Below are 72,089 nucleotides of genomic sequence, written 5' to 3'. Positions count from 1 at the left end.
GCCCTGACATGCCTTCTTTGAGCCATTTGTGGCTGGGCTGTTTAGCAAGGTAAAAGTACAGGAGCAGGAAGAAGAGCAGAAGCAAGAGCACAAAGGGGATGATCGAGCTGCGCTTGGACATACCAGCTGTGGAACTCAGGAGATGGTTTTGCACTAGACTGAAAGATGAAGATGGAAGTTGAAGTCATGGGAGTTGTGGAAATCATGAGACAATGTGTGCAGAGGGAGAGAAGAGGGTCAAAGACGGAATCTCAGTTACAGCAACACACATGGAAAGAAAGACAAGAAGGGACTGAAAGGAGTTAGGAGAACCAAAGAGTGGCATTATTGAAGACAGAGGAAGAGGGTGTGGTCAGTGATATCAAATGCCGAAAGACGGCAAGTGTTGAGACTAGAAATCAGTCTTCTGATTTGCCAATTTGTGGTCACTGGTGACCTTTGGCAGTCACAGTCTCAGAGGTGTTGGTGGGCTTGGGAGGCAGAACTTAGAAAGCTGTGGGCTGAATAGAAAAATGGCAAAGAAGAAACAGATCTCACCTGTCTGTTTTAAGATTGGCCAATTTGGTGCAGCTCAGTGGTACTGCTAGGAAAGTGTAGCTTTTTTCCGAGCACAGAGCACATATTGGCATTTTATTTTTAGTTTGCGGTCAACTAAGAGCTTCTGACTTTTTTTAAGCCTAGAGTCTTTCTGTCTTGAATGTGCATAATTAATTAAAAAACTTAAAGCAGGTCTTTAACCTTGATTTCTTTCAAAACACACCTCATTAATTTAAGTCAGTATTTACAAACATACTCTGAAACCTGATTTCATCACTATTCACTCTATAATTCTACCAAGGATCCTACATTTTGAGCTGCCTGGACTTCTCTTTTAGAAACTAGAGATGCAGGTATTCCTGTTCCTTTGTATGTGGAAAACAAGAATTGACTTCATATCCATTTCAGAAAAAAATCAAAATGACTTTTCAAAATGAAATATACATCTTATCTGGAAGTCAACTAAACAGAGGTTATTTCAAGAATTGCATTTTGAAGCAACTGAGGCCAATAGGAGAAGGGGACCAGGAACTAGAGAAAAGGTTAGATCAAAAAGAATTAACCTAGAAGGTAACACACATGCATAGGAAATTAATGTGAGTCAACTCCCTGTATAGCTATCCTTATCTCAACTAGCAAAAACCCTTGTTCCTTCCTATTATTGCTTATACTCTCTCTACAAAAAAATTAGAGATAAGGGCAAAATAGTTTCTGCCGGGTATCGAGGGGGTTGGGGGGAGAGGGAAGGGGTGGAGTGGGTGGTAAGGGGAGTGGGGCAGGGGGGAGAAATGACCCAAGCATTGTATTCACATATGAATAATAAAAAAATAAAAATTAAAAAAAAAGAATTGCATTTTGAAATAATAAATGACCAACAATGAAAAGACATGTATGACTTAGTGTCCTTGATTGATTTTAAGATTCTAAATTCTCAAACCAAGATTGTCAATATAGTATACTTATTCAAACAGTGGGTGTATTTTTAGAAAATTTTTGGCAAAGGTCTAGAAACTGATTTAACTTTGAAAACCAGGACATTTTCTTGCCTAAATATTCCATTAATTGAACTTTTACATTTTATACTTTTTTTAAGCTTTACCAAGAACCATGAAATTGTGATCCCTATAAGGTGTATGAATTATTTTCATTTTACTGTGAGAAGGCTGAAGTGCAACATGCTTATTTCCTTGGGTATAATACGTCTGTAGAAATAGAACTCAGATCTTCTGATTTCTCGCTCAGGGCTTTTGTCAAGAAATTCTCAACACTCACGTCAGGTATCTTTATTCACAGCTTTAGAAGAGTGCTGTGTCTGAAGGAGAAAAATCTAAGTAGAAACAGACAGAAGCAGTTTTATATATAGCTCAGCTAATTGTGTGAAGTTGGCGGTCGTGCAACTGTGGGACGTGTAGCACTGGTTACAGTAAGGTGCAGTGTGGGCAGAAGATGCTTCCTCTAGGCAGCAAAGCAGACACTTTAGTGCAGCACTGCAACACTCTTGCTGTTTGGCTTCTTTCATAGTAGTCACAGGGATCATGAACCCACCAGCTCATTTGCTGTGCAAGATGGAGCCTTAACGCAGCTCTGAGCCGATAGATAACTGACCCCACTCCATGTCTGTTGGCGTGCTTCCAGAGCAGCAGTTGAGGTCTGTTTGGGAACCTGCAACCTGTGTACTTCCGATGAGTGACCAAAATGCCTGGGTGTGTGCTGACTCATTCAAGGACAACTGATTTAGGTTGTTGCTCAGGCGTGGGTGTTACAGCATGCTGTGGTTCGTTTTCCAGCATGCTGTCAGAAAAGCAATGGATGGAAGCGGCAAGTGATAAAGCCAGACACTGTTTCTGTGCTGTTCAGAACGCAGCTGATTATTTCCTTTCTCAGTCTAACTTTTATGATGATGTCCCAGTATCATTAGTATCTGGATTTGGCAATATTTTGGAAAACCTGAAATATGAATAATAATATTTATTGATCACTTAAATCATGTGATAAGTATTTTTTTCTAAATGTTTTAAATGCATTATTCACTCCATTATCTGAGGCATCCATTAATATCTGTTATCATGTCCATCTTATAGTCAGGTTTAAAAAGATGGTAACTACTTGATGATTTTAGGGTATCCATGGTGAATATAAACTCATGAAATGCTACTGAGATGTTAGTGCCATTCAAATAGAAATAAGTAGGCTAGGCTTACTATTCAGTAAATATAATTTCCATACCATTTTCTGGAGATTATCTATCTATCTATCTATCTATCTATCTATCTATCTATCTCTGAAAACTTGTCCATTTAGTCTGAAAATGTGCACCAAAGGAAGGGACTATAGAATATTTTGGATGTGATGAATACCTAGGTCTCTTTAATTGCTTCATATCCCTGCTCAAGGATATGTCAAAGAATCCCTCTCACTCCAGTAGGCAGAAGGCAGGTCTGTGAGGGTTGCTGTAGGCTGGTCTGGATGAGACCCATGAATCTGTTACTACAGAGCCTAGAAGAGCTTCCTGGGGCTACTGCGAGCTCTGTAGTTAAGATGGAGATAATTGAGGCATTGGAGTGAGTGAGTTACTCTGGTGGCACAGTTTAGTACTTTAGATGTACTTTTCATCATCTGTAAAGCCTTTTGTTGCCCTGACCCCAGGGTTATTGGACTTTTTTCCCCATGGATAGGTCTCAGACCTCATCCCTGTGACAACAAAATAGAGAAATATTATTATTCTTTTAATTCTGTAGCTGCCTAAATTATGAACTTCCCTGCTTTTGGCTCAAATGTTAGACATTATCACCTTTTCCTTCACCTGCTCTCCCAGGTGTCAGAGAGCTCTCAGGGAGTCTCACCATGCCTCTGCCTTCCAGGCCTGCCATCCTCTCCTGTGCTGTCCTCAACCCTCAGGACTGGGCTGTCTTCATCACACCGCTATCCCTCAGACACCACCTTCCCACTCTTCTCTGGACCTCAGGGAATGGCTTCTGCTCGCTGGTTTGCCCGCCTGACTGAATGGTAGAGCAGGCCCTTCCAAAATTCCAATAGTACAACTGAGGCCCAAAGCATAAATAGTCAAATTTAAATGACCAGTGCTCCAACTGCAGCTTTTCTCAGAGCCCTCAAAAGTACTTTGCTCCCAAGTTGGCCTCCACTAAGCAGATACTCTCTCCTCCCCCTCATAACCCTACTTCTAGGAAGTTCCAAGCCTCAGAACCCCAGCAAAATCCCCCGGGCTCCAGAGACAGGAAGCAGACTTCCTCACATTTGATCTAAGGCCATTGCCCTGAGTACAGTCTATTAGTGGAATTAATGTCTTCCACAATGACTGATTGGGGGTATCATTTCCTAAAGGAGAAACCCTGCCTCTATTTGCAGGGGTACAGATAGGCTTAACTTCCAGCTCCTTCAAATCATCAGAATACCCAGAGCAGGCACTAATGCCACCCAGCTTCTGGGTTCTTCCTCTCACTTAAGCTTTCAGTGGACTTTGCACACTAGCTGGTCATCCTGCAGGCACCAAACCCCACTCCAGTTGCTTTCCTGGCCTTTCCTTCGTGAGGGGAGGGGCAAGTCTGTACTTCTTCCCAACTCCTGTAAAGAATTCAAATACCAGCACCCCACTTTGCCAGGAGGCTCAAATGGGATACTCATTAAAAAAGCAGTCAAAACACAGCAATCTCCGTGGTTTATTGTACTGCATGCAGAGTCTCATTGTCAACTGACTGCCACACAGATGGTCTTCGGTAAATGTGGAATGAATAAAGGAGGCATCAGCAATGGGCTATTTCACTGCATCTACTCTTCTCCAGAAAGGTGGGCAGATGTTTACTTTCCATTTGTGTAATAACAGAGCCCATCTGTGCTTTTCTTTTTCTTTTTCCAGAATTAAGGGCCTACCTGCTACAAGGATAAGCCTAAGCCTCTAGTCTAGAAGATAGAAGCAGTCTGGTAAATTTAAAATGTCAATTCAATTTCCTCCATTTATTTCAGGCATCGTGTTATCAAAGTGAAAAGAACATTGGATCTGGAATGGTGAGACCTAAGTCTGAGTGCTGTTGCCATACTTTCTTATCTTTGTAAAACTAAACAAAGGATCCTCACCTTGAGTTCAGCTTCATCTTAAAGTGGGGACACTTAGATCATGAAAATCCAATGAAAATAAGTATGCTATAGGATATGGGAGAATAAAGTCTATAAGGATGCAAATGAGATTTGTATTATCAATGTGATTGTTTCTCAAGTTTCCTCCCATTTCAGGACTTCAAGCTTCATCATATTTTGAGACAAATTGTTCAAGGAAGAATGAAATAAAAGGCTAACAATTTCTATTTCTTTTTTTTTAACCACTATTCCTTCTGAACTCTCCATCCTAAAGATATTTACTAAGGCATTTAATACTCCTTTTCCTTCATGAAACAGCTTCTTACTGGCAGTGTCTATAAGCCAGATACTATTCTGGGCATGGAAGCAAGTGTGTAGATAATAAAGAAGGTTGTGGACCTTGAGCACTTACAATCCAGCTGGGAAGCAGATTTTATTTTATTTATTTACTTTTGCAGTATGGGGGCTTGAACTCAGGGCCTTCACCTTGAGCCACTCCCCCAGCCCTATTTTTGGGTAGGGAAGCAGATTTTAGCCATATAATTATGTAACTAAGAAGTTAATTAACTAATTACTTAATTATTTAATTACAACTGAGATAAATACTGTGAAAGAAAGAGAATTGAGATCCATTATCGCAAACCACTAGCTGGACCAGACACTGCGGCTGTCACTGTCTCTCATGTCTGGAACTGGCTGTGCCCTCTGCAGCAGTCAATTTTGTCACCTGTGCTCCTATCATCAGCACCTTGTGGCTGAGGCTCTCAGGAGTTTCCCAGTGTTAGCGCTGGTGAGTGTCTGGTGTCTGTCTCCATTTAAAACAGTATCTGGGTTCTTTGGAACTTGGACATCTATGTGTTTGCCATTCTGCTCGAGGAGAACCTGTTCTAGACCTTTCAGCAGCAGTTATGTGCCTTCAAATTGAAGAACTTGTTTAAAGTCCTCTTCCATTGCTTGGGGGTGTTTGCCAGTGTCACATGCCAGTGTCTGCAGTGCCTTGGGAAAGATCTTAGGTCCCTGATCTCTTTCTTGGTTCCCAGTAGTAGGAGTGTAGAGCCTAGGACTCATCCCCCAAACTCTTAATATTATGACCCAATATTGTATGGGTCATAACATAATATTGTATGTTTTATTGACTGATGTAGAAACACACCTGTGCCAATGAGGGATGCTGTTGTTTGCTGAAGAGACTATTTGGTAATCAGGGGTGAAGTCCTCCACCAACCAGTTCTGTGCCTTTAAGAAAGTCTTCATTTCTGTGGTTCTCAAGTGTCACACCTGTGAAATGAATATACAGTAATCATAATTCAATTTATGTTTATTAATTTATATGAAGGAATGGCACTAGACTTTAGACATTCACATATGTAGTGCTCATATTTTTGACAATCTAGATTGTTTGGACTTTCAATTTTTTTTTTTCAGTACTGGGCTTTGAACTCAGGGCCTTGAACTTACTGGGCAGGCACTCTACTACTTGAGCTACACCTCCAGCCCTTTTTGCTTTAGTTATTTTTTTTGGAAAGGGTCTCACGTTTATGTCTGGGCTGGCTTGGACTGCAATCCTCCTGTTTAAGCTTCCTGTGTAGCTGGGATGGCAGGCCTGTGCCAAAACATGCAGCTTTTTACTGACTGAGATGACATCTCACGTGCTCTTTGCCTGGGCTGGCCCTGAACTGCAGTCCTCCTGATCCCTGCCTCCCAAGTAGCTAGGACTACATGTGTGAGCCACCATGAGTGGCTGGACCTTGGATTTTTTATTCTTAGAATATTTATTGTTTAGTGACGGAAAAACAATATGACAAAGACTTGCACTGCATAATGACATTTGGCATATAATAAACTTAGTTTGTGTAAGTATACTCTATGATGCTCACAATTATGACATCATTTGATAATGACCGCTTGCAAGTCACTTTTCAGAATGTATCTCTGACTACATATGCTTCCTGGTGCATATTATGCACTAAGTGTTTGTACTCTTCAAAACTCAAAATGCCCAACATTCGGAGATGGAACTTTGGGGAAGTAATTAGGATTAGATGAAGTCATCATCTGATGGGATTAATATGCTTATAAAAGAGACACCAAGCTGGGTGCTGTGGTATATACCTGTACTCCGAGCTATTTGGGAGGCTGATGTAGGAGGATCATCTTTACTCAGGAGTTTGAGCCAGTGTGGGTGTCATAGCAATACCCATCTCTTAAAAAAGGAGAGGAGATGTGACACCAAAGAGTTTGTTCTCCTTTTCTCAGCACACATAAAGAAGACGTCATGTGAGGACACAGAGATGACAAGCTAACAGAAGAGGCCTCAGAATGAAACTTCGCCTGCTATCATCTTCATCTTGGACTTCCCAGTCTCTAGATGGGTAACAGATTTCTGTTATTTAAGCTTCCATTCCATGGTGTTTTGTTAAGCAGCCCAGGCAGGCTAATCCAGTAATAAAGGAATCTTGCAACCATGGATTAGAAAATGAACAATCAAACCACCATAGAATCATTTTTTTTCTCATCCAAATTTATATGCATCATGACAAATTCATATATGTCTTTCACATGCTTTAATCCTACATTCTCTTTTAGTAGTTTGCAGTGATGTAAATCTCCTGGGTAGAAATGCAAAATTCTGTTTGATAGAATCTAATTAGTAAAATGATAACATAATCATCAATATATTGTTTAGGCTTTAACAATGGTATTTCCCCCACTATTCTGTTTTTCCGTTTTTTGAATCATGGTGGAGATCATGAAGCCTATTTGTGAACAAAATTTCTTAGCCCATTTAAAAATGTCAGTGAAGAAAAAAAATTTACTTTTATTTCTTTCATTCCTTTCTCTTTCTCTCACTCAGTAAGTTTGGTTTTATTGCAGGAGAAACAGGAGGAGAGATGTTGGCAAACAGACAAAACACCTGGAACTCCAGAGAGCAGAGAAAAAGACTGCATGAACTTTCTCCAATCAGAGATAAGATCAAAGGAAAAGTGTGCTTGGATTTGTTATTTTAAAAAAGAGTTGAGTATTTTACATAAATTTTTTGAGGAATAATAGTTAAAATAATGTATGCTATCACATTTTACTAATGAATGGTTGGCACAGTTAGAGAAAAAGATGAATGAGAAGATAAATGCTTAGACAGAAATCATAATATATTTTCTGCTAAACTTTCCTCTAGTCTGAGTTTTCTTCAGTTATGAGTTTTGCTTTATACATACTTCTTTTCTTGGTTTGTGATATAAATATCAATCCTATTGTTCACATAGTGATATACTTTTATTATGATATTTTCATAACTTACATTTTTACTTTAATAAGGAGGAAAATGTAAATGGTGACAACTCACTTCTGATAAGAGTTAATTTTCAGGTTTGTAAGAAGTTTGATAAGCTAAGTTAAATAGCAAATGGTTGAAGCCAGCCCATTTTACATGATCAGATTCTGAGACCAGATCTGATACTTTCATGGACATGATTATTTTCTCACCAACAAGTGAATGCTAAACTGCCAACATAATTCTAATCTGACATTTGTTGGTCAAGAACAGAGGAAGAACTAATTCATACCTTACTTTCTGAGTGAGTCAGACAAAACAACCTCTCATCCACTCAACTTCATTGCAATTCTTAGTGTTGTATTATAACAAGACCTTAACATCCACACCTTATTTATGTTTTCATGTAGATACAAATCTAAACTTATAGGTTTAGAAGTGGTTTTCAATGTGTAGACAACTCAATCCCTTTTCCTTTTGGGACCTCTGGATAGGTCAGCCAGTTATTATATAATACATATGGTTAACACTTTTCTTTGTGACTTATCAGTGCTTCCCCTACATCAACATCTATTTTCCTTTTTGTGATTGTCTATAATTCTTTTTTCTCACCTTGTGGTCTTTTCTTTTTTCTATTTTGGAATGTTTTCCAATATAATACCTGGGGCATGCTTTAGTTGACACACCAAACCCAAACTCTTTGCTGACACAGAGGTTGCATTACATCAGAGCCACACTTGCCAGAGGGAAGAGCAAACCAGGGCACTGACATTCTGATGATCATATAGCTACTGAAAAGACTTCAGATCCCTACGATTCCAACATTTTCCTCTTTCATAGAATTAGGTTGGCTTCTCTCCTCCATCTTCTTTTTCACCAACTTCCTCCTTTCCTTTACTGGCCTCTTCACAACAGAAGCAATTTATCCACTAAGGAATGCTTTCCATCCTCAAGTTAGGATCCTCAAGTCAAGGCTAAAAATCTACCCATGCCATTTCGATCAGCTTTGGGCTCTCACTGGAGCTGAAATTAAGTCATTTAATAAATATTTATGGAGGAATACTGTTTGCAAGGCACAGAGTCGGGCACATGGTAGGAATCACACATTTCCTTCTCTTGGGCCTGGGTTATTGGGAGGAATCCAGATAATAAATGTACGCTGGAATGGGAGGCAGTGGTAAGAGCTCAGAAGAACAATCTAGCAGGGCCAGCTGTTCGGGAGAAAAGATGTGGGGGAAAAGTCTATGTGAGCAGGTGACCTTTAAGCATGGCTAAATGGACTGGGTTGTGGGGAGGAGGGATACCCGGGGAGGAGAGTAAGAAAGAGGGAGCAGCTAAGTTTCTGAATAAGGGTGTGCTGAGAGTATCTGAGGAACAGCATGGGGATTGAGGGTTCTGTAGCACCATGACAGGCTTATATGGAAGGCAACTGTGTTCTAGAAGTAGGTGGAGGCTCAACCCTACCCTTAAAAAGCACTGTAGCTGGGAAAACAAGAATTAGAAAAAATAAAAATAAGAACTGGTAGTTACTGCAGTGCAACACATCCTTTCAGGACAAAATGAAATCTTATAAACAACAGTGATACTGGGTATTTTAAAAGGGAAGTAGCCCAGTGGTCAAGGCATAAGCCAGGAAATCTTCCTGGTAGAGAGTGACCTTGAATTATTCTCATTCATTTGCTCAGCTTGTATTTGTTGAGTGCCAAATATATTCACTGTTTGAGTGAGATGATGAAGGTATGTGATAAGCAAATTGTACCAATTTCTGTACTCAAGAAAGCATAGCATAGCTGGGAAGACAGAGGTAAAGCAAAGCAGAGGTTAGGGGGATGCTGGCTCCAAGGGGAGGGGCAGCTGTACTTCTGAAGAACATTCATCAGGTAACTCTCAAAATTTAAGCCATGATTTAAGCCAACCAGATGTTATTTGTTCCTCGAAGATTACCAAAGACGTCTCCTTGTCAATAATGATACTTAGTGGTGGGTGGGTGTAACTGTAAGGAAAGTTTAATTACAAACTTTGAAAAATTTTTTACAAGTATGGCAGAGCACTGGGTGCTGGAAGAGGGGCAGTGATGCATCCTGGGAAAGAGGCACATCATCAGGGAAGGTGATGCTCAGGAAGTGACCAGCTGGCCAGGCAGGGGTGTAGAGTCATCTGGGCAGAAGCAGCAGACAGTAGGGTGACCCTAGGTGAACAAGCCAAGATTGTTTGGGGAACTAAAATGTAACTAGTGTGGCTGGGTATAGTGAGGGTGGATCAGGGAGACAGCAAGGTCGTTTTATAATAGGGTTACAGCCAAAACGTGTGGGATTTGGACTTTGGATTTTATTCTAAACATCCTGGGAAGCAATTGAAGATTTTAAGCAGAGGAGAGACACTATCAGATCAATGGTATAAAGTGCTTATGCTCCCAGCTGTGTAGAAAAGGTCTTGGAAGAGGAGAGATGGGGAGTGTGGGGTGTGTGGGAGCTAGGATTAGAGGCCATTCCAGGAGGCCAGGTTACCATGACACTAGCTTGAATGGGAAGGGTGACAGTGGAGACTAAAGGGACAAGCAAACTTTTTTTTTCAGTACTTGGAATTGTACTCAGAGACTTAGTGCTCTACCACTTGAGCCATGCCCCAGCCCTTCTTTTTAGTTAAGATTTTTAAATATAAATTTTCATTATATGGGGGGGGATTCATAATGACAATTCTGATTAGACTTATATTGTACATTATTTACCTTGCCCCCATCATCTCATCCCCTCAATCCTCTCTCTGCCCTACTTAAAGCAATTGCAAGAGGTTTCTTAGTTCTGTTTCATATAGGATATGAAGTCCATTGTTCGTCTACCATATAACATCGCCTTAGTCTCCTTCAGTCACCCTCCCCCCCTTCCATTAGTACCCCGCCCACACACTGTACCTAATTTTACAGTCTGTTTTTCATTATTAATATTTAAGTTGGTGTTCAAAGGGGTGTCTCAATGTATTCCCACTATGAGTATACTTTACTTCAGTCTGTTCAACCCCTTCTATTATTACTCTCCCTTATCCTTTTACCTCAGTTTTTCAACAGCTTTCAATACACATCCTTATATCCTCTCCCTTCACATCTTATGTTATGTGTTATTACTGATGCTCTATCATCCTCTTTTCCTTTCCCTCTTTCCCCAAATACTGTATGGAATTCTATGCAGTAGTTCCACTGTTACCAACATGTTCTACATTTGAGTTTGTATATGATCATGTTTGTTTTTGTGTTTATGTTTATCTTTGAATCTATTTTCCACAGATGAGAGAAAACATGTGGCTTTTGTGTTTCTGAGCCTGGCTTACTTCATTTAATATTCTGTCTTCCAATTGCATGCATTTACCTTCAAACCACATGTCATTTCATGGCTGAGTAATACTCCATTGTGTATATATGCCACATTTTCTTGATCCATTCATCAGTTGTAGGGCACCTGGGTTGTTTTCAAAGCTTGGCTATTGTGAATATTGTTGCGATGAACATTGGTATACAGGTGTCTCTACTGTATTCTGACATACATTCCTTTGGGTAGATGCCCAGGAGTGGTATCACTGGATCATATGGCAGTTCTGTCTTTAACTTTTTGAGGAATCTCCATATTGATTTCCATAGTGGTTGTACTAACTTGCATTCCTACCAGCAGTGTATAAGGGCTACTGTTTTTTGTTGTCACTTCCTTGGTTCTGGCCATTCTAACTAGGGTGAGATGAAATCTAAGTGTTGTTTTGATTTGTTTTTCTTTTAAAACCAGGGAAATTGAACACTTCTTCATATATTTACTGGCCATTTGTACCTCTTCCTTTGAGAATTCCGTGTTTAATTCATGTGCCCATTTCTTCTTTGGGGTGTTGATTCTTTGAGGGCTGAGTTTTTTGAGTTCCCTATGGATTCTGGATATTAGTCCCTTATCAGCTGAGTAGCTGGCAAAGATTTTCTCCCATCTGTGGGCTGTCTTTTGGGTCTGGTGACTGTTTCCTTTGCTGTTCAGAAGCTCTTTAGTTTGAAGTCCCTTTTGTTCATTTTTTTCTCTTAGATGCTGAGCCTTTTGTGTTGTTTCTAGGAAGTTGTTCCCTTTACTTATCTGTTACAGTGTATTTCTACTGTTTCCTGGAGTTGTTTCAAAGTTTCAGGCCTTAAATTAAGGTCACTGATCCACTTTGAGTTGATTTTGGTACAGGGTGAAAGACAGGGATCTAGTTTCAGTCTTCTACATGTGTATATCCAGTTTTCCAAGCAGCATTTGTTGAAGAGGCTGTCTTTTCTTCATCTTGTGATTTGAGCTCCTTTGTCAAAGATCAGTTGGCTGTAGATGCATGGGTTTATGTCTGGGTCTTCTATTCTGATCCACTGGTCTTCTTGTCTGTTTTTGTGCCAGTACCATGCTGTTTGTATTGTTATGGCTCTGTAGTATAGTTTGAAGTCAGGTGTTGTGATGCCTCCAGCATTGGATGTTTTGCTCCAAATCGCTTTGGCTACTCAAGATCTTTTGTGTTTCCATATGTATTTTAAGACTGATTTTTCGATTTCTATGCAGAATGTCATTGGAATGTTAATAGGGATTGCATTGAACATGTAGATTGCTTTTGGTAGTATGTCCGTTTTCACAATGTTGATTCTGCCAAACCATGAACATGGAAGGTCTTTCCATCTTCTGATGTCTTCTTTGATTTCTCTGTAGTGGTTTATAGTTTTCATTAAAAAGGTCTTTGGTTTCTTTTGTTAAATTTATTTAAAGGTACCTTATTGTTTTTGGGGCTATTGTAAATGGGATTGTTTTCCTGATTTCTTTCTCAGTCTTTTTGTTGTTGGTAATAAGAAGGCTACTGTATTCTGTATGTTAGCTTTGTATCCTAATGCTTTGCTGAAAGAGTTTATGATTTCTAATAGTTTTTTGGTAGAATTTTTAGGGTCTCTCAGGTATAGGATCATGTTATCTGCAAATGGGGATAGTTTGACTTCTTCCTTCCATATTTGAATCCCTTTTATTTTTTGTTCTTTTCTTATTGCTTTAGTGAGGAATTCTGAATCTATATTGAATAGGAGTGGAGAAAGCAGACAGACTTGTCTCATTCCTGACTTTAACAGGAATGGTTTCAGTTCTCCATTTAATATGATGTTGGCTCTAGGCTTGTCATATATAGCTTTTATTATGTTGAGGAACAGTCCTTCTATTCCTAGTTTCTTCAGAACTTTTATCCTGAAAGGGTCTTGGATTTTGTCAAAGGCTTTTTCTGCATCTACTGAGTGGATCATGTGGTTTTTGTCCTTGCTTCTATTTATATGCTGTATTACATTTATGGGTTTAATGAATGTTGAACCATCCTTGCATCCCCAGAATGAAACTGACTTGGTCATGGTGTATGATCTTTTGGATGTGTTGTTGAATTCTGTTTGCCAGTATTTTGTTGAGAATCTTTGCATCTATATTCATTAAAGATACTAGTTTATAATTCTCTTTTTTGGTTGCATCTTTATTGGATTTTGGAATGAGTGTAATGCTGGCTTCATAGAATGAGTTTGGTAGTGTTCCTTCCCTTTTTATTTCCGGGAAAAGTTTGAGGAGTATTGGTGTTAGTTCTTTAAAGGTTTGGTAAAATTTGGCCATGAATCCATCAGGTCCTGGGCTCTTCTTTGTAGGGAGACTATTTATTATTGTTTCAATTTCATTGCATATAATAGGACTATTATATCTTCTTGGATCAATTTGGTTGGTTACATGCATGTAGGTATTTATCCATTTCATCTAGATTTTCCAGTTCACCTGAATATAAGTCTCAAAGTACTCTAATGATTCTGTGGATTTCATTGGTGTTTATGGTTATGTCCCCATTTTCATTTATGATTTTACTAATTTGGGTATTTTCCCTCCTCTATTTTGTCACATTGGCTAAGGATTTGTCAATCAATCTTGTTAATATTTTCAAAGAACCAACTTTTTGTTTCATTGATTCTTTGTGTAGCTTGTTTGGTCTCGATCTCATTGATCTCAGCCCTGATCTTTATTATTTCTCTCTGTCTATGGTTTGGGGTTTGATTTGTTCTTGTTTTTCTAAGATCTTAAGATGCATCTTTAGGTTGTTTATTTGAGAGGTCTCTGTTTTTTTTAATGTAGGCACTTACAGCTACAAACTTTCCCCTTAGCATGGCCTTTGCTGTGTCCTGCAGATTCTGGTAGGTTGTATTTTCAATTTCATTGGATTCTAGGAACTTTTTTATTTATTCCCTTATTTCTTTGGTCATCCACTGGTCTTTCAGCAGTGTGTTGTTCAGTCTCCATGTGTTTGAATATTTTCTGTGGTTTCTTTTGTTGTTTAGGTCTAGTTTTATTCTTTTGTGATCTGATATGATGCCAGGAGTTATTTCAATTTTCCTCAACTCGTTGAGACTTGCTTTGTGTCCTAAAATATGATCTATTTTGGAGAAAGTTCCATGAGCTGCAGAAAAAAATGTGTATTGCCAGGTTGTTGGATAAAATACTCTGTAGATATCAACTATGTCTATTTGGTCTAATGTGTGGAATAGCTCTGAAATATCTTTGTTGAGCTTTTGCTTGGATGACCTATCTATTGGTGACAGTGGGGTATTCAGGTCTCCCACTATCACTGTGTTAGGATCTATCTGTGCTCTTAGGTCCACTAGAGTTTTTTTTTAAATGTATATAGGTGCCCCTGTGATTGGTGCATATGTGTTAAGAATTGATATTTCCTCTTGGTGAATTGTTCCTTTAATTAATAATGAAGTGACCTTCATTGTCTCTTCTGATTGATTTTAGTCTGAAGTCTACCTTGTCAGATATGAGTATAGCTACTCCTGCCTGTTTGTGGTGTCCATTTGCTTGGAAGACCTTTTTACACCCTTTGACTCTAAGCTAGGATTTATTTTTTCAGTAAGATGAGTCTCTTGTAAGCAACATATGGTTGGGTCTTGTTTCTTAACCCAGTTTGGTACTCTATGTCTTTTGATTGGGGCATTGAGGCCATTTACATTGTGCTAATTTTGGTCTGTTTTTAAGATAGGGTCTCACACTTTTTAACACGTTTATATTGTGTTAATTTTTGTCTGTATTTAGGATGGCCACTTTTGCATGGGCTGGCCCCAGACCATGGTCCTCCTACATCCACCTCATGAGTAGCTGGGATTATAGACATGCACCACCATGCCCATCTGGAGAGACATAGTTTTTAAGTATATTCATCACATGGCATGTAGAATTTTGATTCACCTATGTTGTAAATAAGTTAAAAATGCAAAGAAGATAAAAGCCCCCAACTTACGGGTTCTAAAATTTGAACAATAAAATACTTTGGCCACAATAGTAGGAAGTCTCACTGGAGATTTTGCAAAAATTGTTTTTTATTCCTGGAAAATCTTTGGGAGTCTGGTTTGCTTGTTGTCATCCAAATTGAAAAATAATGATGACCTTACAGGTATAACCAATAGAACCCCCACAATGTGCTGGGTATAGTTACAGGTGCTGGACACAGTGGTGAGTGCACAGGTCAGGTTTTTTCCCTTAAAGAGCTGGTATTATGCTAAAACTTGCTCTCTTGTGAATTCTTTTAAGGGGTATATATTTTTGGCAAAGAAAAATAAAGTGATATGTTTGTTAATTGCTTCAGCTTTGTATAGGAATGTATAAAAAAGAATAATTTCTGAATTTTTATAGCTAGGTCTTAAAAGATACATATATATATATATATATATATATATATATATATATATATATATATATTACATATATATTTATATTATATATGTAATATATTATATATAGTAAGACTAGTATCCATAACCTATCTTAAGCCTTTTACCCATGTTTATGGACATGAATCACTGTTCTTATCACTGATTATTTTAGGATGCATCCCTTAAAACAGAGTTAAATAAAAGGATTTAAGCCTTGTCATACATGTTGCCAAATTTTTAATGGGTTAGAAGTCAGGGCCTCAAGATCATTGGGTAGGCACTCTACCACTTGAGCCATGTCTCCAATATCCCAAAATATTTCTAAGGAACTAATTTAATGGGCAAACAACTTACTGGGAAAATGAATTTTCCACCAAGTAACTGAAGGAATAGTGTTATTTCCATAAAAAGTCTTTCATAATAAAGTAGAATCCTCCAAATGGAAAAAAAATGTATAAGGATGTAAGAAATGCTTTAAATAAATAATACAAATGCCTCCAGATAGAAGACTTCTGTAGTAATAAAAAAGAAACACAATTTAAGCCAACCATACATTATTTGCCCCTCAAAATTAGTAATGACTTCTTGTCAGTCATGATACATGGTGGTGGGTGGGCATAACTGAATCAGTGTGAACTGATACAACTTTTTCATGAAGAATTTGGCAATACGCATCATGAGGCTTAAATCCTTTTACTTAATTCTGTTCTTAGGATGCATCCTAAAATAACCAGTGATAAGAACAATGACTCATGTCCATAAAAGCAGTTGAAGGGATTAAGACAGGGCACGGATACTGTTCTTAATTGACTCAGTCCTGAGTTGTGACAGGTCTTCAAGATTTCCAGGGAATTTCGTCCTGACTCCACTGTGAATGAACTGGGATACCTCAGTGAAGACATACTCTGTGAATTGGAGCCTTCCTCCTTTTCCTGGTAGAGTGAGGACAGTGTACTGCTGAGTTAGTCCAAAGCAGATTACAGAATTTAGAGTTTTCTTATTTTTCTGCCTCAGAGAACTGCCTATGGCTTCTTTTAGCCCAGGGAATGGGCCTTAACACATCTGCTAAAAGCTCTCTACTGCCATCTCCAGTCGTTTCTTCCTTCTCAGTCCTGCCTCCAACTCCATCCTAGATTTTAGGGCTTCAGCACACACATGCATGCGTGCTTATATGTGTACATGCACATACCCCCCCCACACACAGTATACATTAAAAACAAGGGACACAAAGTATAAATAAAAACAAAGAATTTAACAATAATTATTGGTGATGCTTATATAGTACATACAACAGTCACTGTTTTGTATATTTATTAACTAATTAAATACTCACAATATTGATATAATAAAATAATAGCAATATGAGATAGTTATTTTTATGATCTCCATTTTACAGGAGAGGAAACAGATATGACTTGATCAAGGTTATACAGTTAGCATATCCCAGAGCAGGGATTTGAATCTAAGTAACCTGTTTTTGAATCACCGTATCACTCTGCCGCTTTAATTAAATGACTGGAAATCATGTCCTGACTCTCCTACTTACCTTCTGTGTGACTAGGAAAGATAACAACATCTCAAAGCCTGGGTTTCCTACTATGAAATGGGTAGAGTGACAACCAATCACACTGACTGATGAAATGGTGTGTGTGTAGTTCCTGACAGTAATAAGCATTCAAATGTCATTATTAGTCACAAGCACACTCCAGTTACATGTTAGTGTGTGCAGTGACTTTACCACGATATTTGACAACCATTTAAAAATGCATGACAGCCAGTTGTAGTGGCATACACCTGTAATCCCAGAACTCAGAAGGCTGAGGCAGGATGATTTAGGGTTCAAGATTAGCATGGACTGCAAAGCAATTTCCATGCCAGCCTTGGCAATGTAGTCTTGTCTCTGTTAGGAAAAATGCTGCTCACAAAGAAAGATCACAAGAAAATCTCATGTCTAAGGGCAGGGTTTAATGACAGGCACGAGCCCATTGGCTGACCTGGGAAAGATGGCGCAGGAAGAGAGCAAGTCTGGGCCAGGCATGGCTTTTTATAGAAGAGGGAGGGTAAGAGGTTGGTGCACGTGCAGGGGCCCCTGATGGGGGTGGAGCTTGTTTTGGAGCATGGGAAGTTTTGCTAAGGGGTGGGGCTGTTATTGGGAATGGCTCCATTTTCCAAGAGGTGAGGCCTGAGGATAAAATAGCCTCTGATTTATAAAATGGCAGCATTATTTTTCTATCAGTCCCTCATTTTTTCTTTAATAATGATGAAGGTAGGGGCTGAGAATCAGGAATTGGGGTGAAGCATCGATCTCTTTAGCTGCTTCCTGCTGGCAGGGGGCATTGTGTGGGACAGGATCCTCAGGCTCCTGTGGTGTCCTGGATGGGGCCTTCACAGCAGTTTTTCCGGGTGGTTTTGGAGAGGCTGATATTCTTGGAGGTACAACTGGTTAAATTTTTTATTAGCAATAGCAGACACGCGGTCTAAAAGAAATCTTTGTACCGTTGTTATGATACAGGGGGAGGAAGCTTAAGAATATGAGAGCAAGAAACATAGGCATCAGGATGGGCATCAGCCAGGAGAACCACTGTCAAATGTTGTTCCCTAGAGGATTCCAAGAGTCCTCTGACTCCCTTCTCTGTTTTTCTAATTGACCCTGGAATTGCCTAATTTTATTTTTCTCTACCCCCAACTGGTTAACATAGAAGCAGCACTCTTGTAAAAATAGGCAGAGACCACCCTTCTCTGCAGTGAGCAGGTCAAGGCCTTGTCAGTTTGGAGTACAACTGAGGCTATGGACTCAAGTTGTTTTTGTAAGGTTAGGATAGACTCAGCCACTGTTTGAAGATCACTTATCAATCGATTAGAGAGTTTTGTGTAGTAGTAGTGGACAGAGGTTCCTATTCCCGCAGCCCCCGTTCCCATGGCAGCTGTTATTCCCAGGGTAGCTAACAAGGGAATAGTCTGAATTGCCCTTTCAGATCGAAGGTGCACGGTGAGGGGGATGGGGAGGTCCTGATCTTCTGTAATTATATTCATGTCAGGAACCAAAAATACCAGAGTGCAAATATCCTTCCAGGCTTGGGGTAAACAGGGGTATACACTCTGGCCGCATAGAAAGAGATTCCCGGGAATGGGGAGGGCAGCAGATATTGTTTCCGGTTTTGTTGACCGCCCTAGTGGTGTGATATTTTTTGGCCACCAGGGAGCCTACCTCAACTATCCTGAGGAACTCTGCCAGCAAAAAGGGGCCAGCTGGGAGAGGGGAACTGGGGAAAGAGTGGAGGAGGCCTTTTGGTGAAGGAACAGTTTAAGGTAAGGGTGTGGAAATGTTTATGGGGCTGGCGATGACCTGAGAAGGGCCAGTCCACTGACACACCCAACAACCATGGGCTAGAGTAGGATTGGTGTGGTGGAGTAGTTGATGAGTGGTATTTATGACCTGGAGGAGAAGGGTTTCAGAAAGGAACAGCGTGTGTAAAGGAATTTTAAGAGGCTTTCTGGTGGGAAAGAATAAGTCATTTAGTCTTTGAGGGACTTGGGTGTGGAGGACCTTCCAGACCTCCATCAGATATACCAAGCTGTGAGAGGTAAGTCCAGCAAACCTGTTGTCCCCTCCTCCCATGGCAGCAGTAGCCAGCATGGTCGCCTTTGCTGATACCCATACAATATTTTTGATTAAGATGTTGGCATAAAGTGGTGGTGCTATAGCATGCCTTTTGCCTGATGGTATATGCTGTAAATGGCTGGCATGGGGGGGGGGGTGAGGAGGCCCACTTGCAAAGGTCCAAGTCATAAGAAAGAAGAGAGCACAAGGAGTAAGGTGCACAGGGCGAGGTATCCAAAACAGAGAGCTGCATGATGGGGTCATCTCCAGTCAGGGGCAGAAGTTGCCCACAGGCCAATACTTAGTAGAGAAGGGACGAGGACAAGAATTATCCACAGAAAGGGACGGAGTGAAAGCATAGATGGTGTGGTTTACAATAAGGCAAAGAGAATGTTGGAAAATGAATGGATTTCTTCAGGAGTAAAGTCTGAGAGAATACCTTGGAGGTGAAGGTCGGCTGTCCAATCTATGGAAGCAGGGGTAAAGAAGGTATGAGAAAGGAGGGAGGCTGGTTGTGTTGGGAGGTGGGAAGAGTAAAATCTGAGTAGAGTGTATATAGGAAAGAGTAAAAGCATGGGCAGGCACTGACAGGAAAGAATGGGAGGGGAAGTATAAAGCGTGAGTAGGAGAGATGCCAAGTCTTTAGGCATAGGGCTCCTGTCTATACTCTGGGAGTCTCCATGGGTTTGTCTCCATCTTCTAGGATCTTGGGGAGGCAGGAGATCTTTATTTTTGTTGGTATTGTAAGAAGAAATTGATAGGTCTTTTGTGGGGCTGCCAGTTTTAGATTTTGAACATGTACCCAGGAGGGAAATCCTGCTAGTTTAGCAGCCGTGGGGGTGATGAGGATGACCTTAAATGGGCCTCTCCACTTTTCTTGTAGGTAGCCGGGTGTGGCTGTGCTTTTTAGATAAACCAGATCTCCCATTTGGAGGGAGGGAGTTATTTTGGTGGTGTCAGAGGGCTGTGGTAACTGATCATGAGCATGAGACCAAAGGAGAGAGAGCAAAGAAAAGTGAGGAGAGGATTGAGGAGAGTGGGGGAAATGTTAGGGGGTTCTGGTTGAACTGTGACAGGGAGGAGTGGACAGCCATAGAGGAACTTGAAGGGGCTGAGCATGAGTGGTCTTTTTGGAAGGGCACGGAGGCAGAAAAGAACTAGGGGTAGGAGCTTTGTCCAGTCTAGGTGGAGCTTGAGGGAGAGTTTGGTGAGAGAATTTTTTAGTGTGCGATTGGCATGCTCAACTTTACCTGAAGATTGGGGGGTAATAGGAAATGTGAAATCGCCAGTGAATATTTAAGGCTTGTGCCAATTTTTGGGAAATAGAGGAAACAAACTCAGGCCCATTGTCTGACTGGATGGAGGCCAGGAGACCAAACCATGGTATGATGTCTGTGACAAAAATCATTGTTACTGTAGAGGACTTTTTATTGGTTGTAGGGAAGTCCTCCACCCATCCTGTGAAGGTGTCTACCAATACCAGGAGGTACTTAATCCTCTTTACTGGAGGCGTATGTGTGAAGTCCACCTGCTAATCCATGGCCAGGAGGCATCCCCTGGCTTGGTGGGTAGCCAAGGGAGGGGATCTGATATTGGAGTTGGGGTTTGTGCACTGGCAAATTGAGCAGGATTGGGTAATCTGTTTAAGGCATCGTATGTCTCCTGGAGATAGGGAAAGGGATTGGTGGAGAAAGGTGTAAAGAGCATGAAGGTTAGGATGAAAAAGAGTATGTAAATAGGAGAGAAGAGTTTTAACTTCAGAAGGGGGGAGAGAGAGTTTAGTGAGAGGGGGAGAAAGCTGGGGTAAGGGGGTACATGGTCAATTGGGTGCAATTTGGAGGGCTGCTCGCTTGGTCTTTGTATCCGTTTGGTTATTTCCTCTGGTAATTATGGAAGAGTCAGTTTGGTGAGCTTTGCAATGAGTAATGCCCACCTGGGAAGGGAGATGTGAAGCCTCTAAGACCTGGGCTATTAAGGCAGCATTGATAATGGGAGTTCCTCTCATAGTTAGGAATCCCCTTTCCTTCCAGATAGCAGAGTGGGACAATAAAGTGTGAAACACATATTTAAAGTTAGTGTAAATGTTGACAGTTTTGTCTTTTGCCAGGGTTAGAGCTCTGGCCAGGGCAGTCAATTCTGCCTTCTCAGAAGTAGTACCCAAAGGGAGAGGGTGTGCCTCAGTGATGGCAGAATCAGACACGATGGCATATCCAGCTCTTCACTGTCCATTGTGAATGAAGGAGCTTCCATCAATGAACCAAGTGTAGTCAGCCTGAGAAAGGGTGCCCTCCTGAATGTGGTCTGGGCAGGGGAGGAGCTCCTCAAGGATCTCAGGGCAGGAGTGAACAAGGGGTGTTGAAGAGAGAGGAAGAAGAGTGGCTAGGTTAAGTGGGGGACATGAGATGAAAGTTAGAGTGGGATCCTTGACCAAGGCCACCTGGAGGGATAGGATATGGGAGGGGGACATAGAGTAAAGTCCCTTATATGTGAGGAGTTCTGAAAGGTTATGGGGAGAGTAAGCAGTAAGGGGGGGACCCAAAGGTAAGCCTTTTGCTTTCCTGGATCAAGAGAGAGGTGGCTGCCAGGGCCCTAAGGCATGGGGTCCATCCCCTGGTTGTGGGGTCTAACTGTTTGGAGAGATATACTACTGGAGTGAAGGAGGGCCCTATGTTGTGTCCCAGAACTCCTAGGACAAACCCTTGCCTCTCAGAAATGTGAAGGAAAAAGGGGCGAGTGAGGTCCGGCAGGCAAAGCGCCGGGGCTTGTAACAGGGCTTGTAAGAGGGTTTTAAAATGACCTGGCACAGGCTGAGAGGGGTCCAAGGGCTCTTGGATGGGACCCCTGGATGCCTCTTATAGAGGCTTGGTCACTAGACTGAAGTTGGGTACCCAGACCCTGAGATAGCCAGCCAGGCTGAGGAAGGAGAGAATTTCAGCCTTGGTGGTGGGGACAAGGAGAGAGGCTAATAAGGCCTTATGGTCTAGGGTGATAGCCTTATGAGTAGGGGAGATAGATAGGTCCAGGTAAGTCACCTGGGTGAGAGACAGTTGAGCCTTGTTAGGGACACCTGGTATCCCTTTTTTCCCAGAAAATTAAGCAGGAGGGCAGTGTGTTGTTGGCTATCCTTGAGCGAGGGGCTGCAGAGCAGGAGATCATCTACATACTGGAGGAGTTTACTCAGGGAGAGATAGAGATTGAGGGTAAGGAGGTCCCTTGCTAGAGCTTTTCCAAAGAGGTGGGGACTGTCCTGGAACCTCTGAGGCAGAACAGTCCAGGTCAATTGTTGGGAAGTATGAGAATTTGGATCAGTCCAGGTGAAGGAAAAGAGGTTTTGGGACTGTGGGTGGACAGGGATAGTGAAGAAAGCATCCTTTAGGTCTAGGACTATGAAATGGGTGGTGGTACTGGGGATGAGAGACAGGAGAGTATAGGGGTTGGGCACCACCGGGTGTATAGGAATCACTGTCACGTTGACTAAGTGGAGGCCCTGTACCAACCAGTAAGACCCGTTGGGCTTTTTTACAGGCAGAATAGGAGTGTCATAGGGGGAGTGGGTTGGGTGAAGCAGGCTCTTAGTGAGAAGCTCTGAGATGATAGGCTTCAATCCCTGTAAGTGGATTAGAGAGATATGATATTGAGGTTGGTTTTGGAAAACAGAGGGATCCTTAAGAGTAATAACAATTGGCTTATGATGTGTAGCAAATGCAGGGTTTTGGAGGTTCCACACAATGGGGTCCACCAGTGTAGCAGGTAAGAGCAAGGCGTTGGGAGGGGCTTGTGGAAGCAGAGCACCCATAACAGCAAGGAGGGGCTGTGAAGATGGAGACAAGTGGATTGCGGCTTAAGAGGGGATGGGTGTAAGGTGAGAGTGGCCTGGAATTTTGACAAAATGTCCCTTCCCAAAAGTGGGGTGGGGCAATTAGGGAGGACTAGGAAGGAGTGGGTAAAAAGTGTATCTCCCAGTATGCAGGTTAAGGGAAAGGTCATTAGGGCTGGGTAGGAGTTCCCTCCACCCTGACTATGGAGGTTGAAGAAGGCTTGGCAGTTCCCCAGAACTCCTGCAAGGCAGAAAAAGTGGTGCTGGTGTCTATGAGGAGAGAGACAGGCTTACCTTCGATGAGGGCAGTTACCCTGGGCTCCCGTGAAGTTATGGTTGTCAGGCCCGGGAGTCCTGGGCTCCATCGGTCATCAGCCATAGTCGCCAGTCCTAAAAGTTCAGTTAGGGAGGAGGGACGGTGGGGGGGCTTAGACCCTCCATCTTGAGAGGTGAAGGGGCAGTCCATCACCCAGTGGCCCTCCTGTTTGCACTTAGGATATGGCCCTGGCGGGTGGCATGGTTTAGGACATGCATGGGCCCAGTGAACCCTCAAGGCCACACCGAAAACATAGGCTGGGAGGTGTTCGGGATTTTTCTTGGCCTCGGGAGTTAGAGTTCAGAGGCCTTTGTTGGAGGGCTTGTGCCAACATCTGGAATTTAGTCCTAGCTCTCCTCTCCTTATCAGCTCTTTGTTGTTCTTCTTGGTAATTATAGACCTTGAAGGCCACGTTTAAAATTTCAGCCTGTGGAGTCTGAGGGCCATTTTCTAGCCTTTTAAGTTTCTTTCTTATATCTGGGGCTGACTGGGAGATAAAGCGGGTCATAAGAATGATTGTCCTGTCCTGAGTTTCAGAGTCAACTTTTGTATGGCATCGTAGTGCCTCTGTGAGTTGGGACAAGAAACTAGCTGGATTTTCCTCTTTTTCTTGTTGAATTTCTTTGAGTTTATCAGAATTAACAACCTTTTGGGCTGCCTTTTGTAGTCTTGCCACTAAACAAGTAACTTTCTGATCCCTAAGTGTTCTGCCACTGGTTTGGTAATTCCAATGAGGCTCCTCAGTAGGGATCATTGTAGCCCCTACAGGATGGGTGGGGTTGGTGCAATGGACCTCATCTGCCTGCACCCTAGCTGTGTCCCAGACCCTGTGTCTCTCCTCTGGAAGGAGGATGGAGGAAAGAGTGAAATAGATGTCATGCCAGGTAAGGTCATAGGATTGAGCTAAGTATTGGAACTCTTTAACATAAGAATCTGGGTCAATGGTGAAAGAGCCAAGGTGCTTTTCTATCTGAGAGAGGTCAGAGAGGGAAAAGAAGACATGGACCCTCACAATGCTTTCTGCTCCAGCCACTTCCCAGAGAGGGTAGATGGAAACTGGCTGACTGGGGGGGAGGGGGGGTCCATGAGAGTGAATGTGTGGGAGGCTCATAGGATCCTGTGGTCCTGGATGGGCAGAAGGACAGATGGAAGGAGGGGTGGAAGAAGGGGCGGGGGCAAGGGCAGAAGGAGGGGCGGGGGCCAACAGTTGAATGATGGAAGCCTGTCTCTGATAAGGTGGAGGCTCATTAGCAGGGTCGAAAGAAGGGAAAATTTCAGAGTCAGGAAGGGGTTCGGAAGAGGATTTGGCTGGTTTTGAAACTGGTTCAGAGGTTAATAGAACCTGCGCAGGGGAACAGGGAGTCCAGAGGGAGGGTTTGGTGTGGAGATAAGAAAAGGATTGGATGTAGGGAAGTTCCTTCCATTTACCAGTATGCTCACAGAAATTGTATAAATCCCTTAAAATATTGGGATCAAAAGTGCCATTAAGTGGCCATTTGGAGGCATTGTCTAATGGATATTGGGGCCAAGCCTGATTACAGAGAAAAATGAGCTTTCAGGGCTTAAGATCAGGCGTGAGGCATAGGGGCCCAAGATTGGCCAGGAGACATCCCAATGGGGAGTCTGAGGGAATTTGGAATGATCTAACTCCCATGGTGAGGCCTGACCTGAGGAGAGATGTGGTGGGCGTCTCTGAAATATCAGTTCCTCAGGAGTGAAAGAGATGTAGAGCACCCAGAGCGAACGTCTTCACCATGGGGGGGGTGTGGTCCACAGTCCCTAGTAGGGAACCCGGTTCCCAGGGACGAGAGTGAGCCAAGACCTGGTGCTAGGATTTCAAGGAAATGAGAGAGGTCACAGCTCTGCGTGCAAGGAGGACTCACTGAGAGACAGGACCTTGAGGGAAGATTGGTCAGTGGTGGATGGCAATTAGAGGCGCACTGGGGTGGAGGAACTTCCCTGTGAGCTAGTGAGGGAGTGGTGCTTTTTAGGATTGGGGGTTCTGGCAAAGCAGTTCTGGTCCCAGAGGAAGGAAATGGGAGTAGAGAGAGAGCGCAGGATGGTGTGGGGGAGACCGAGAGAGCAAGGTCAATGCTGGGAATGCACTCCAATCCAAATCCCAGCACCAAATGTTAGGAAAAATGCTGCTCACATAGAAAGCTCATAGGAAAATCTCACGTCCAAGGGCAGGGTTTAATGACAGGCACAAGCCATCTGGCTGACCTGGGAAAGATGGCACAAGAGGAGAGCGAGTCTGGGCCAGTCATGGTTTTTATAGAAGAGGAGGGTAAGAGGTTGGTGCATGCGCAGGGGTCCCTGATGGGGGTGGAGCTTGGGTGGAGCTTGTCTTGGAGCACAGGAAGTTTTGCTAAAGGGCAGGGTTGTTATTGGGAATGGCTCCATTTTCCAAGAGGTGAGGCCTGAGGATAAAATGGCCACTGATTTATAAAATGGTGGCATTATTGTTCTATCAGTTTCAAAACAAAGTTCTCCCCCAGATGCATGGCAAAAACAGAGCTGAACTTGTTGAAACATTTTTATGCCCATTTCTTGTGTCATAACATTTGGTGGTTATGAAACTTATTAAAAATTTCTGGACATCCTGGAAAACCTGATGACTCTAGACCAGATCTCTGCCTACTGTGGGGTCCATGGCAATGGGGTTAACAAAAATTGTTGTCAGTTCCCTGCGCTGTGGTGAATGTCAGTGAAGGCTGACATGAAGGAACCAATCAGCATGCTCAAATACAGAGCATCATGGAAGTCTGGGTGTGAAATGGGTAGGTGACACCATTTTAGAAGAGGCTGGCCTGTCTGTTGATCTTATGCAATAGCTTCCAAAGAATGTCCTGGGAGCAGAATTTTATTCCAACCACAAGAATGCAATTATAGTTACATCTTGACCTACCTCCTCCCTTTTGTGGTCACTCTGCGCACTTTGACCCTGAAGAATTAGGGTTCTAAGAAAAAGAGAAAGATTCCTCATAAATCCAGAGTAGAAGTGGAAATGGAAATGTTTTCTTGGGGAAGAGAAACAGATGCTGACTTCTGACTCCTTTTGTGTCTATTACTCCATTTGGGCTGCTATAACAAAACTATTGTAGATTGTGTGGCCTAAACAGCAAACATTTAATTCTCTCAGTTGTGAAGGCTGAGGAGTCTAAGATCCAGGCAATGTCAGATTCAGTGTCTGGTAAGGTCCAGCTACCTGATTCATGATTTATTTCCTCCCTTCCTTCCTCCCTCCCTCCCTCCCTCCCTCCCTCCCTTCCTTCCTTCCTTCCTTCCTTTTCTTCTCTCTCTCTCTCTTCCTCCCTCCCTCCTTCCTTTTTTTTTTTTTTTTTTTTGGCAACAGTGTCTCACTAGGTAGCCCAGGTTGGCCTCAGACTCATGATCTTCCTACTTGAGCTTCCCAAGTGCTAGAATTATGGATCTGGGCACCACACCTGACTATATGCCAATCTTCTTATTGTATTCTTATATGGTAGAATTGACAGGGGAATTTTCTTTCTTCTTTTCCTTTTGGTGGTACTGGGATTTGAACTCAGGACATGGTGTTTGCTAGGCAGGTACTTGAGCCATGCACCCAGCCCTTTTTGCATTAGTTATTTTTCAGATAGGGCCTTGTGTCTTTTTCCAGGGCTGGCCTTGGACCACCTCTGAAGTAGCTGGGATTATAGGTATGCACCATCATGCTTAGCTTATTTGTTGAGATCAGGTCTTGCTTTTTGGCTTGGCTGACCTTGAACCATGATCCTCCCTATCTCTCTCTTCCAAATAGCTAAAATTACAAGCATGAACCACCATGCTTGGACCTGACAAGGGAGTTTTCTTAGGTCTCTATTGTAAGAGAACTATTCTCATTTGTAAAGGCTCCACCCTCATAACTCAATCAGCTTCCAAAAGTCTCACCTCCAGATGATATCAAATTGGATTTCAATATATGAATATATGAATTTGGGGGGGCACAAATGTTTAGTCTACAGGATAGTGGGATAGATGGTGTGTTAGCTTTCTGCTACAATTACCAATATAAGAGATAATGAACTTATAAAGCAAAAAGGTCTATTTTGGCTCAAAGTTTTGGAGGTTTTATTCCATGGTAAGTTGGACCTATTGGCTTTAGGCCTCTCTTGAGGGGATCAGCACATCGTGGTAGGCAAAGCATTAGCAAGGCAAAGCAAACGTGCTCTCCTCAGGTGGGGAAGCAAAAGCAAGAAAGAGGAAGAGGCAGGGTCTCACTATGACTTTTAAGGGCCTTCCCCCAATGACTGGAAGACCTCCCACTAGGCCTTACCCCTTAAAATCTCTACCATCTCCCAGTAGTACCAAGCTGGGGACTAAACCTTTAACACATAGGCCTTGGGACATTTCAGGTCTAAATGAAAGCAGATGGGTAGGCTTTAAGGACAGCACTATAAGAAAGAAGACAATAAACATTCTCTATCCAGCATGTGTTCTTTGGATGCTTGTCCAGGTAACGTAGATACATAGGTAAACGAAATATGGATCTTGACATGTGAAGCCATTTAGGTTAAATTCATTATTGTTCCAATTAACTATTTCCCAACATGGTGGCTTAAAATAATAGCAACCATTGATCATCTCTCACGATTCTCGGGGTGATCTGGTGATTTTTCAGCTGTTTTTTTGCTGGTGTCATAGAGTAGTATAACTCTGCTATACACAGAATTTCAAAGTATGAACATAAACCTCTATCTGTAACACAATATTAATTTTAGCTCACAATGCTAGGACATAGCATGAAATAGTGAAATGTTGTTGCCTAACTTACAATAAATGTTTAGATTGAAATTTTAGAGAATAAGATCATATTCAACTGAATATTGATGACATTTTTTTATATTTGAAATTTTGAAGCCATGGCCTAACAAGGATACTTGTGGCTGTATGTTGAATTGCCTTGATGGAAGAAGTTGAACAAGGATATGTAGCACAGATGCTACAGATAGTAGTGATGTGATGTACCAGAGTGCTGAATGAAACAAAGTCGTCTTAAATTACATAGCAACACAGTGGCTGCCATCATGGAAATATATATATTGCTTGACTAATAGAATTAAATATGTATTTGTATATAAACACACATAGAGTAACTAGTATGTATAATTAAATATTTAATAGAATTAAAATATACTTGTCTTCTTAGCCATTCTCAGTATGCCCCCCCCATATGTCTATCTCTGCTCTAATGATGTCTCTTTCAACTTGACTGCTAAAATCAGACTCTTACTATATTCCTCTCCTTTGCTCACTACCTGTCTCTATCACCCTCCTGCTGTTCCCTATGCCAGTCCCTAACCACTACAGTTAGTGTACCCCAAATCCTGTCCTTCCTCTTCATCTTACTGTTATCCTAATCCCTCTTACCTCTCCCTCATGAGACCCAGCCCTCTAACAGGTTGGTCTGCAACTAGGTTGTCTAATGGGGGTGGTGGAGGGGGGAGGGGTGGTAAGTTGTGTGGTCATCACAGTAAGGGGTGAGGGATGAGTGGCCAGGAATTCTGGAAAGCCTGAAATGCTTTGAGAAGTGCATGGTGCAGTGCATGGAAACATGCAAAAATGTTTTGGGATCCATATGACTTTGAAACATCTTGTGTATCATGTGTGGAGATGAATTGCTTATTATAGTGATTATCTAAACAATAAATGTTTACTTTTAAATTTAAGAGAGTAAGATCATATTCAACTGAATATTAATTCTAGGATCAATGTGAAACTTTTCATTTCATCATTGAATTTATATGCACAAGGCTGACCAAATTATGATTCTATTTTATGATGATGGCTGTTTCTCAATTCTTGTTCCTATCCAATTTGCTTAAGTAATGCATGGTTTATATATTTTAATGTTTGTTCATTTTCCAAAGAACCAGTTTTTTATGTTTTTATTTGCTCCATTACTTTTGTTTATTGATTCATTAATTTTGGATTTCATCTGCAGTATTTGTTTTCTCCTACTTTCTTTAAGATTGTTTTGAGGTTCTTTTCTAAATTATCATATTCCTTTTTTCTCATCTAGTGATTTTTGTGTTTTAGGCTATGAATTTTTCTCCAAATTATGTTTACATTAAAATTTTATTTATTAACTTTGAGGGATTCTGCACTGTTGGATTTAATTTCAACACTGGATTTCTCATGAACTAAGGGAGATAGTCTAAGATTTTCATGTACCAAAGATTTTTTTCCTTTGTTATTATCTTCCCATTTTACTGCATTGTAATTAAAAAATATGAGCTATACTGTTCCTACTTTTGGTACTTACGTTTTTTGTATTGTCTTTTGTGGGTTGAATTTTGTCTTTCTTAAAGATATGTTGAGGTTCTAACTCCTAGTACCTGTGAAATGTGACTTTATTTGGTATTAGGATCTTTGCAAAAGTAATCAAGTTAAAATGAGGTCATGCTGGATGGGAGTGTGCCTAATGCAATGTTTGACATCCTTATGAGAAGAGGGAAGTCTGGACACAGAGACACACATGGACAACACATGTGACAATGGAGGCTGAGATTCAAGTGATGCATCTATACGCCAATGAGTGACAAGGCTTCCTGGCAACCAGCAGAAGCAAAAGAGGCAAGGGAATCTCTTCCTCTGGAGCCCACAAGAAAGCATGGCTTTGTTGAAATTTTGATTTTGAACTTCTAGACTCCAGAACTGTGAAAAATACATTTCTGTTGGCTTAAGTCACCTACTTTGTGACACTTTGTTATATCAGCTTCAGGAAACTGATACAAAGCCTAATAACACATGGCCAAATTTCATAAATTAAAGGTGCTGCAAAGGGAGGTACAATTCTTTTATGTCAGGATCTTCCTTCTTAATTACTATTAAGTCCTCTATGTTGTTTCTGAGTTTTGGTTCATTTGAGTTGTCAAGGAGCGAGAGGTTGATTAAAGTCATTTATTACTACTGGTTTGTGTCTACTTTTTCTATATATTTGAAATTTTGCTTTAAAAATGTTGATGCCATGCTCTTTGTGCAGAAATATTTGGCTTAAATTTTCATTGTGGATTACATTTAGTGATTTTCACTTAAAACTCTGTAGTCCAGGCCGGCCTTGAACTTGTGATTGTCCTACCCCAGTCTCTTGAGTGCTGGGTCTACAGGTATGTATCACCTGCTTGAATCTGATATTAATATCTTGATTCCTGCTTTACTTTTACTTTCATTTACTCGCTGAATCTCCCATCCTAAAAGGATGGCATATGATACTTTCCAATGGTTTAGTAACCTGTCATAAGTATTATACCATATTATTGGACTTGCATTTTTGATCCAAATTGAGTCCTTTTAACAAATGAGTTTATCTGATTTTTATTTATATGACATATGTACTTGTTTTCTTTTTATATCCCCTTGGATTATATTATTATATGCTTTACTTGACTTTGGAATTAATAATGAAAGATAGGACTGTAAAATAGTTACAATGTTTGGGGGGGCATTTGTGCGATGAGGGAGAGTGAATGGAGGAAATGAAGGTGAGGGAATATGGTTGATGGAGATCATATATATACACGAAATAGAATGATGAAAGTTCTTGCAATTGCTTTAAGTGGGAGGGGGAGAGGCTTGTGTGTGGGGGTGTGGCAGGAAATCTAATCAATGTACAATGCAAGGCTATTTAGAATTGTCACAATGAATCCCCTGTAAAACAAAGTTATCCTAATAAAAATGGGGAAAAAGTCAAACAAATTTTAAAATAAAAATAATAAGGTATTTTGACATATTTGTGTTTTGTATATATTGTTTTGTGTGGCTTTTTTCCTTTTTTCTTTTTTATGTTTCTTTTATTATTGTTGTATTGGGGATGCATTGTGACATTTACCAAAGTTCTTTTAATATATCATAGTTAAATTACCTCCCTCCATTATTCTCCTTTATCCTCTCTTCCTCCATTCCTGGAATAGTTTCAACAGGTCTCACTTCCATTTTCATACATGAGTACATAGTATTTCTACCATATTCAAAACCTATACCCGTTCCTTATATCTTCCTCCCTCCCACTGGTTCTAAAACCCCATATGTGTCTTCTGATATTTTGAAAGACCTGTAGTCTACTTTTTACTTCTTTCATTCTTATTTATAACTATGTAACTATATATGATATATACATTGTATAATGTACACATGCCCTGTATACACACATAATACATATGTAGTATATATATTGTCTACACATGAAAACACAAATACATGCACATTTTATCTTCTTAAAGCAATTAACTCCTATTTTTAAATGTGAGGAAATCAACACAACACTCAAACTTTTGCTTCCTTTACCATTCACCTGGTAATGCTCATTGTCTTCACCAGCATTATTCCCTGATGTAAAGATTCCATTCTGGGTTTGCAGAATTTTGTTTGCAATGAACAAAATTCATTGCAGGTGTAATTTTCATGGTGGATTATGACTCACTTCTCTTGACCTGACCAAGAGCAGATGTTAAGAGAAGATTCTTGTTGAATCTTCCCCTCTGCTTTGTGTGTTCACAGCCTTGTAATAATGGCTAAGTCTGCGCAGTTTTCATTTGTGCCAATACTCTCTAATATTGCATGTGTCATATGCTTCTTGGAACTCTACCAAAGTGCATTGGTGCCTCTGAACCTTCCATTTTAAAGAAAGGATTTCTGATTAGGTGTCTCAGGGTGAGCACTCTGGAGTCTGCCCACCATCTTCAGAAGCAGAAGCAGCATCCTTTGTGCATCTTCTTCAATACTTTCTTTGGTTCACATTTCATCTCAGTGGACTATTATGCATAGGTTATAGTTAGAGGCTCTTATTCTTTTCTCATGTGATGAAGATAAAGTTACATTTTTTTCCTCTTTGGTTTAAAATTTCTCTGTTGCTTTATTAGGTTATAGGAAGAAGAGGGAGATAGAATTAACTTAATTTGGTCACTTTCAACTAGATGTCAGTTCAGATATCTTCTAGTTGCATTTTAACCTATATTTATTAACAAAATCTTTCAATTTGCTAAGAATTAGTTGAGATATTACTGTGAGTTAAACATTGTGGTAGTCAATGCTATTCAGAGATGAAAGGCAGAGAACCTAACCAGGGACACAACATCAACCAACCCTCACTATGCAGTAGTGAGCATCATGACTATGAGAGGGGGTATGCAGGATGGAATGGAAGCACAAAAAGTGTTGAGAAAAGGCTACCTACAGGAAACAATGCTCAAATGACTTCTTAAAGTGTGTGCACTTCCCTGTGTTTGTCTTGGTGTGAATAGGTGAAAGAAGGTGAAAGAGCATGTGTGAAAAAATGAAGGTGGAAGAGAATTTGGTACTCTTAGGGAACTATAAGGATATGAGAACACTTAGAACACAAGATGTACAAAATGGTACATCTTGCTACCCTGGGGCAGGCCATCGTGAATAACCTCAGATCTCTGAAGGACCACTGAAAGATTTTGAGTAGGTGTGAGTCCAGATCAAAGCAGTGAATGCATACTCTGGTAGCATCTGGAAGATGGCTGAGGGCAGGATGAGGCATGTGGCTGGAGGCAGGTCGACAATGTTAAATTCCATCATATTATCTCAGGTAATAAGTAATGTTGGCTTGTACAAACCCCATTTTAGTACAGATTGAGAGGATAGAGTATTTAACAAGAACAAAAGATCATAGATTGATTATTCCTGGAGGCAGATAAAAAGCATTATTTATGGCAACTTTGTGTTCATGACCAAGCACTTGGTTCTGTTCATTAGATCGAGGATTTATAGACAGGGGCAAGTTTGAAGGAAAACAAGGTGAGTTCTGATATGAAGAGGAGGAATTGCAAACACCTGTGAAATTCCCAGGTAAGGTTTATAAATAGGTGGAAATCAAGTCTGGACTAGAAAGCTGGAGTCCTTGGACTGTGGCTACCACATTGGGCAGCACAGATTATAGCTTATCATCAAAGAAAGTCCTACTAGACAACGTTAGTATAAGTATAAAAAGAGCAGAAGTCTGATACAGATCAGAGCCCTGATAATCTTATTGATGTTTGTGTGGTTTCTGAAAAAGCAGAATCTAACAAAAAAGTCTGAGAAGGCCCCTCTGTCCACGGAAAGTCTTTTAATGGTGTGGAAACTAAATGCTTGTTATTTGTTGTTTCTGATCCCCAAACTGCCCTATAATGTTGGTAAGTTTAATTATTTTTATGGAGACTTGTCTAACTTCCCAAAATCTCAAGTTACTAAGTGGAAGAGTTGGAATTATAACCCAAATGCAGGTTGTATCCCAAATCCACTGAGTTTTCAGTTATCCCAGGCTGCTTGTCCCAAGAAAATCCAGGAAAAATGGTGCCAATAAAGAAGAGAATGTCATGAATCAGGGATGACAAGTATCACCTAGAATTCAAGTAGGGTCAGCTCAGAAAAAATTTTGATGGTTGAACCATAAGAAGGTTGGTACAAACTGTCAAGAATAATTTCATGGTAGTATAAGGGGTTAAGCCCTGTTGAAGGGGATTTAGTCTAAGTCAATAATAAGTACTACCTTTCTTTTAAGAGATTAGATGTATGGACTCTTTTGTCACACACAAAAAAGTGGTTCTCCAGAGAAATTTCAAGATTTACAAATTACACATACAAACTGCCCTAAGACTATAATCTCTCATCTTTGTTATAATCTAATGGGACTGACTCCTACAATGTATATCTTATTCCTTAATTACTAGCTGCTGGACCTTAGTCTTGCTATTACTCTCCAAAATTTCTTCCTGTTTCTGCAGTAGGGTTGGAAATACGAACCATGCTTACCTATAGGGATGTGCAAGCCTCAAATGAAGCAATAAGCTTCACAGTGAACTCTTCAGGGATACATGGTATAACATGCTATTCGTAACTGATCAAACTAAAACTTCCCAAATTTAATCAAAAAAGTGTATGCATCTCTTGGACACTTTCATTCAGATGTATCAGCTCTATATCCCTGAAGAAGAATAGAAAAGGGGAAGGATTGTTGATTTTCCCAAGCAATCCTTACAGCTTGACACGTGGCTTTTTGAAACCAAGGCCCATGAATTATTGTGGTAGTTCTGATTGAACATTTATACCCCTGGCTGACTCCACAAAAACTGGAGAAAGGAGAAGAGATGATTTTTCCTGTCTCCAAAATGTTAACTGGAAAAGAACAATGTTTTAAACTCCCTAACCAAGAACTAAGATAGGTATTTACAATTATTTTGCTAAATGTGTGCCTATATCTAGAACATGATAAATTTGTGAGAACACTTAGCATTCATTTCCCAAAAGATAAAATCATGACACCTGGAGAATGCCCTGAATTCTGTTTGCTTTTGAATCATGCTGATGATTGGAAGGTAGAGTGTTACTTGGAACCACTGTGGTTTAGTTAAAGTAAGGATCAACATGAGAACATGTGTATGAGTTACCAGACCATGGGAAACCAAAAAGGACTGCAGAGCTGACTCTCTGGACCTCACTAGCTGAAAATATTTCACACCCATAGAAATACTGCTAACCTCCTGTACTTTCAGGTTCTCAACACTAAAGTCTTACCATAATTACCCCTGCCATGTCTACAGGAACTCTAAAGAGAACTTTCATATTTTAGCTCAGAAGAAATCAGAGGAGGAGTAACTCCAAATGCTAACTGTTTGTCAATAAAGAATTTCTTGGTCCCCTCTGAAACTTTTCTGATTAGATACAAAGCAAGTTGAAGCCACCCCAAGTTTACTGGAAATGTCAGTTAGTAAATAGACACTTTACGGTAACTGAACGTTTGTGTCACATAGTTCAGACCACAGGCACTGGCAGCCCAGACAAAGAGTTGCTTGTAGCAAGCTGTGCACTGACAGGAAGCAAACTTCTCAGCTGGGTCCTACCACAGTGCTTTGGCCTTCAGTTGCAAGAGGGAAAAATTACCAAACACTACCCTGGCTATTGCCACTGAGTTGCTGTCATTGAAATATTAGTATGGGGTCAGGAAAAATAGGAAGAAAACCAAAGTCCTATTGGGACTTTTTAAAACTCATTTCAAAAGAATTATTTTTTTGGTTGAGGTTTATCATGTTACTGACAAATGGTCAAAGTAATGTGTAGAAGGGAAATCCCCAACCTCAGTTGTGGGGGATTAGGCCATTGATTTGTGCTCCACTGACATTTTTGCAGAATGATATGAAATTCCTGTTTTTCAAGTGGTTTTAAGTTACCTTCTAAAGACCAAAAATCCTTATCAGGTTGAATTTCAGTATCCTGACTCTAAAATAAGAGAAATTGCTATCTTCTAGGTTCAGGATAGAATGTCTGTATTGTATATTGCTGTTTGCAATTGTCCATGAGCCACTATATTTCCCTAGCTGTACTGGCAAGACTGATTCTGAAGTGATGCTAAATTCACCATCTTGACAACCAAGTTTCTTTGCTCTGTTCAGGGCTCATTACGTGCCTGGTCCCATTTCTGCTTTCCTCAGAGTTCTTCACAGATCATCTCCCTCACTCCTAATGTGCTCTGGATACCTCCCTTTTAAAACAGAGGAAAAGCAAATGAACAAATGATTATCCCACAATTTTTCTCTCACCTGCAGCCATTTCAAGCCTTCTTCTTGCTCTCTTAGCAGCTGTAAATATTTGGTTAATGATAGCATCTTAAATGTCAAGCCAGTGACATCATTATCAAAGGAGTGAGAAGAACTCTTCTAGTTTTCTAATCAGAGCTGGTATCCACTCTATCCAATGTGAGCCCTGAATGCTGTCTGGCACTTGAGGTGCAGGCTTAATTGGCTTCCTTGGCTGAGAACACAGGCAGGCTTCTTCCTTGGCTGTGACCTGCCTCTTTTCTGATTCTTTAATCTTTGTGAGTGGCTTAGGGTCCCTTCTAAGTAAGGTGGTTCACCATAAACCCCAAGTGGAGATCAGCATTCCAGGGTTTTGATCATGAGCCCTCTTTCCCTAGGTTTGGCTTCAGGTTTTACCTCAGGTGGGAATTCCTGTTCCTTATGAAAGATCTCCTGGAGTAGACTGTTGTGTGACTGACTCACACATATCATATATAAAGTCATTTCATATAATATGTCATGTCTACATAACATTAAGGCTGAGAGTAACTACTTTGCACCCAGCGTGAAACTAAAAAGAAAATAATGTTAGAGTTTTACTAACCTTTATTTATTTACTCTTTAGCTAAATACTAACAAAGGGAATGACCAACTTTGGCCCAGAAAGAGCTGAAGTTTCATGTCTCTCTCCATTGGGCTTGCTAGCTCTGAGTGGCTAAGTTATTGCCATTAAAAAAAAAGAAGAAGAAGAATTGGTAATCTAGTTTCCTACTTGGGAGTCCTACTCTCAACCAAGTCCTTTGTGTCAGCATTTTAGTAACACATTTTAGTCTGGCCGTTACCAAGACTGAGTACTCTGTAAGCCAGGTGGACCTTGGACCAGCAACCTTATCACTTACCTGGCTTAAAGCATTGCAATTTCCAGAAAGCCCTGCTCTCTTGGCATCTCTTGCATGTTCAAGTCAGAATGGACTGAAGCTGCATTTTTCATGCCCTGCCTCTTTGTCATTATGATTTTGGACTGCTGGCAGCTGGCATATCAGGAATCAGTCTTAAGCTAGCTTTGTCTCCACATCCTAGCCTACCTCTTTTCTGTTTCCTCTCATAACCACCAACCCAGCATGGGGGACAAGCCCATTTCTACTTCCAGAAAAGTATGACCAGTTCTTCCAGACCCAGCTCAGCATTTAAAAATGTGCAAAAAGATACTTCAGTAAGCAAAAAAGAGTTAAACATAGGCATGATGGTGGCTATTCACTCAGAGAGGGTGTGAACCTCTCTGTTTTTAATGTCAATATACTGTTAGCATGATAATAGCAATTACACTAACCAATTCCAAGTATTACATACTTTACACACACTGTCCAATTTTTTTCTTCATACTTTCCTTGCTTTCTAGAGAAGAAGCCAGGAGAACCAAGCCACTCAGTCTAAACCATAAACCAGTAAGTGATGGAACCACAATGGGTCTCTAATTTTATTTAAATTCTTCTTTTCTAAATTCTAATGCTGCCTGAAATAAACAAAGCGAGTAAAGACCTAGCAGAAGTGAAGTTAGAAGGGTAAACAGAACCATTTAAATTCTAGCCTGAGAAATTGCCTAGGAAGTTATGATGGATTTTTTTGAGCCTGAAAACTAGAGGATGGAGCGCATCTGAAAAATCATTGAAAAAAGGCACATAAATATGTAAGAAAAAATATAAAACTTTATACTGAAAGACATTAAAAAGATCTAAACAAATGGACAGATCTATTATGCTCTCACAGCATTATCAACAAGAAGACCAAGACTTTTAAAGATGTTCACCCTTTCTTAATTAACCTACAGAATCAGTGAAATTCCAATCAACATCTCACCTAGTTTTCTGTTTGTTTGTGTTAAAGTGAATCTTGACAAACATACTCTAAAATGAATATGGAAAAGTAGAGTCAAGAAATCCCCAAATATGGTTGAAAGTGGAGGAACCTGTCCTATAAGACATCATGACTTATAAATATATGACAAATATAATCACTATAATTATACTCTCACACTATAATGAGATAGTGTGACATCTGTATGTGGTAAAACAAAAAGATCAGCGCAAAGGATAGACTCCAGCCCTGTTACTGGAACTTGGTGTAGTGTGAGGTTGGTATTTCTGATCACTGGAGAGAAGGGGACTTCAACAAATGGTGCTGGGACCACTGTTTAAATAAGAAAGTGGATTTCTGGATCACAGTATGCATAAAATTCTGTTCTAGATGAATTAAAGGCCTAAGTGTGAAAAATGAGGCTGTAATTTTAGAAGAAAATATACAAGAAACTTTTTATCACACTGTGATATGAAAAAGTCTACATTAAGTGCCCGATTAAAAAATAAAGGCATGATGAGACATGTATTAGACTACACTAAAATTAAGAACTTTAATTCATCAAAGAGTCTATGAAGAAAGTAAAAGGTAGACTAACTAGAGGAAAAACTTCTGGCTATTGTATTATTGATAAAACATTAGTAGCCAGATAGACAAAGTTTAAAATGTGAGAAAATAACTATTCAGTTAGTAAACGGGCACAGAATATAAAGTAAGTATCATATGGAAGAAATATAGTATGGTAAGTAAACCATGAAAATGGGTTTTAACCTCATCAATATTCTAAGAAGGCAAATTAGAACCACAGTGAGATATCAGTGTACCTGCTCTGGGACAAAAAGTGAAGAAGTAGGCTGGTACTAAGTATTAGAGAGAATGTGTATTAACACATGGGGGGGAATCTCTTTGAAAGGCAATTCAACCTTATTTTGAAAAGCTATGTATATTCCATGGCATTTATATTCAGAGGCTTACATTTTAGAGAAGTGCTCCTGAATTTTTAATGTGCAGGTGAATCTGGTGATATTGAAAAAATGAAAATTTACATTCGGTTATCTGAGAAAGGATTCAATTTTTAAAATCCATAATAGGATGCACTGTAGAGAAACTGCAAACTCTACACATCATTCTTTCAACAAACATTTATTGAGCTGAACACTTATTATGTGCAAAGTAATTCCATGGCATTAAGGGTACAATGAAAATACAGAGGAAAAAGCAAAACAATGTTCTGCCTGCAAGGTGCTTACATTCTAGTGTATGTGTGTGCGTGCTCGGGGGTGGGGGGGCGATTTGGCACTGAATATACAAATGATTAAACATTTAGTGAGTGTAATAGTGACAAATGCTGTGCAAACTATTTAGCAGACAAGGGAGTTAGAGAATGCTGGAGGGGAGATAGCTGTAATTTTCTGTGGTTGGCAGGGAAAGTCTCCCTGAGAATCTAAACGTTAAGCAAAGACCTGGAAGAAGTAGGGGAGTGAGCCAAGTGTTTATCTGAGTAACAAACGCAAGCACAAAGGTCCTGAGGCATAACTATACTTCGTGTATTGAATGACTAGCATAGCCATCAGTACAGCTAGATTAAATGATTAAGGAGAAGAGTAGTAAGAAATGAAATAGAGAGGCAAAGGGGTGCCATGTAAAAGCCTTGTAGACCACTGAAGTTATTTGGGGTTTTACTCAGAGCCCTTGGAGGCTTTTAAGCAGATGAACAATGTAATCCAATTCACAAATAACAATATTTTTCTGGCTACTATGCTGAGAACAGACTAATTGGAAGGAAGTGAAACACAAAAGCAGAGAGAACAAAGAAGGTACAATAAGTCAAACAAAAGACGAGGGTAGTTTGGAGTAGTGGAGGTAAGGGATGACTAGATTATGTATAAATTTTGGTTGTAGAGGTTTTGGAAGACTGAATGTGAAGTCTAAATGACTACCCTAAGATAATATAAAAATAGCAAGACCATTTATTTAGTTGGGAAAAACTGCTGGAGGAATATGATTGGGGAAAGGCTTGGAAACCATGAGATTAGATTTGGATATGTTATGTTAAAGATGATTTAAAAGCATCACCATGTGAATGGTATTCTAGCTGTTGTATTTGGCTGAATTTGATTGAAGAGAGGAGGGAAAGGAGAAGGGTCTAACACTAGAACCCTGAGCACTCCAGTGTTTAAAGTAAATGTCTTAAAGGCAAACGGGGAAAAAAGCCAAATACCCTATAAATGATAAACAGTGAGCCTTACTGATGACTTCTCAGGAGCAGCAATAGAAGGTGAGGAAATGAATTCCCTGTGTATCCAAGTGCTGTAAAAACAACAACAGCAACAACAACAACAAAAACAGAAACCAACCCAACCCAAAAACTGATGTGTTTAAAAAAAGCAGTGCCACACATGATGGCACAGGCCTGTAACCCCTTTGCTCAGGAGGTTGAGATCAAGGTCAGCCTGGGCTACATGGTGAGACCCTGTCTCAACAAAAACAACAAAACAAAAACACAACAGAAAAAGCACAACAAACCAAAACAAAAAGCAAGGCAAAACAAAACAAAAACTATATCCCATGTTTAAGCTTGAGAAAACTCTTTTAAGGATAGCACTTCTCCCAAAATCACATTATGAATTCGATACAATCCTAATAAAAATTCTAAAGGAAAATTTCACAAGCTAATTATAAAATTAGTATGGAAGAATAAATGCAGAAGAATAGCCATGCAAATTAAAAAACAAACAAAATGAACAAACAAAAGGCACATGCTCTGTCAGGAATCAAAATATTATCAAGTCTATGGTAATAAAAATAATATGATATTAGAGTAGAAAAATCCACAAAGGTCAATACAACAGGACTGAAAGTACAGGAATGAGTCCTAGTATATATGAGACATTTTCTAATATGTAGGTACAGCTTTAAAAAAAAAGCAGTAAACTTACATCAATACCTAATGCTGTTAATTTAAGAAAATCCAACTGGATTAGTGGAATAGTGTGTTCTTCCCTCTGTAATATAAATAAAGTTATAAAATGTTAGAATAAAATACAGGAGAATGTGTTTCTTTTTTCTGGTTTTTTTTTTTATTGTTGTGCTGGGTGGGAGTACATTGTGGCATTTACAAAAGTTCTTACAACGTATGAAACATATTGTACTTGAATTCTCCCCCTGCACAGGAGAATGTGTTTCTGACTTTGTGGTAGATAAGTCTTCTTACAGAAAATTTATAAATACCTCAATTATAAAATACAATGTTTTTCATTTCAACAAATTACCATATTTCTGAATAACACAAGAGACCACACACACACATACTCACACAAATCCCATAAATATTTCAACATATTACCATACTTCATACAACTATTGGTTATTTGTAGAAGCTATTCTACAAATATGCTGAGAATATGAACTGTACAAGGTCTCTACTTCTGAAAGGCTTACACTTGAATGAGATGAGATAGTGAACAAACCAAAATAATATTAGAAGTGGCAAATATGATAGAAAGAATTAAGGTAGTCTGAGAGTAGAAACAGTGGCTACCTCGAATCTGGTGGTCACAGAATACCTGTCTGAGGAGGTGATCCCTAGATAGACACCTGAACGAACTAAAAAACAAATGGTGCTGGCATTCACAAAAGAATCAGGGAAGTCCCATGTGGCCAGGACAAAGTGAGAAAGAAGTACATGAAATGAGGTGGGAGGATAGTAGGAAAGTTCTTACCACCTCTGCTGGATCAGACCAAGCAGGTCTCCACCTGAATCCAAGTTCTTTTGGCCATACTAGGGTCTCAACTTAGGCTGTTGTGCTTGCTAGGCAGGTGCTTTACCACTTGAACCACTCCTCGGGCCCCTTAGTCCATGAGAGCATATTCCCAATAAAGGCTTGAAGAAGAATCACCACCCTAGCCTTTTCTTCTTTGAAACCCAGTTAAGATCATATTCTAAACTGGTCCTACCTTGAGGCTACTCTGTATCCCTGTGTCAGCCCATTATTGGCCAAGTGTGGCCTGCCCCTTCATTTATGGGTGCAGGGGGAGTGGTCACAGCAACCTTTGGTTGGGCAAATCCCCCAGAAAAGGAGAAACTCTGATTTACTGTCAACTAATTCCAGCAGCAACAGAAAGGGGATCTGGGGACAGCAGCAATGATCAATTATACAATCACACCCCCCCCCAGCACTCACACACACACACACAGATACACACACGAGCATACTCGTGAAGAGGTTACAAGAATCAAGGGATTATACGAAACTGGAAAAGTGATTAATTCTAGGGTCAGGTCTAAGATTGGAAGGTAGGCATTAGCTTTATGTTTGCTTATTTTTAAATAATTTCAGTATGCTACAATACTTATGTAATTAGAACCTAAGGTTTTTTTTTCTTTTATTATTCATATGTGCATACAAGGCTTGGGTCATTTCTCCCCCCTGCCCCCACCCATCCCTTACCACCCACTCCGCCCCCTCCCTCTCCCCCCCACCCCCTCAATACCCAGCAGAAACTATTTTGCCCAGAACCTAAGGTTTTTAACCAGAAGCATTTTACTTTCTTCTCTAGGAAAGGACTCCGTTATCCCCCTAGTAAGTAGCCATACTTACTACAAATAAAATTAATTCAAGTGAACCATAATAAAATGTCAGTGAGCATTTGTATTTTCATATTTCATAGGTCAAGAGAACTACAGAGCAGTCTAGGCAGCTGTCATTTGAATTTTCTTTTTAATAATTATATGATCATTCACAGTCCAATTTGTGAAATATGTGAAACACATATTTCCTTAAATGGAAATTCAATGAATATATAATGTTCATTCTTTCAATACTCTGATTTTGATCAGAGGTTGTTATTTTGAATAACATGGTGAAGATATCAAGCTACCATTTATCAATTAGTGTCCTTTCTGCTTAAAGATGGAGGGGATCTGATATTCATTCTCTACCTTCTGATAGGTATGCTGTGAAAATCTATTGTTTTACCCTCATATTTGCTTAGCTTGTTCATCTGCTAATAGCTAATGTTCTTCTTACCTGTTTAGGAAGGGACTCTCTGAAACCATCTACTTAGCCTTTAGATGGGATCTCAGAGTCCCTTGATTTCAGATACCATGTCTGAGCCAGTGAGTCCTCTTTTGGAAACTCTACATTCAGCTGCCTAGTTGACCTTTCAACCCAGATGTCTTCAATCTCATACTCAAAGAACTCTTGATTCTCCTCCCACCCTCACCTCCTGCACACCTGTTCCTCATCTCAGCTAAACAAAGGTCATTGTCATTTGTTCCATTGCTTATACCAAACATCTGAAGCAATCCTTTGTTCCCTCTTATCATTGTTCCACCACAGATTCGTCAGCAAATCTGCTTGACTAGACCTCCCAACATCTCCTCAACCTGTTTTTTTCTTCTCCATTAATACTGCCCTAATTCAAAGAACAAAATCTTTCACATAGATGATTGCAACAATGCAGCTACTCTCCTTGCTTCATTTTGGCTTCCCATTGTGTACAACAGCCAGTGACATCTTTTCAAAGTGTCAATCATAACATTTAGTTTTTCTAGGTAAAACCCTGCATAGCATTTAGAATAAAATCCATACACTTAACTGTGGCTTCCAAAACCCCTCAGAACTTCTCTGCTTTTCTCCAATCTCATTTCATATACTATGCTCTGGTCATTCAGGACTTCTCTGACTCTTTTGTACATGCCAACTCCACTTGTTATGTGGTTTGGTCATTCAGGTGACCATCCAATTCAAGGTAGCCACTCAGTCCCTTTGTCTCAGGCTACCTTAATTATTTCTTTCATATTTGTCCTCTCTGATATTTTTTTTTGTTTGTTCACTGTCTCATCTCATTCAAATTTAAGCCTTTCAAAAGTAGAGACCCTATACAGAGCAGAGACCTTTTACAGTTCATATTCTCAACATATTTGTAGAATAGCTTCAGGTATATAGTAGGAGGTCTTTAATGTCCATTAGTTGGATGAATGGGTGGGTGGATGAATACCATGGTTAGTTCTGTAAAAGGCATTGTGGAAGATACATGGCAAATAGAACAATGGTACCTGTTGCAATGGAGCTTCCAATCTGCTTGAGCCCAAGCAAGAGCATTGCATGACTAAGCAGTAAGCTATGTGGTATTGACCATAAGTGCAACAGGAGTTCAGAGAAGAGTGTGGGAAAGGCAAGAGACCTAAAGTCCGGGCCTCTGTCCCAGCATTTGCATATTGCTCCAGTATGCAAATCACTTAACTGAATGTAGACAATTTCCATTCCCACCATTGTGGTTGTAGCAGGAGCTTAATGGTGCTAAAACTGGTGATAGTTTATTGTGTCATCTGCTCTCCAATCAACTTTTTTTTCCAGTGTCTTCTCGTTTGAGTATTCTTTACGTCTTACCCAAATTGAATAAATAAGCAAATTTCTGCCCTTCCTAAACAAGATGTATATGTGGGATGATCTTAAATTTTTTAATTTTTGTTTTTAGACAGTCTTTCACTATGTGGCCAACTTTGAACTTGTGATCCTCCTGCCTCAGCCTCCTGAGTGCTGGGATTATAGGTATGACCACCACAGCTAACTCCTTAAAGTGTTTTTTTCTTAAATTAATTCGTAGGCAATGAAGACACAGTGAGAGCTTGATGATACCAATATACCAATATTCTGTCATTTTATTTGATTGGCTTATTTTTTGGTCTTAATAGATTATATTACTTTAGTTTTTGAAGAATAATTCTTTGTGGAAATGAACTCTTTCTGGAAGCTTTTATTGCTTATTCACTTAACGGACTAGCAGAATCAAAAGCTTACTGGCATGTTTAGTTGATTCACACTGTTGTCATTGATCCATATAGAACTTGCACTCACTTGCAGAGAGCTCCTCCTATTTTCATCATAGACATAAAAGTAAACATATTAATTAAATGACTAGTCCTAAAGGTTAAAATAATTGTTTCAATTTTATAGTTTCCTGTTGAAAAGTAAGGAAATAAGCTTTAGAGAATCTGCCTAGGACAAATGAGTGAACGAGGGAGACATTGAAGGAGAAGCTTAGTGATATTCACATCTCTTTTCTTCTGGAGCAATCCTATCAGTCAAGACTTCAAGAACCCACTGCCTTTGCTTTTCAAATAAATGACTTAGGGTGTGAAAAGCAGCACATCCGCCCTGTGGTTGAACATTTTTTTCTGAGTAGCTTACCTTTGAACTTGTCTGTTGTGCTGGGCTGGTGGTACTCCCCTGGCCTCTCCTGGAGATTCCTAAATCAGTTACTTTCTGTTTACTGAAAGACCCCAAGATAACCCAGGAAGACTGTTGGTTTCCTCATTTCCTGGCTTCAACAATCACATCTTTATAAAATTAACTTCTCCATTTATGAAATATACCCACACCCTAGCTTATCAGGAAAGCAAGATCCCAGTGTATTTCATTCACGACAATATAATGAAATTCAAATCAAAGAATCATCTAACTCAAATCTTTAATTAACCAGTATCCTCCTTTCCTAAATTTAAGTTTTAGGGAAAGAGAAGACTAGCAACTACTTTGGAAATATGTTTAGCTACTTTTAAAGCGTGTGCTATATAACTGTGCATCATGACCTATATGCTGTGTAATAATAAAATACAATAGCTAATTTAAAAAATTTGGCTACAAATTTATTTTCTTTTATTTTAGTACAATAGTGTTCTTAGTGTATCTTCCCACCCTTCAGGGTTCTAAATAGGGGAACATACACATAATGATTCTACTTAGATGAAAATCAAAGTGTTACTTTATTAGTATCATCAAAAGCCCTACAACCCCTTAAAATGAATGACTTTCAGTAAACAAGAGAGACCCTTAAAAACTGGTATTTAATGTTTTCTGTCATACAAATTAAAAATATATATATAACAGCAAACCAAGCTACCTCATATACTAACCCAGTTACCAGATAGAAAGGAGTGGTCTCTTTCCACTCCTAGTGTCATCAGGAAAGGCCTAACCAGGTGTGGCAGAATCTAAAGAGGTCTTACTCTCCCTGCACATCAGAGACGGAGTCCCCAATAAACAGACAGTGATCTAAGCTCTCTAATAAAATCTGTACAATGAGCATTAGGCTCCAACTTGTTAACCTGGGGAAAGCAGGAATCCTAGTTAGAGAGGTGAGGGGCATTACACACAAAATTTCACCAAATGCAGAAGGAGACAGGTTGCCATTTACAACTGCACAAGGCAACCACTGTGCTGCTCTCAGGTGTAAAAGGGCTCCATTTACATAAAATATCACATCAATATGGCCCCAAGGTTGTTCATCAACAGGAGAGCATCATAAAGATTTACTAAGACATACATAAAAAACTAGTCATATTACTCTTGCTGAGTCATTTAATCCCTATTAGCCCCAGTTTGCCCACCCCAAAATAATTTTCTCCTAGTTCCTCAGCAACAAATCCCTAATTGACAGGGATAGATCTGTGTCCAGATTTAAACAGCCAAACAAGAAAGCTACACTTCCCAGCCTTCCTTGCAGGTAGAAGTGGCCAGTGAAGAATCTCTTTAAATGAAAGTAACTCAGGTGGGGAGTATGCCCTTTCTTCTTTCTCCATCCTCCCACTACAGAGCCAGACTGTGATAGCAGGAACTCCTACAACTGAAAGGTTACCATAAAGTCACCTTGAAGATGGAAAGTACCCATTAACAATGATAAAACAGAAAGAGAGAAGGAATCTGAGTCTCTGTTGTCAACGGAGCCACCATAGCAGCCTTCACTTCTAGGCTTCTTTCTCTCCTCTCCTCTCTTCTCCTCTCCCCTCCTTTCCTCTTTTTTTTTTCTTTCCTTTTTGTTGCTCTGGGAATGTATCTCAGAGCCTCATACACACTAACTCTACCACTGATCTACATTCCCAGCCATCTAGGCTTCCTTTTCACATGAGTTAAAAATACAGTCCTAGTTTGATTAAGCTACTCTTGTTTGAGTTGTCTTGTATAGGTATCCAACCTAATCATAACTGATAGAAAATCCATGTGTATAGGATTAATTACTTGTATGAATGAAGAGGAGTAAGAGAAGATATATTGGGGAACACTTTGCAAACAATAAAATGTCATAGTAGTCATGTGGTTTGGTGAGGATCTGGGCTCAAGCAGTGTTGCATTGATGTACTAATGAAAAAAAAATGACACTTTTTTTGCACGGTGTCATTCTTTTCTTCCTCCTACCCATTCCCCAAATTTGGTCCCAGATCATAGTGTAATTTCCTGAGGGCCTGTGATTGTCATTTCTGACATCTCTGTCTGGCATGGCAATATCCTGTGTACCCACAGTAGGCTGCTATGATATCCTTGACAGAAGCTGCAGAGAGAACACACTCTGTGAGAGGGCTGGTTGTGAGCAGTGGGAGACTCATTCCTTTAGGGTTATTGGAGTAGAGTCAGAGCTACAGTTGACGAAACAAAAAGTCTTGAACCTGTGTTGATGAGACTCAAAGTACATGATCTAGAGAGTTCTTTGACACTTAGGCACAAATAACATAGGCATCTGATAGGCAGTGTGCAAAATGAGCAAAAGATAAATGTCTTCCTGGAGATACCAGCAAAGCCACTCTCTTCCTTGATTTTGGATCCTGGCCAAGGAGGCCACCTGCCCTTGAGGCAGGGGAAGAGTGTGTTGGTGCATTAGAAGATTTATCCCTAAGACATTACTGAGGACAGAAGATCAGGGTATCCTGGAGACAATTATACAAATCTGCAATATCCTCACTAAGCTGCAATCTAATTTATGCTTGCACACCAACAGAGACATGGGACTTACAATCTCCATCAAGAGACCAGACTACTTTTGAACATCTTTCTTTGTGTTTAAAAAAATAATAAATATAATATAATAAAAATATAATGAGTTCAAAAGAGCTTTTCATGGGATCTGTAAGGCAGCACTTAAAGCAGCTGAAAGCAGCTCTCAGATCTCCTTGCAAATCTTTAGTGAGAAGAAAAGAAAAACATAAACCTGGATCCTTGAATCAGATTTAGGTTAAAATGTTGACTTTATCTTCCTAATAGCTATGTGACTTTGCTCACTTATTTCATTTTTTTCAACCTACTTCCTCTTTTATAGATAGAAATAATGACTTTCAATTTCTGGAATTGTGGGAATGATGGTAGTGAAAATGATAGCTGATCCTTCCTAGATATAAATGCATAACAGTATGTACATAGTTTCATTTAATCTTAACAAGAACCTCATGAGGTGACTGCCACTGTTAGCCCCGTTTTTCAGATAAAACTGAGGCACAGTGTTAGTTACTAGCTGATGGCCACAGAGCTTCACTTCACCACTACTTCATATAGTTTTCCTGTAAAAGTAAGTTCCAATTAAGGGCCAGGGAGTTCTTTTTTTTATTTTTGCGGCATTGGGGCTTGAACTTACCTTGAGCTACTCCATCAGCCCATTTTTTTTTGTGAAGGGTTTTTTCAAGATAGGGTCTCGCAGACTATTTTCCCAGGTTGGCTTTGAACTGCTATCTTCCTGATCTCTGCCTCCTGAGCAGCTTAGGATTATAGGCGGGAGGCACTGATGCCAGGCAAAGGTCAGGGAGTTCTGATTCTGCTGTTTGGCTCCATTCTTCAGATAAGAGGGGACATTAATGGAGGTAAGATAATAGAAAATGAATATCAATGGCTACTGATAGAGCTTGATGTAACAATGTATGTGAAATGACTTTCTAAGAGAGTAGTACCTATATACACTGGATGTCATGCTTTGGTTGAAACTTTAAGAAGGAAACAGCAGTTTCCATGTCTCAGCTCTTATAAATAATGTTGCTATATGCATAAGAGTACAAATATTTTTATGAGGTGGTTATTTCATTTCCTTTGGGCATATACCCAAGGAGGAATTACTGTACCATATGATGGTTGTAATTTTAGTTTCTTTCAGAAGCTCCATACTGTCATCCATAGTGGCTTCCCCAATTCATATTCCCATCAACAGTGTACAAGGGTTCCCTTTACACATTTTCACCAACACTTCTTGTCTCTCATTTAAAAAAAATAGTTTGAAAGGTTATAGAATTCAAGTACTTGAAAAAGAAATTTGACATTTGATACAAATGAGTATCAGTGGTTACTGATTGAGATTGTTAACTACCTATTTTCTGTGATGTCATGAGGAATAAACTTGATGGTCTGTGTAGAGCCCTTAGCTCCACTGCTCAGTGGTGAATGCTCAAAAAGTGTATTTTCAAAAGACTAATTTAATACCTCAAGTACTTAATTTCTCAACTAGTTTGAAGTTTCTTTGGAATCAGAATTATTTTTGCATAGTTAGTTCCACAATTGGACAGTAAAATAAAAACTCAAGCTATTGGAATTCACCTAAATCACTTGCAACAAATGAAAGATTTGCCTTTCATTTAAATGCCTTCCTTTAAATTTTACTTTGGAAAATCTGAACCAGTTACTAGTTTTGTATCTAGGAAACATTTTTTATATGTATGTATGAAAATGAGTTTGGCAGTTTTATAGATGTGTACTTTGATTATTATGCGTATAATATACATGTATGTGTATGGATGTATATATCTACACAGTCATGAATCCTGATGTTCTGAATACTTGAGTTTGGCTGCCTGATGGAGGAAGAAAATTCCCTCTTGTTTTCTCTGAAGAAAAATCCTCCCCATGTTTGCATGACCCTGTTTGGTTGCACTGTGGTTCACTTTTCTGGTTTACACTGTGATTGCTGAGTAGGAGTGAGTAGGAATGCCTAGGAAGGGAAACAGGGTTAGGACAGAATGTGGCTCCATAACAGGGGAGATCAGGTATTATTACCAAGCAGCGGATTACTGTGGTAACAGTGTCGGTGTGAAATGTTCCATATACTCTTCATTTCGTACTTACCACTTGTAAGAAAACACTTAAAATATATTTTAAGTTCTCAACCTAGCTTTCATTTTACTCTGCAAACTTTTGCACAATTTTCTATTACTTGGCTTTTTCAAGAATTGCAATGAAGAATTTTATAGGAAAAGTTGCCTTCATTAAGTTTACCAAAAGAGATTATGAATCTATATTAAGTAGACTCAAGGGTTTTCCCTAAGATATACAGGATCTAGATAGAACATTGACAGAGAAGCAATGGAGAAATATGAGAAAAATGAGTAAAGGTTGCAATATGTAAGAATTGGTAAAAGAACTTCTGGCCATGTATCAGAAGGAATGTAAGTCAAGATACAATAGAGACATTTGTATACCAATGTTTATTGCAGCATTGTTTACAATAGCCAAGCTATGAAAACAACACAAATATCCTACCATTGATAAATGGAATATATATATACACACACACATATAAATATATAATGGAGTTTTATTCAGTTAGAAGAAAGAATGAAACTTTGTGGTTTGAAGATAAATGGATGCAATCGGAGGACATTATGTTAAGTGAAGTCAGTCAGGTTCAGAAAGACAAAGGCCACAGATTTTCTCTCATGTATGGAAGATACATCCAAAAGATACACATATACACAAAGCTAAATAGGATCATATACACGTCTACAAGTAGAATATGTTGGCAATAGTGGAACTACACTATGGAACTTGGGGTAAGAGGGAAAGGAAAAGAGAATCATAGAGTTAATACTGAAATACTTCGCATCTGTGTAGGTAGAGGACATAACTATATGTACTGAAAGCTACCAAATAATGAGTAGGTGGGAGGGAGTGGTAAGGAAGAGTGACAGATGGGGATGAATTGACTAAAGTTAAATATACTCACAGCTGGGATACACTGAGATACCCCTTTGAACACTGACTTTGGAATTAAAAATGAAAGCAAGGACTATAAAATAGGAACAGTGTGTGTGTGTGGGTAGGTGCTTGTGGGAAGGGGGAGGTGAAAGGAGGAGATGAAATGAAGGAATAGGGTTGATGGGCTTCATATACATAAAGGAACAATGAAACTTCTTGTAATTGCTTTAAGTGGAACAGGAAGGGGGATGAAGGGGAGATGGAGAGGGTGAGGTAATCAATCTACAATTTAAGGCTATTTAGAGTTGTCACAACAAATCTCTCCCTGTACAATGAATATATGCTAATAAAAATGAAAAAAAAGAACTGGTAAAAGAGGCAGCTTAAAGAGTAAGTCAAAATTAATTTCAGGAAAAATCAATTATGCAGGAAAATTAGAAAGACAATTTCTGCTCTTAAGGCGTGGTGGTTTCTCCTAAATAATTTAAACTAACTTTTATGGGGGCCAAATTATATGCCACACTCAGTCCTAAGTTTTGTTTAAATATATTTACTAATTTAATTATCCTCTCATTCTATGAGGGGCTAATGTCATCCTGGCCACAGCCCCAATGTTAGCCACCTCGGGTAGACACCAACAATCACTTTTCTGGAGGCTCTTTCCTGGCACCTCTGCCCTTTCTAACCATACTGTTAAAGGGACACAGGTTTCCTCCAGTGAAAACCTTTAATCTTAATGATGACTCTAATAACAATAGGAAAAAGTTGGTAGATAATGTAGAGGAAATGTGGGCAATTCTGAAGTTCTGAAGCCTTATAAAGCTTCTGCAGTAATGTGGCCTGGTCCAACGGACCCCAAGAGTATCACAATGTATTTCAGCTCCTTGATTCAATGCTGGAAGGTGGAGGTCTCTAAACTGCCTCTGGTGAAGGTGGATCAGGAGTTCTCAGGGGAAATAAAAGCAAAATTTCCCCCATCAATGGAGGAAATGTTCATTTCTAGAAATGTTCGAATTATACCCATTTCACCTTAGTGCCCTTTCACAGAGCACTGGTCCTCATTAGGTATTTCCTTATGTTATGAAAGACACAGTCCTGTGAACTCTGAGGAACCAAATTAACATTTATGTAAAGTTCTTTTTCCAGAGCAAAATTTTGATGTCTGAGAAATGTATTTGGAATTCAAATTTCTAAGCCTGGGTGTTTATATGAACTGGCTCACTAAGCACATTAAATTTTTAGATAGACTAATCCTCATTTTCAGTTCTTGTATTTTGTGAGCAACACTATTTTATTCTTTGTATTTGGTAAAATTGCCAAGTACTTTCTGGATAATAAAACTTAATCTTATAAAGATGACATTTTTCCTACTACATTAGTTTATGGCTTTAATGTCAAACAAAATTTTAGCATCATTCTTTTTAGAACTAGATCAACTAGCTTAAAAATACATTGGAAATTATACAAAAAAGCCTTCAAGGAATATTAAAAAAATGAAGAATGATAGAAGACTGCTCCTAGTCAATAGCAGCATATATGCATATATTAGAATAATAGCTAAAGCAACTTAATGTAACAGCATATATATATATGGGAATATGATACACAAAACAAGTGCTTAATGACACTGGTTGAATGAGATCAAAACAGAAAGAAATAAAGACATTGTGATGTTATGAGTATGGTATATATGCATCTTTTTTCCACTTAATAAATTTTAATGTTCTCATGCTGTCTGAACAAGTAGATAAAGAAAACCTTCATCAGTCAGGCCTACATTTTTTTACTTAAAATTAGGAAGACAGGCTAGAAGCATCAATGGACGTTTGGTCTCCATACGTCCATAACTCATGTTGCCAGTGACCCTTCAACAGACTCTGGTATTTTTAAGTACACAGGTATGTCAGTTTCCACTTTGTAAGTGGTCTCCTACTGACTTTCTGCTCAGGTTGGGACAGAAACATTTTAATGATGCTTTTTTCCATTTCAGTTGAAACCATGGGTGGTCTTTTCAGGAAAGATGGAAACAAATATATTTGGTAAATATATTTTTAAAATAATAAAGATGAAATAGTTGTGTGAATTTCAACAAAGGAAAAATTCCATTTTCTTTGGGAGTTTGCATAATTGTCCTTGGAGAAAAATAAGTAATAGGTTAGGATTTTTTTTTTTTTGATAGGAATGGGGTTTTTGAACTCAGTGCTTTGTGCTTGCAAAGAAGCTGCTTTACCACTTGAGGCATACCTCCAGTGCATTTGGCTCTGGTTATTTTGGAGATGGGGTCTCGTGAACTATTGCCTGGGCTGGTCCTGAAGTGAGATGCGCTGGATCTCAACCTCCCAAGTGGCTAGAATTTGAGTTGTGAGTGCTGGTGCCAGGCTGATTAGCTACTTTTTAAATTGATTACTTTTTATATCTGGAAGACATCAATGGTTTTGCTTTTGACAGCAATTTTCTTCTTTAATCTGACATTCAAGTAAGCTTAGTGATTTATTCATATGCTTACAAATTTCCTAAATTTTTATCACAGATTATTAGAAGAGACAGCTTATAGACAGGACAAATATACAAAGTCACTTTGGAACTAGTTCTGAGAATTTGCAGTAAGGAGAAACTGCAGTAAGAAGAAATTACACTGATAATGTGTTTTGCCTAAGACTAGCCATCAAGGGTACATATCACACCATGTCACCATCATCCAATCATTTTTTCTATATATTATTTTTAGATACAACAATCCACTAATTTACAAGAAAAAAAAAAACCTGTAAGAACCCTTTTTTAAGGGGGTAGAACTTTGACTAAAACTTTAGTCCTGGCTCAGAACTGTTTTTCAGTAGCCTTAAGTCATTTAACTATTCTGGCCCTTGGGTGCCTAAATTGGAAAATGAGACTAAAACCTCTGCTTGTACTTTCACTCCACTGTGACTTCAAATCATGGAAGAAAGGTTGCTTATTTCTAGAAATGGGCTTATGGCAGCAGGACAGTTGCAGGAAAACAAAACAAAAACCAAAACAGAATCTGTATCCCACTATATCCCCGCACCAAATAAAGTAAACATGGCTCAATCTTTCAAGTATGTGAAATGAAGCTATAAATTACAGAAGAAGACTTAGAGAGACCTCTTCTCCCTGGGGTACTGGGGGAGGAGTTGATCAGTGTTAAATAAATACTAGTAAGTCACTGTTAATGATAAACCTTTACTGTAAGCATCCTTTTTAATGTTTACTTTTGCTTTAAACAGGCTAAGAAGTTGGGGGTTGGGGTGATTTGACTATCTAACTGGCAGTCGTTAGACCTTTTCCTAGATCCTTGCCTTCCTTTAGTCAGCCGGAATGCCCTTCTGTGAGTATCAGCTGCTTTGAAAAGTGCACCAGACACATGAGGAAGCTACATGGCAACCATGGCTGCTTGCTCCTGAAGTGCAATTCTGGTTCCTGAAGGTACCACCTCAGTCACAACTGTTTTGACAACTTGCACTGAACTTTTTGTCATCATAAGCCTTGACAAATTCTAAATGACTCTACAGTCATTTCCACCCAGCCAGAGGAGGAGCACTTCCCCTGGTGGCCAAACAGAAAGCCTGCTGCTGGTGTAAACACAGTCCTTCATTTGCATGAAGGGACTGCCATGATTGGTACATACATCCTTGCCATGGCCCCTTTCTGGCTATATACATAGGCTGTTCAGCTTACTTTGAGAGTCACAGGAAACAACCTCCTGTGTGATCCCTGTTGTTGCAACATTAGGCCCCCCAAAGTTTTTTTGTGTGTGTATAGTCTTTTCTCATCTATTTCTTGATCTTTATTATTAGTAGAGCAGGCTGAGCTGGTAATATGAAGAAAGAAATAGAGGTGGCAGGAGCAGGGGTGGAGGTGGGGGCGATAGAAGAGCCACCACCCTGGTAGAGGTAGTAGTGGTAGTGGCTCCAGCAGCACAAGCAGTGGCGGAGGTAGCAGCAGTGTCAGAGGCAGCTGCTGTCCTGGTAGGAGCAGCAGTTAATAGCAGTGATGTGGCTAGGGAAAAATGATGGGGAGCAAAGTGGCAGAGGGATGATGGAAGTAGAGAGAAGGCAAGAGGAGGTAGAAGCCTGAGGCTAAAGAAAGACAGAAGGATGTAAAAAGCCAGAGAAGAGAAACTGGAACACTGAAAGAGTTCCAGAGTTGTAACACTAGCTGCTGCTGTCAAGGGATGAGGAAGCTGACATCCTAGGCCAGAGACCTAACGCTTATGGCCATAGGCCCAAGGGTCCCAGCACCAAGGCCTGGCTAAGAGTTGTAACACTAGAAGGTAACTTGCTGTTGTTTGCTGCTGCTGCTCCTTGTGGCCAGAAGTTGGAAATTACAAAAACCACCAGGGCCTGGGAATACTAGCACTGGAAAAGTTTTTTCACATGCCCAGGTAGAGCAAAAGGATCCCAGTCAGATGACTGATAATATAAATACATCTTTCTAAAGGCCAGAGATACAGTGCTGCCTGCAGCCTGTAGTCCTAGAGATGTGTCTGAAGTCTGGACTTCATCCCTTCCAAATGTAAATACCTACGGAAGTAGCACTTCCGTATTCCTTAGAACCTGAGGACTCACCCGGGGACCTAGTCTAGCCTTATAACAGTTTTGCTTCTTGAATCACAGCAACTAACTAGATCATGGAATGTGTAGAGTAAAATCTTTCTAAGGGAGGTGAAAAGAAACATTTCCTATCTTTATATCACGTACACCTCCATGTCTTCTGAGATGAGAGGTTTTTTTTACAATAGCAGTGAAAAATTCAGTGAAATTTTATTTTCTCCTAGTGAATAATATTTTCTAAACAGAACACACAGACCAGAAACCCTAAGAAAAAGAATTGTCAGATTTAACTATGTAATAACAAATTTTTAAAAATCAGTATACCAAAAAAACCTATAAGGAAAGTAGAGAGACAAGTTGGAAAAATAAACACATTTGTAGCATGTATGTAAAGAATTACTATCTCTTGCTGGCAGAAATGGCTCAAGAGGTACAGTGCCTGCCCTGGCAACCATGGGGTCCTAAGTTCACCCCAGTACCACCAAATAAAATAACAACAAAAAATAAAAACAACAGCAAAATAATTACTACTTCTTAAATCTTAAAATAAGCAAAAAGACCTTCATTAATAATCAAATAAGTACTAATAAAAACCATATTTTCTTGTCATGAAAAATTAGCAAAATGAAAAAAAAATGCCTGAAATGAGCAAAGATACGGTGAATAGGCCATTTCCGTCTGTGTGGAAAGGATGCAATCCTTCTTCAGGGCTCTTTGGCATAAACACAAAGATGCTGCGTCCTAACCCTGTTTTGACTGTGTTTTAATACAGGGTAAAATCATTGTGTTGCTAACACAGTGATTTTTATTCCAGTGAGACCTGGGTCACACTTCTAACCAGCAAGACTGTAAGATAATAAATTTGTGTTTTTTAAAAAGCCATTCAGTTTGGAGTAATTTGTTTTAGTACTGATAGGAAACATACATTTAGGCTTTAAAAAGTCCCTTTAAAAGTGTGGGGTGTTTGAAGCAGAAGTCCGTGTGCCATCATTAAAATCTCTTTCTAGCATGCACTCTCAACACTCTTGACTCTCCTTTGTCACTCAGAAAAGCCAAAGCCCTGGTAAAATCCTACTCTCTTGCACTCCACTCTTCATCACAGCAGCTTAACATTGCTGGAGAAAAACAACCAGACTGACTGGGCCCACTTGGAGTCAAGATCACTGATTTGAAGAGGCCTTAGTGCTCTCTGGGAGCCATACTATGTTTGTCTAGTCCATTATTCTTCCTCTCTTAGAGAGAGCCTCTTCTTTGGGCCCCTCTCTCTCATCTGTGAACTCTCTCACTATTTCACCAAGACTGGAAGCATCAGACATGGACTATGAACTTGCTCTTGCTTCCCTCATCTCATCTCCGTACCCATCTGCCTCTGTGCCCTTGTCTCCTCCCTCTTGCTTACTTGAGCATATTCTCCAGCAATTGTTTCATCCTGAGTTATTATCAACTCTTCCTCAATAACCGATAATTCTCATTAGACATAAACATTGGATTTTTATCATCCAAAAAAAATTCTTAACCCCATATCTCCTTCTATCTCTAGCCCCAATTCTTTGTTCACTTTGAAAGCAAAACATGGAGAAGTTGTTTCTGTTCAATGTCCAATATCCAATTCTTTTCTTCCCATTCTTTCTCAAGACTGTTCTAATCTTTGCCTCCGCCATACCACAAAAGCTAACCTTCTCAAGTTCACCAATAACTACTAGGTTCTCTAAACCCAACAGCTTTCTCTCCATCCTCACCCTACTTTACCCATCAGTTGCATTTACACTTCCCTACAAGACATTGCTCCCTTACTCTTCTTATCTCAGAATCCATATATTTGAGTTCTCCCCTGAATTCAAGCTCTACCTGGGAGTCTAAAATGTATCTTGCCCTCATCTTCAAAACAGAACTCCTCTACCTTGCTCTTTTTCTGGTCTTCCCATTTCCTCAGACCAAATCCTTTAAGTCACCTTTAACTCTCTTCTCATTCTAGCTCCTTGAAAAATCCCAAAAGTTCTGCCAACTTTCTTTTCTTTTTTAAAAACACTATCTCTTACCATACAGTTCTAATCTACCAAAACTCTCTTACGAAAGCTTCTTAACTGTTCTGCTTACTTCCATCCTTACTTGTTCTCAACATGGCTGCCAGAGTGATCCTTTGAAAATGTGAATTAACATAGTACTTCTCAAACTTTAAAAATTTACAGTCCAAAGGTAGAAAAGAGAAAAATAGAGGAGATGAAACAGTTCGTGTTATAATGCATATATACATGGAAAGAATATATATATTTCCTCATAAAGTTTCTTCATAAAGAAACTCCCTATATAGCTATCTTAAACAAGCAAAAATGTCAATTTTTTTCTTTTACAAAGTCAGAGAACAGGAGGGCAGAACAGGTCCTGTCTGTAGGGTTGGTACCAGTGGGAGGGGGGAGGATGTGGGGAGAGGGTGTGGGAGGGTGAATATGGTGCAAGTACTGTGTACACATGTATGTAAATGGAAAAATGAGACCTGTTGGAACTATTCTATGAATGGGAGAGGGGGATAAAGGAGAATGATGGAATATATCAAAATATATTTGATATATTGTAAGAACTTTTGTAAATGCCTCAATGTACCCCCAGCACAACAATAAAATTTAAATAATTGAAATTTAAAAAAATAAAATAAATTAAATAAAAATTTCCAGTCCATGTTGATGCCCTGGAAAACCCTGTTACAAAATGAGTGGTTAGAAAACTAAAAATGTTAAAAGATAGGCAAAATAGGCCAGTTCAAAAAATATCAGATTCTAAAGGTAGAAAATTATATTTCAATGATGAGAAGTAACACAAAGTTGCTTTAGCAAGTTCTAAATACTTACACTTAATTTCTGGACTTATTTTGTCAGGAACTTCACACGTTGGGGAGTACAAATTGGATCTTGTCAATTTTCTGCTCAAACTTTCCAGTGGCTTCCCTGACCCCGATAGCAATAGTCAAAGGAGTATAGTAGCCTGAAAGGTCCTGTGTGATTTGAGCTCTCATCTGCTCTTTTAGCTCTTTTTGAGCACCTGCAATATGGCCCCATGCCAGCCACACTACTTCCTGCTCTTTCCTGACCAGGCCACACATCTCTTCACTCCGTAACTTGGTACTTGCTGTTTCCTCTACCTAGGCAAGTCACATGACTCACCTTCACCTCCTTCAGCTCAATGCTTAAGTGTCTTTAGTGAGCACTGCCTTCTGTCAGCACTTGACTTAAAAATAGCAGTCCTTAGTCCGCTCCCAATATATTTTGCTTTATTTATTGTTTGTTCCCCCATACTAGAATAGAATGCAAGCTCTGCAAAGGTAGGATTTTTTGATCTGTTTTATTCACTGCTATATTCCTAGTGCCTAGAATAGAGATACTAAAAACATTTACTGAATTAGTAAAATTTTATTTGTATAATTGTGTTGATATATTAATATTTTATTAATATATATTAAATATTTAGATATGCATGTATATTTGCCAGGCACCTTCTTTTTTTTCTTTTTTTAGGTTTTTATTAGTATTTAATAGTCATACAGGGGTTTTCATTTCATTGTGACATTTCTATATATGTGTACAATGTATCCCGGTTTGGTTCATTTCCTCCATTATTCTCCCTTTTCCACTATTCCCTTTCTTAAAATGACTTCGAAGGTTTCAATGTTGCATATTTATACATACATAGAAAATGCATCAACCATATTCACCCTCTTCTTTACCTTCTCCCTCCCGCTGTTACCATTCCCTTACCATGACCTGTTTTGCATTTCTGTCGTTCATTTTTTAAGTGTCTGTTCATTCATAGTTCAGTGGGGATTTGCCTTGGTATTTTACCTGTAAATATATTGTACTTTAAATTAATTGAATGATTTCAACATTTAGGAATACATCATAACATTACCAGGTATGTGTTAAAAGTTAAATGTGCTAGAATATTCACAGCAGTCTAAAAATATTTATTGAGCGTTAATAGGGTACTGATTAAATGGACCACATTGACCACCTATCATTTTGTCTCCTCAGCAGCTCTTTTTTCTTGGAAACACCTGTGCCAGGCGACACAGCTACTATGGGACTTGCCATATTCTAAAAGCTAATTGGGACCAGGGTAGAAATTCAATAATGAGCTGCTTCCCTGAGATGGTGAGCAATTGTGCCCCCAAATTAGAGTCAGTACACTCAGAGTGACAATTTCTGCTGTGTGTGGAAAGCCACACTGCAGGGAAAGAGCATGAAACAGACCTGTGGTGGCATGGGGGAGGGAGGAAGGTAGAAGACACACACACACACACACACACACACACACACACACACACACACACACACAAACCCATCAGGAGAACAGAAGTCTTTAGGTTACTGAGCCCCTGGTTCTAGTTTTTTCCTGAGGTTCTACTGCATCCTTGCCCTTACCTTAACTATTCAAACTTTTCTTGGATTCCATAATTTGATTAGCACCCCCTTTCTGGTGGTGCTGGCGATGGAACCCAGGGCCGTGCTCATGCTAGACTGGCACTGTACCATTAAGCTACATCCCAAGTCTTTTTTTTTTTTTTTTTGAGACAGGATCTCTCCAAAGCTCAGGCTGACCTTGAACTTTCTATCTTTCTACCTCAACTTCCTGAGTGCTGGGATTACAGGTGTGTACTACCACTCCTGGCCATAGCTCCTCTTTTATTAATGCCCATTTATACAGGTGTTCTGTTACGTGAAATGAAATGCACAAAAGACAGAGTACTAGGTGGTTATTGGAAAGGGTGGTGCATAACAGCAATTATTGGCATAGGAAATCTCCATGATAGATTCTGGTAGAAAAACAAGTTGTCAATAAGCATAATCCTATTATGTAAGACAGTTTATTGTGGATACACATTTGTATTTAGACAAAGTGGAAGAATATATGCTAAAGTACAGTTGTCTCTGGGTGGTAAGATTTCTGAGAACTCTTGGTTGTTTCCTTGCTTTATTTTGTTTGCATTTTTTAAATTTTCTGAAGTGAAAATGTTACAAATGTAAAAAACACTTTGTAAATATTAAAGAACAGCCTAACTTTCCCTTACCTAATTTGTTATCCTAACATTTTCACTCAAAATGCTTTATGTGAATCATATAAAATGGACAAAATTTGCAAAAAATTTTCTGGGATTTTACCCACTTGCCTTTGGCTTGCTTTAATACATTTGATATCCACCATGGCTCCCCCAACCTCAACACAATTTACTAGTGAAAAAAACTAGAACTGGAAGTAGAGCATATAACCTCTGAAATGCTCTACTTTCACTAAGAGGTTAGTAACTTTTTCATGGTTTAGGTTGGGTACTAAATACAGGAAACATCAATGGACATCTACAATGTCAGAAGCCATGCTAGTTTTGTGAAGAACCCAAAGAGGTAATAGTCCTGCCCCTAAGAAACCCAAAAACCACATAGATTGGAAAATCCAACTACCCATGCAAGACAGTGAATGCCAAAGAACAGAAGAGGGAGGTAGAAGTACTGACAGGGATGGGAGGGAAGCTGAATCAAAAAGGGTGGATTCAAAGACTGACTAAAGAAAGAACATTCCAGATTTGTGTGTGTATGTGAATGGGTGTGTGGGGTACAGCAGGTATTTGGAAGAGCCCAGACAAACATGTGAAAATGATATGGGCATATTTAGGGGGTGATAAGTAGGCTACTCCAAATGGATCCAGAGTACCCTTTGGTCAGATTGTAGAAGGCTTGTACGGTAAGATTGTACTTCCATTGCACAAGAGTACTAAAAATAGCTTTAGTTTATGTGCCAATCCATTTAGCAGCTAGCTTTCAGAAGGATCGTGAGACACTGCTTGGAAAAGGGTTCTATGGTGAATGACATGGGACCTAGGGATGAGGACTGGGTGGCATCAGGTGTGCTAGGTGTGTGGACTCTATTGAAGATAGTAGGGAGCTGAGACTTTGTCTTGTTGTGTTCTCATTTGTCTTAATTTTACATATTTTATTCATGCTCACCAAGCACACTTCTGATTTCTGTGCAAGTCTGCCTACACAGATAGAAAGTACAAGTTCTTTTCATCATTCCTTGTATGTCTAAGGTACACTTCTGTTGTTATGGGGAGCTGCAGTTTATTTTTACCATTGTGAAATCAGTCAGCCAGCCCCGCTGATGGAGAATTCTCATGAAAAGTCAATAATGAGGCTTCTGATTATCCTCATGAGTTTGATTACAGGTAAAGAATGTGCTACATATGCACTGGCATTCTGCCTCGCGTGTGTGTATTTAGTAAACAGCAGGAGATGTCACACGGTTAGTCCAGAGCTGACTTGCAGCATTTGGTAATGAGAGGTGGTATCCAGGCCATCTTCCCTTTGTTGATAATAGAATCTGTGTCATTGACAGTACTTAGATTTAAACGCAGGGTAGTTTGCTTGCTAAACCATCACTGTACCCCTTGAGCCAGGCTGCCAGCCCATACTGCTTTGGTTATTTTTGAGATAAGGTCTTGTGTTTTTGCCAAGGCCAACCTGGACTGTGATCCTCCTCCTTTTTACACCTCCTGTATAGCTGGGATTGCAGGCACACGCTATCACACTCAGTTTTTTGTTGAGATGGAGTCTAGCTTACTTTTTTGCCTGGACTGATCTCAAACTGTGATCCTCCCCATCTCCATCTTCTGAGTAGCTGGGATTATAGACGTGAGCTCCTACACCCAGTCCTAATGATTTTAATTAACTGCTGTGGTTCTACTGGTCAACCTTTAAATATTTTATAAGTACTTGGCAATGCAAAAGAATACAGAGGACATAATAATAAAAAAAAAACCCTGCATATTACAGTTCATTGCTTGTGTCATGTGATTCTCTGCTCCTGCCTCTCCCCAAGAGAGATACACAATTTAATACCCTGTAAATTGTGGCTATGATTTCTTTGCATCTTTTCATAGATAATTTTAGCATCCATGTATGTATAGCCATGTAGTTTTGTTTGTCTTGAGACTTATTAAAATGAAATCATATTACTCATAGGCTGTTAGAAATTTTTTTCTCATGGATTGCTTTTCTAAGACATATTTATGCTGCCTGTGAGGCTGCACTGGGTTTTTACCACTGTATGGTAAGTCCTTTTGTGACTATACCACGTTTATTTTCTTACTGAGGAACATTCAAATGAGCTGTTTTGCAAAAATGTTACTATCAGCATTCTTGTACTTCTCAAGACCTATGGAGGAGTTTCTTTATTTTACAGGAGTGGAATCTTTACCTTTATGAGCAAAATTGTTTTCCTCAATGCAGTCTACCATTTTATTGTTCACTGTGATTTCTAAGACTTTGTGTCTCTTTTAAGTTTTTTGATCAAGGGAATGAGCTAAGAAAGTGCCATTGTGGGAATGGAATCTGATATTTTATATTGCAAGATGGATTTGAAGTAAAGACATAAATTGGGAAATCCAATAAGAAGGCTATGAAAATAATTCCAGTTGGAATTAGGAGTCCGTTTATGGAGTAAACAATGGGCATGGCTGAGCAATTATTTTGATCACTGTATTTGGTTAGTTAGGAGGCTAGAATGTTAGAAATAACATGGCATCTTTAGCCTGAGTCAAGATGATTTTTTCAAATACAGCTGGCACTCTGTGTTCTAGGTTTCCACATCTATGAATTCAACCAACTATGGTTAAAAATATTCTGAAAAAATGTGTCTGTGTTGAACCTGTACAGACATTTTTCCTGTCATTAATCTCTAAACAACACAGTAGAATAACTACATCGTGTTTACCTTGTATTAGGTGTTATAAGTAGAGTAAGATGGACTTGGTTTTGACCAAGGGCAGCCAAAACAAATAAGTAAATAAATCAAAAGAAATTTCAAACAAAAATTTAAATTCCTGAATGATCATTATGCAACTGCATTGAGAAGAGAAGCTCTCAGTCAGTCCTGCATTATCATCAGTTGTGTTTAAGTCTTTGTGTGATCTGCCAAGTGCTGCCCTTTTCTTAATTTTGTAAAAATGTGCCTCCAAAAGCAAGGTCAAAGTTGTGGTAATCCTCCCAAGCCCAAAAGGCCACATAATGTGCTTAATTTAAATGATAAAGTGAGAATTTGAGATTTGTTGAAAGGCAGCATGTCTTTTAGTAGAAGTTGGGTGGTGTTATAGGAAAAATGAATCAAACATCCATGGTACAGCACTAAACTCTATTCATCCTGAGCACTTAGTTTCTCCTCAACAGTGGTCTCCTTGGTACCATGTAAACGCAAATACCTAGGGTCTACTGTAATCTAGAGATGAGTTGAAGTACATAGGAGGATTGCATAGATTATATGCAAGTACTGTGCTATTTTATATGAGGAACTTGAGCAGCTTCATATTTTGGTATCTGCAGGAGGTCCTAGAGGCAATCCCCCGAGAATGCCAATGGTTGAGAGCCAACTTTGGATCAAGCACTGTGTGAAGACATGGGAATATAAAGATAAAACCCAGAGACCCTCTCTTCAGGAATCTCAGAATTCAGGTTGAAAGAATCAAGTGACTGACAGCTATACTCTGGTGTCACCAACATGACAATGGGAATTAACAGAAGGGTAGCAAGATCAGCTGGAAGGGGCACCTACCCCAGGTTGGTGGAGGGGAGGGATGGGGGCAGGGATGTCTGAGATCCCAGTTTTGAGAAGCAGCAGTTATTCAGAAGAACATATCTTTCAGGCCCACTAACACAAATTATGGAAAGGTGAGGGTGAATGAAGAGCTTGTTGCTAACCATGTTAACTACTTTGTATCCACTGCCTGGTTAAGGTGTAGAGAACATTTTGCTTTGTCTTAAAAGAAAGATTGTAGCAGTAGGCAAGAGTTGGGTTTCACCTTGATGTGGAGTCTAGACTTGAAGGCAGTGGGAAGCCTTCAGAGTTCTAGCTCTATCTGCATCTTAACTCACCCACCTTTTGCCTTTGATATGTGGTTCATACAGCTCTTTCTGACAGATTCCATCTTGTTATGTCATCTAGTTGATAGTGCTAAAGAAATCCTGTAAAAGCCTTCTTGACTGAGGCAGCAACCTCTTCATTACTAGGGTCTCTGCCCATGTAGTAATGTATATATCCTGGTCCTATCTCATCTCCCACTTCCTTAGCTAGACCATCTTCTATGGGCTCCTTGAATCTGCTTGGGTTATGACTGGAATGACCATATCATTCCAAACTGGCCCTATTTTTAAAGTGCTAGGTGCTACTGCTACTAATAGTGATTTTGGGCAATAAGGATAAACCTGTATTGTTTCTGAGGAAACCCAGATGTATAGTCACCCTATATTTATCTTTAGTGCCTCATCCTGTCTTGTTTCTGCTTCTTATAAACAACTTTTCAAGCTCAATTATGTCTTAGTGGCAAGGCTTTGTGCCTTTCTTCTTTTGAAGAAACTTTCTTGCTTAAATTCTTCTGTCTTTAGGGGTTTGTTTTAGATCTTGTAAATCTCATGTCTTTTAATTTTCCAGGATCATTTGACATTTAATCCTGGCTATCAGACTAGCATACCAGAGGTAGTAAGATGGGCCAAACCAGGATAGTGAGTTGTGGGCCTGGGAAAGTAAGTGCTCTCTCACAAAAATGGGCAATATTTTTATAACTTGTATGTCCCATGTTTTATACTTGTTACTTAAATATCTTTTCTCATAGTATTATGAGGTTAGTATTATATTAATTTGGAGGCTTATAAGGGTTGAAGAGCTCTCCTAAAATCTCATTGCTAGTGAGGACTTGAACCCAAGATTGTGACATATAAAGCTATGCCCTTCCTACTCTAATACCTATGGGGATTTGGTTAACAAAGACAGCTAAGGTGGTGTGAGGGTTTCCAGTCTAATAGCAAAGATTGGATCAGGAGAGCACTTTGCCAGGAGATGCCCAGAGTTCTCTGGGAGGTGTTCAGAGGTCCATTTGTGGGATAGAAGATGGGCATGAAAAACCCTGAAAAGCCGGGCAGAGAAGCAATTGTGATCAACTTAACTGGCTCTCCCCCAAGGCTGAGGTTACAACAGAAATTAATGAATGAGTTTATTAAGACTTAAGGCAACTTAAATAACTTGAACATATATAATATACCATGGATAAGATATGGCTGAGTAAAGAGGTATGCAACCAAAATTTCCCCAGGCCTAACTAGCTTATGTTAGAAAAGATGTTAATTAGGATAGTCAGATCTCTGTGCACATTGGCCTCACTTCCTGAAACAAGACTGGGGTCCCTGTAGTTTCCTTCCCACTGGTCTTGTGGGAGCCCTTGGCTTCTTCCAGGTGTCACTGTGGGAGATTGTTCCTCTTCAGCCACACACTGTGAGCCTGCTGTCAGACACTACCACTGAGTCCTGGGGATTGTTCAGAGTGGGCACAGGTAGCTCTGAGGCCACTTCAATTGCAGGAACTCCAAGTGCCATGTGAAGCAAGCAGTTTACATTTATTTGGTTCATATGAAGTTTTGTATTGGATTTCATTGAAAAAGAATTCAATCTTCCACAAGTTGTTTGAAAATGACTTTGCCAGAGATTTGATGAAGTCAGGACTCTGCTGTGCTCCAGGGAAAAGAGGGCAAGTATTAGTGTCCCAGCTTGAGGTACAGCTTTGTCACCTGGTGACAAAGTACTGCTATTCAAACTCCAAATCTCACAAAAATGCCTATTAATTCCTGCTATTTTAGCTCCTTTCTCTAGAGTATCAGGCCTTAGCTATGCAATAGACTGGAATTAAACACCCTTCCTTTCTCAGTCACAACTAATTGAGATCTAAGATGAGCAGAAAGAAATTTACCCAAGATTATAATATATCTCAGGAGTCTAGAAGCTAGAATGGAGGATCTCTAGTTGGGATCCATGCCCCAAATCACATCTGAGATCTGCCTTGGTAGAATCAGCTCTGTGGCCTATGCTGGGCTTAGCCTCACCACTGGTACTGAGGGACCTTGACTGTCCCTCCCTTTGGAAAATGGATTTACCTGATCCAATTCTCACCAGATTGGACTCTCTGTGGCACTTGTTCTCTGCAACACATGTTCCTGATTCAAATCATTGCTCAGGTGTATATGACTGTCAGGGCATGTGTCATGGCCCAGTGTCCTAGCTTCAAAGGAGGCATGGAATTCTCCAAATGTTGGAAGTGGGTTTAGTTGTGCTGAGAAGTCCAGAAGAGTGGACACTATTACTCTTAAAGTCTGTTCCTCTCTCTCTTCTCTATCTCACTCACTCACTACAACCACACAGTCTCTTTCCAAAGGATTTGTTAGAATTGACTTCCCTGTGACCTGTCACCACCAACACACCAAACATTCCCAGACATGACTGAACCCCAACACTTGAAACACCAAGGCTCAAACTGAAACTCCTTAAGTGATACACATGGAAACCATCAACCCTCTCCAAACTACAGTCCATAACACTACAGTGTGTGAGGAATGAATAGCTCAGACCTAATAGGAAGCACAAATGTGTTTTCATTACAGTGAAAGTAGATGTACACCACCACCAATCTGAAAGGCCAATGTCTGCTTTCTTTTTTTTTTTTGTCCTTTATTTAATATTCAACTTAACTACAGAATGGATCTAAGCACTGTTAATGACATAGTACACAAATCTAAAGTCCTGCCCACCAAGTGCTTATATTCTAGAAGGAGAAGCAGTCAATGAACAAGGAATCAAATACATACAAAATATAATCACAGGTAGTGAGAAGTATGGGAAGAAAAATAAAGAAGGGTAAGGAATAGTAAGTGACTAAGCTAGTTGGGTGTGGTGTTCATGCCTATAATCCTCTACCCCTCTGGAGGCTGGGAATCACTTGAGCTCGAGTTTGAGACCAGCCTGGCCAAAATAGCCAAACTCTATCTGGAAGGTGGGGAAAGAAAGTTACTGAGCCAGTGTCCAGTCTTTAGGTGGTCTGGAGAGGTAACATTTGAACAGAGATCTGAGAAGTGGGACAGCATGAATGAATTTGGGATGAAAAATGGGCCTGGTGGCAGGGCTGGGGGATACATCCAAGTATTGGAATGAAAGGAAGAAGGGAGAAAGACCTGAATATGAAATGAGGTTGATAAACAGTGCCCCCAATATGGAAGGTCTTTGGAGCCACATTTTGGGTTTTGGCATTTATTCTAAGCATAATATGAAACCATTGAATGTTTTTAAGATAGTGGTGCTAGGACCAGATTTACATTTCTCAAAAATTCTCTAGTGTTTAAAAAAAAGTTGTCCAGTGTTAATGTGTACATTTTAGGTCATGGGGGGACTACATTGGAGGAAGCCTCTTAGTAGGCTTTGCTATAATCCAGGTAGACACACATGTTGGGTTGGACTAAGTGGGAAGCAGCAGAGGTGGTGAGATCACATCAGGTTTGGGATGTCAGGATTTGCTGCTGCTTTGTGTGTAAAAATGAGAAAGAATCTAGTATGGTTGATTGTGCTTTACAGAAATATCTGGAATCATAGTCCCATTCTCTGTGTTCTTCCAGCATCTTTTCCCCAGACTCCACCATGTAGATCCTGTGCCCTTGTAACTGGGTGGGCTTTTTCTACACCCTTGACTATGAGAATATGGTAGAAGTCATACATAGCACATCTGAAGGTAGGTCATAAAATGTGATGCTGCTTTGCCTTCTTTACTGGAATGCTTGCTCCTATAACCCAGCTATCATGCTGGTCACATGGGAAGAATAAAAAGACTCCAGTTCTAAGTCCCAGTAGCCAGCACTGAATTGAAAGCCCTAGTGAGCCATCCTGGAAATGCATCCTCATGTGAATGACTGGATTCTCCTTACCAGTAAACTTGCTCACATCCTTGATTATGTATACACTGATGTTTTGAACTGTTAGGAAGAATCCCCAAACCAAGCTATAAGTGGCCTATAGCTTAACCTCCACTCTGTGCTTCACAACAGCTTTCTCACCATTGTTTTCTCACTAGACAGTGCATCATCTTTGATAACTAAACTGAATGCATCATTGTGTACTTCCACTTTGGTTCCTATTCCTCTGCTGTCCTCTAGGGGCCATTAGCAACATTGCCCATTTTTATCTTTCATATGCCCGGCAAATAACACTTAGCATTTAATTGTCTGGAAGGAACTATTCTAAACACTTGCCATACATTTACTCCTTTATTCTAACAATACTACAAGGCAAATACTACTATTTGTATGACTATTCATACCTTTTAAAGGTGAAACAACAATGACAAGGAGTCAAGTAACTTGTCCAAGTAAGTTCTCACCATGGCCAAAGTTGGAATTTGAACCAAGGTGGTTTTTTTCTAGAGTCCATGTAGTCCATTATTCCCCTCTCCTGCAGTAGGACAAAATAGGTCCATTGGACATTTGTATGAGGCTTGTTTACTTTTATAACTTGCAAAAATAAGTTTGCTTTTCCACTTGGGCTTTTGCCTCTTGTATGGTTTATAACACTAGCTGCCTAACTGGCCTTCCATTGCTGTTTTTTTTTTGTTGTTTGTTTGTTTGTTTGTTTGTTTTTTACCTAATCTATTCTCTGCAAAATAACCAGAGTGGTCGTTAGAAAAAAAATTAAATGAATGAATGAGCTAAAGAATGCATTACCTCTTTATCTCTTCTCTGTACAGGAAAAATATGATGATTGATCTTATCAAAGAAGAAGATAGTTAGCTATGTAAACAGGGTTCAACTATTCAATGCCCTGAAACACAATCCATAGAGTGCTCTAATGTATGGTTATATCACTTAATATGAACGATTTATCTCTGAGTAACTTTGACTTTTCTCTTATTTGCCACCAAATTAATTCTGGAAGGAATAAAGCCATCTTTATAAGAGAAGAAAATCCATCCATAGAAAACATTATGGTGGCTCAAAGTCACCCAGTAAAGATGGTGGTGGGTTGGAACTGTTACTTTGAGTAGAACAGTAAAATTGCTAAAATTGAAATATTTGAATAGAACAATTGAACTCCTAAAATTGAAATATTTTTCAAAATCTGGATGGGTTCAGTGAAACCCGTTGTACTCTAATCATAAACAGAAGCTTACTGTGTAAAATGCATATCAAGTTAAAAGGAGGAAATAAAAGGAGGGTATGTACTTAGTCCTTCTCAATGTTTTGGAAGCATATCTGAGATATGTCTAGGATTTAGCTTTAAAAACATCATTGTAAAGCATGTGTGAACTTGAAGTGAGACTGGGGATGAAGATGGAGAGCACAGAAGCTGCCAATCCCAAATCAGTCTTTGAGGTAATTCCCAGCATCCTCCAGTTCCTTTTAAAAAATCTCTGTACTATCTATTTTCCTATGGCACATGTATAAAAAAGAAAAATAGATGTCAACATTCATTCAATCACTCTTGATGGCCTCATCCAGGAGGAGCTAGAGAATGACTGGGCTTGCAAACCTGACCTCCAGCTTTGGTCCTTTGGTTTTTCCATTTCATGTCTGCACTGAGGATTCTGACCCCTTGGTCTGTGGGTAAGAGTGCAGAGGGGATGGAAATGAAGACAGTTTATGCTCTGGTACGGAGTCTTTTCTTATCAGAGCTGTCCCCAGGCCAAATTGTCAGGTGATTAAAAAAAAAAAAAGAGTTCAAAGAGGTGAGTTTTCTGTTTTCTTAGATCAAAATACATCTCCCAAGCTCCTATCTCTCCAATCTTTGTTGCTGAGAGCAAAGTAATCCTTTCCAACCTTGATGTGAATGCAGATCACTGGGGAAGGTTATTTTAGCTGCAGATTTCCTTATGGCTAAGTAGAATTTTTTTGAATTCCTTTTTGTTAAGAAACCTCCAGGGTGATTCTGGTATAAGCAGGTCTGATGCAGAAAATGCTGATATAGAGGTTTAGTGAATAAAACTGGAATTTATTAAATAGCATTAACATTATTTCCTGTATTAATCTTTCAATGTTGATTACTTAAATTACTAAGAAGTTTTTTTTTTTTTCTGGAAAAATTAGGTTTCAGATGTGTGGGAAAAACAAGTTACAGTGATCACATTGGCCCTGAAGATTGAACTATTTTCAGATCCATGTGCTCTGACAGACATAAGTGATTTATTCTTGCTCTGTGCCACAATATACCCACATGCACTCACCTGACATGCCATTTCCCCTCTCTGTTTTCTCCTGTGAGCTTTAAAACTCTGTAGTTATAAATCTCAAGCCTTTTAGACTGATTTCATGGCTCTTTCCAGCACTGGAAGAAAAAAAGTGGTATCTTTGTGACAGCATAATTACTGCCACCTCCAACAGCCCTTCTCCATTGTGACATCTATAAGGAGTTAACTTGAAAGGGAAAAAATACATGTGTTCTGGGATTAAAGGCATAATAGGCATATGCTGAAAGTGCCAACAAATTTGAGATATGGAGGAAGCTGAAGACAAGGGCACTACCTTATGGATTTAGTGCCCTGAAGAATTTCCTAAAAGAGTCTTACGAAGCAATTGTTCCAGTATTCCAATTGTGTATGAATCTCCGGCTCATCGTGGAAAACATGAGCTGAAAGTCAGCTGGGAAGGTAGGCTGGGATGGAGTGTTAGGCAATCACTAAAAGTAATTCTTATGTTCCACATATAATGTCCTGATTCTTTCACTTACTACATTTTGCTTACTTTTAGACCATAGTGTGTTCCAAGACATGTAGTGAGATCCAGAGGGAGTCCTTTATTTAGAGGTCACTGAGACTTTGGAGTTCAACCAGAGGGACCCTACTGGATGACTTTATAGAGAGAGGTTGTGTCAGAAAGTTCTCTGTCACTGTGACAAAATACCCCAAGATAAAAAGAAGAAAGCTTCATTTGGGCTCACACTTTCAGAGGCTTCATTCCACAGTCATTTGGCCCCATCATTTTGGGCCTGTAGCAAGGCAGAACATCATGGCTGGGATTAGATGGTAGAGTGAAATGGAAGGAGGCAGCCACAGTCCTGATGTAACCTTCAAAGGCACGGGCTCCTTTCCAATGACCTACTTCCCCCACCTAGGTCCTACCTTCAAAGGCTCCACCACCTCCCAATAACACCACTGGCTGAGGACTGATGTGTCTTCAACACATGACCCTTTGGGGGACATTTAAGATCAAGCCATAACAGAAGTCCCAATTTAATATCAATCTTAACAGGTAGATTTTTTCATTAATGTCAGTCAACCAGTGGACCACAACATACCATGTTCTAAACGCTGGAAATCCATAATATGTTAAATTAAATTTTATTCCATCTGGTCAAGTTAGTCATAATGCAGAAATGGGAAAACTTACACTGAGATTGGTTGGTTGATTCAGAGAGTCCTAACCCATTTAAGGTTTTGATTTTGAGGCTTATATATTTTATAAATCTACTGTTGGTTTTCACCTACCCAATTGGAAGGAGAGGTAGAGAACAGTTATCAGCATTCAGGTCAAAAGGATCACCAATAGGAATGTGAGTTCTAGCTCCAGGAGAAAGTTTAAATAATGAAGACCACAGCCTGGAGAAATGGCATTAGTCAGATCTTGAAGTTTTTAGTCATATATTAAATTAAAAATACTTATTTAGCATGTCCCACATAATTTGCATCAGAAATGAATATGCTTAATTTTAAAGACTCACAACAGTATGTATCATGCATTGGAAAAGAAACAGCTTCTGCCTTTCCTCTGAAGGGACAGGTTTGTGGAAAGTTCCAATGGATAACCATGGAGATGGGTAGCCAAGTATGACCCTATGAACGGCAGCCTTTATCAGTTCCTCTTTGGGAACTATTTAAGTGATTGATGCCTATTCTTTTTGGGATCTCCCTCTATGCTGAATCTGGCTAAGTGTACTGATCTTAAAATCTACTTATTTATAAAATGGAAGTTGCAACACCTACTTTGAAGAGTCATTGGGCAAATTAGAAGCTGTAAGGGTATAATAGGTAGCAATATAATCTGAATATCAAGTTCTGTTTGCCTTAGGTTGGGTTTTCCAGAAACAGAGCCTCAAGCAAAGGTTCAGGATATGTGACTAGGAGAAAGAATGCTTTTCAGGAAAAGCCTATAACAGAGACAGAAGCAAAACAGGAAAGGACACTGATTAGACCGATGGTCTCAGGTAAAGTCTATTCTTGGCTTGA

Source organism: Castor canadensis, chromosome 8, assembly GCF_047511655.1.
Source record: "Castor canadensis chromosome 8, mCasCan1.hap1v2, whole genome shotgun sequence".
NCBI classification, from domain to species: Eukaryota; Metazoa; Chordata; class Mammalia; order Rodentia; family Castoridae; genus Castor; species Castor canadensis.
Note: the sequence above shows the minus strand (reverse complement) of the source record.